The sequence below is a fragment of the Eumetopias jubatus genome, unplaced genomic scaffold (assembly GCF_037043125.1).
Source record: "Eumetopias jubatus isolate StellerSeaLion01/CBP00866 unplaced genomic scaffold, mEumJub1_p1.0 scaffold_254, whole genome shotgun sequence".
In the NCBI taxonomy this organism is placed as follows: domain Eukaryota; kingdom Metazoa; phylum Chordata; class Mammalia; order Carnivora; family Otariidae; genus Eumetopias; species Eumetopias jubatus.
In genome coordinates, this window is record NW_028275060.1 from 8,969 (window position 1) to 81,057 (window position 72,089).

General features: G+C 40.9%; 2 protein-coding genes and 2 pseudogenes across 2 annotated transcripts in view; all 4 read right to left on the reverse strand.

The window, feature by feature from the left end:
- Positions 1-5,757: 5,757 nt before the first annotated feature.
- On the reverse strand, positions 5,758-6,301 carry LOC148161300 (ras-related protein Rap-1A pseudogene; annotated as a pseudogene).
- A 1,620-nt stretch (positions 6,302-7,921) lies between these two features.
- On the reverse strand, positions 7,922-49,431 carry LOC114197359 (flavin containing dimethylaniline monoxygenase 5). Its single transcript, XM_028088387.2, has 9 exons — positions 49,353-49,431; positions 36,961-37,133; positions 23,434-23,622; positions 20,845-21,007; positions 19,901-20,043; positions 16,846-17,045; positions 13,002-13,354; positions 11,353-11,425; positions 7,922-9,472 (listed from the first exon to the last, which is right to left on the reverse strand). Exons 2-9 carry the CDS (start codon positions 37,093-37,095, stop codon positions 9,127-9,129), a joined length of 1,602 nt encoding a protein of 533 aa, XP_027944188.2. The 5' UTR covers positions 37,096-37,133; positions 49,353-49,431; the 3' UTR covers positions 7,922-9,126.
- A 3,488-nt stretch (positions 49,432-52,919) lies between these two features.
- Positions 52,920-53,481, reverse strand: LOC148161301 (ras-related protein Rap-1A pseudogene; annotated as a pseudogene).
- Positions 53,482-55,198: 1,717 nt separating this feature from the next.
- LOC148161302 (flavin-containing monooxygenase 5-like) overlaps positions 55,199-72,089 on the reverse strand; it is a 29,522-nt gene continuing 12,631 nt past the window's right edge. Inside the window, exons 2-8 of the mRNA XM_088020828.1 lie at positions 70,602-70,790; positions 68,015-68,177; positions 67,071-67,213; positions 64,017-64,216; positions 60,173-60,525; positions 58,523-58,595; positions 55,199-56,637 (exon numbers count right to left, since the gene is read on the reverse strand). Of these exons, the coding sequence (XP_087876954.1) occupies positions 56,292-56,637; positions 58,523-58,595; positions 60,173-60,525; positions 64,017-64,216; positions 67,071-67,213; positions 68,015-68,177; positions 70,602-70,790 (1,467 nt within the window). The 3' untranslated portion in view covers positions 55,199-56,291. The remainder of the gene's footprint in view (positions 56,638-58,522; positions 58,596-60,172; positions 60,526-64,016; positions 64,217-67,070; positions 67,214-68,014; positions 68,178-70,601; positions 70,791-72,089) is intronic.

Consider the following 72,089-nt stretch of genomic DNA (forward strand, 5'->3'; position numbering starts at 1 on the left):
ACCTATAATCACTAAGGAAATTGAAGCAGTCCTCAAAAATCTCCTAACAAACAAAAGCCCAGGGCCAGATGGCTTCCCGGGGGAATTCTACCAAACATTTAAGGAAGAATTAACAACTATTCTTCTGATACTGTTCCAAAATATAGAAATGGAAGGAAAACTTCCAAACTCGTTTTATGAGGTTACCATTACCTTGATCCCAAAACCAAACACCCCATGAAAAAGGAGAATTACAGACCAATATCCCTGATGAACATGGATGCAAACATTCTCACCAAAATACTAGCCAATAGGATCCAACAGTACATTAAAAGGATTATTCACCACGACCAAGTGGGATTTATCCCTAGGTTTGCAAGGTTGGTTCAATATCCGTAAATCGATCAATGTGATATAATACATTAATGAAGAAAGAACAAGAACCATATGATCCTCTCAGATGCAGAAAAAGCAGTTGACAAAGTACAGCATCCTTTCTTGATGAAAACTCTTCAGAGTATAGGGATCGAGGGTACATACCTCAATATCATAAAAGCCATCTAGTCAAAACCCACAGCAAATATCATTGTCAATGGGGAAAAATGGAGAGCTTTCCCCCTAAGGTCAGGAACATGGCAGGGATGTCCACTATCACCACTGCTATTCAACATAGTACTAGAAGTCCTAGCCACAGCAATCAGACAACAAAAAGAAATGAAAGGCATCCGAATCGGCAAAGAAGAAGTCAAACTCTCACTCTTTGCAGATGATACGATACTTTATGTGGAAAACTCAAGGACTCCACCCCAAAACTGCTAGAACTCATACAGGAAGTCAGTAAAGTGGCAGGAGAGAAAATCAATGCACAGAAATCAGTGGCATTCCTATACACCAACAACAAGACAGAAGAAAGAGAAATTAAGGAGTCGATTCCATTTACAATTGCACCCAGAACCATAAGATACCTAGGAATAGATCTAACCAAAGAGGCAAAGAATCTGTACTCAAAACTATAAAATACTCATGAAAGAAATTGAGGAAGACACAAAGAAATGGAAAAACATTCCATGCTCATGGATTGGAAGAACAAACATTGTGAAGATGTCAATGCTATCCAGAGCAATCTAAACATTTAATGCATTCCCCCTCAAAATACCATCCAGTTTTTTCAAAGAAATGAAACAAATAATCCTAAAGTTTTTTATGGAACCAGAAGAGACCCCGAGTAGCCAGAGGAATGTAGAAAAAGAAAAGCAAAGCTGGTGGCATCACAATTCCGGACTTCAAGCTCTATTAAAAAGCTGTAATCATCAAGACAGTATGGTACTGGCACAAAACCAGATATATAGATCAATGGAACAGAATAGAGAGCCCAGAAATGGACCGTCAACTGTATGGTCAACTCATTTTCAACAAAGCAGGAAAGAATGTCCAGTGGAAAAAAGACAGTCCCTTCAATAAATGGTGTTGGGAAAATTGGACAGCCTCGTGCAGAAGAATGAAACTGGACCATTTCCTTACACCACACACAAAAATAGACTCCACATGGTTGAAAGACCTAAATGTGAGACAGAAGTCCTTCAAAATCCTAAAGGAGAACACAGGCAGCAACCTCTTCAATCTCAGCTGCAGCAACTTCTTCCCAGAAGTATCGCCAAAGGCAAGGGAAGCAAGGGCAAAAATGAACTATTGGGACTTCATGAAGATAAAAAGCTTTTGCATAGCAAAAGAAAGAGTCCACAAAACCAAAAGACAACCGACAGAATGGGAGAAGATATTTGCCAATTACATATCAGATAAAGGGCTAGTATCCCAAATCTGTAAGAAGTTATCAAACTCAACACCCAAAGAACAAATGATCCAATCAAGAAATGGGCAAAACACATGAACAGACATTTTCCCAAAGAAGACATCCAAATGGCCAAGAGACACATGAAAAAGTGCTCAACATCGCTCGGCATCAGGGAAATCCAAATCAGAACCTCAATGAGATATCACCTCACGCCAGTCAGATTGGCTAAAATGAACAAGTCAGGAAACAACAGATGTTGGCGGGGATGCGGGGAAAAGGGAACTCCCCCTACACTGTTGGTGGGAGTGCAAGCTGGTGCAACCACTCTGGAAAACAGTATGGAGGTTCCTCAAAAAGTTGGGAGAGAGAGCTACCATACGACCCAGCAATTGCACTCCTGGGTATTTACTCCAGAGATACAAATGTAGGGATCCGAAGGGGTATGTGCACTCCAATGTTTATAGCAGCAATGTCCACAATGGCCAAACTATGGAAAGAATCAGGATGTCCATCGACACATGAACCAATAAAGAAGACATGGTGTGTACATATATATATGTATATATATATATATATACACACACACCACGTGTTCATATATATATAAATATATATATATATATAATGGAATATTATGCAGCCATCAAAAGGAATGAAATCTTGCCCTTTGCAATGGCGTGGATTGAAGTGGTGGGTATTATGCTGAGCGAAATACGTCAAGCAGAGAAAGACATGTATCCTATGATCTCACTGATATGAGGAATTCTTAATCTCAGGAAACAATCTGAGGGTTGCTGGATGGTGGGGGGTGGGAGGGATGGGGTGGCTGGTTGATAGACATTGGGGAGGGTATGTGCTATGGTGAGCGCTGTGAATTGTGTAAGACTGATGAATCACAGACCGGCACCTCTGAAACAAATAATACATTATATGTTTAAAAAAAAAAAGAAGAAGAGAATAGGAAGGAAAAATGAATGAGGGGAAATCGGTGGGGGAGATGAATCATCAGAGACTATGGACTCTGAGAAATAAACTTAGGGTTCTAGAGGGGAGGGTCGTGGGGGATGGGTTAGCCTGGTGATGGGTTTTAAAGAGGGCATGTACTGAATGGAGCACTGGGTGTTATATGCAAACAATCACGGAACACTACATCAAAAATTAATGATGTATGGTGATTAACATAACAAAAAATTTAAAAAAAACCAATGATATAATGTATGGTGATTAACAAAACATAATAAAATTTTAAAAATGCAAAAAAAAAAAACCAAAAACACTATAAGCCTGATTCTGAAGGAAAAGAGAGAGAGAGAGAAAGAGACAGACAAGCCCAGTCAAAAAAATGAGAAAAAGAAACAAACCAATAAATGAACAAAAACTATAAACCTGATTCTAAAGAAAAATAAAAACAAAATAAAATAAAATAATTGGGAAAAAAAAGAAAAAGAAAGCCTGACCCTATTTGCACCAGAACTGAAGCTGATGCTTTGGAGCACTCTGTGATCCACAGATTTGGTACATGCAGGGGGCCTGTGTTGGTTTTATGAGGGAGAGACCCACTGTGCTGGCTCAGAGCTGCCCTAGGAACTGTGCCCCTGCCATAAAAATGCCCCTGCCAGGCACAGGTGGTCATGGTTTGGTGTAACCAACTCCAGCCTCCAGGGGAGATGTTGTGTTTCACTCTGATAATGCTGGTGGGCGTGGGGGTGGAGTGGGGTTTGGGAGGGTAGTGGTGGTAGTGGGGAGGTGGTGGAGACGGCATCACCCCACCCTGTCATCCCCGGGAAGGGGAACTTGTGGCTGCCACTGCTCAAGAGGCCCTCCCAGAAAAGGGAACAATCTCTCCTCCTCTGTCAGATCCTTGCCCTCAGCCTGGCTGTGCCCTGGCCTTTGGCAGGCCTGGTGCCATAGTTCTCCTGTGTTTTATCTCTGGAATTCAAAACTCCCAAGTCTTAAAGCACCCAGCGAGGCACAGACCCACTCTCCTCCCCAAGAGGAGAGCCTCAGAGCACTGCACCTGGCACCATTCTGTCCCAGAAAAGCAGTTGCAAAGCCACATAGGTGCCTGGAGTCTATGGTAAAGCACAGTGAAAAGCTGCAACCACGTTATCTGCCCTCTGCGCAAGCCTCTGTCCCTAGTTGTTGAATGGCTGTTCAATGGCACCTGGAGGATCCTTTGTCCATGGAGAGGTAGTATACCCTCTTCCAAAGGTACTCCAGGAAGGGGAACATTCTTTCCCAGTGTGACCCAGCGGATCCCCAGGCCACAGCGTCTGGTGTGAACCCTAATGCGCTGCGCTCTCTCCTTTCTCCCTTTCTCTCTGTGAAAAGGGCTCCCCCCGCCTCCACAGCACTGTGGCTTTTCTCTCCCACATTTCATGTCTCCAAACCTTACATCTACCATGTTCTCTCCCTCCAATTGTGCAGATTGTTTTCTTAATCCTCACGTTAGTTTCCTAGTCATTCCAAATGATTTGATGTTGATCTAGCTGTGTTCAAGGGATGAGGAGGACCAGGGTCCCCCTACTGGTCCACCATCTTAACGCCTTCAAAACGTAGTAATTAAACAAATGGCACTATCCCATATTCTCCCTCTCTCTGAGAAAATTCCACTAGAATATGGCTCTGGGTCAAGTCCTGAACCAAATAAATATATTTCTTTTTCTAAAATAATTTTTAAACTTTAAAGAATCTTTTAGATTTAAGAAAAGTTGCAAAGATAGTACAGAGTTCCCATCTACCCCATACCCAATTTCTTTTATTGTTAACATTTTACATTACTGTGGTATAGTTGTCACAACTAAGAAACCATTATTGTACATTATCATTAACCAAATCCATACTCTGTTAATAATATTTCTTTAGGGGTGCTTGGGTGGCTCATTTGGCTCAGGTCACAATCCCAGACTCCCAGCATCGAACCCTGTGTCAGTCTCTGCTTCGGGGAGAGTCTGCTTCTCCCTCTCCCTCTGGTCTTCCCCCATCTCGTGCTCTCTCTCTCTCTCTCTCTCAAAAATCAACATTTCTTAAAAAATAATATTTCTTTAGTTTTTTTTAAATGTACTAAGATTTAATCATTCATTAAAGCTGTAATTTAATCTGACAGTAAAACACAAGAAGTAATATTAGAGTTGGTTTTGTATATTATATATTTTAGCTTTGAAAACCACATAAATCAGTTATCTCAGTTTTTTTTTCCTGTAAAAGACCCACTTTTCAAAGCATTATGCACAATTTTAAGTAGACTATAAAGGCAGAATGATATTTCATAATTTTTAAAATATAAAATGGAGCCAATGACTCAAAAAGTTGTCTGCTACAATGAGTTTGAGGGGAAATTTCATAATCTATAGAATTATAGATGTAAGTATAATGGTTCAACTTTTTAGTGTTTGACAGGGAGAAATCATGACAAAAAGGCCAATATGCGAGGTGCCTAGGTAACTTGGTTGGGCGTCTTGATTCTTGGTTTTGGCTCAGGTCATAATCTTGAGGTGATGAAATCAAGCCCTGCAAAGGGCTCCGGCTCAGCATGGAGTTGGCTGGGGATTCTCTCTTTCCCTCTCCCTCGGCCCCTCCCCCCCCCCAGCGGGCTCTCTCTCTCTAAAAGAAATAAATAAATCTTTAGGAAAAAAGGTCAGTATGGAATCATTTGATTATACTAGCACTATCCGGCATTTAAAATGCATCCGTGTCTTTTGTATGATCATATTAGAGTTAAGTATATTTATTTTCACATCTGTTATAACTGCAATTTCAAAGGAGAAATACTATTGTCTTATATTCCAAGAGCTATACAGAGAGCATTTGTTTTTTTTCTCCAGAGAATTTGTGGAAACCAATAGAAGATTTCAGTTATTCACAAAATGTATAAAACAGGAGAAGCCTCTTCAGATTTAATTTTTGAAGTCTGGAATGCTGGCGCTTCCCAGTTACGCACCAGTTCATTCCTGTAATCTGGCCCAGGATTACTGCTTACTGCGGGTCTAAAGCAGCAGACTCGACTTCTTTTTAGGCTTCTTCTTTTCCACTGGTGTTTTCCTATTTATCTGTTTTGACCAGGTCATAAAATATCTCATTAATGTTGATCTTTGACTTTGCAGAAGATTCTCAAAAGGCACAGTCACGCCATTGTCATGCTAAATTCTGACCTGTTCTTTGCCAACTATTCCCTCATCTTCCGGGTCGCGTTTATTGCCAGCCAAAATCACTGAAACATCTTCTGTGCCCTTTACCCATCAAATGGTCCTCTAAGTCATTAAATGTGGGCTGAGCTGTAGTAGAATATGCTTGTGCAAATCCTTGGCCAGTCTTCATATACAAATCCCTCATCGCTGTAAATTTCTCTGTCCTCCTGGGTCCAGGATTTCGAGCATACACTTTTGGAAATCTACTTCAACTTGCCTTCTGTAGGAATCTTCTATCGTTTGGTCATATTTTTCAACAAAAATTCCAGGAACAAACTGAACTGTCAGAGCAGACCCCCCATGCATCCTATAAAACAAGGGCCACTAGCTTGTACTCATGCATCATGCGGTCTGTTTAAATACTGACGGTCTGCTCAGTGCTACTGAAGGTGCAGTGAGACGCACACTGTTATATCCGGGATAACCACCCTCTGATCCAGTTATCCCACTTCTGGGACTCTATCCTCCCCCCCGCCCACAGCCGTGACTCCTGCTCTGGTTCTGCACGGTGGTGGCAGCAGCGGCCGCAGCCCCAGAACACACTCACCCACCTATTTAACTGTTACTTAAATTTCCTCTTATGTTCCAGTTCCTATCCAGGATACATCACATTAGGTCATTTATTTTGTTGCTCAGATTGTTTTGCCCTTGGCCATTGCGACCACTTTCGGTTGGCTTCTGTATCCCTTTGAAATACCCCTGTCACTTTGCTTTTTGAGCACTTTCTTAGTTTCTGGCACAACAAGAATGTGTGTGTGTGTGTGTGTGTGTGTGTGTGTGTGTAATATAATGGGAAATGATATATAATGGGAAAGTGATACAACCTTTCAACATAATTAGAAAAGCAAGGTATGTTAAATTAATGAAGATTAGTACACAATCATCAGCAACTAGGGCTTTGTATCTTGAGTTGTTTTTAGTTCAGTTTCCTGTTCATTTCTCACTTTTGGCTTGGTTTAGAAGTTAACCAATGATTTTTTTCTTTTTTCGGTAACCTTGCATAGTGTAAGTAAAATGAGAGAGTCAATGAATTTAGAATGACATACTTTTTACTTAAAAGAGGACACTGGGATACTTACTGATACTGTATTATCAAAGGATTGTTCACTCAATAAGCTTACCCGTTAAAAGAGGCAAATTTATATGTTAAAAGAAGAAAATGAAAAAGAAGCAAGCAACGTTCATTTACTTTTGAACTAGAATAATCTGCAGATTTTAAGATACTGGGTCTATTTTTATAGATGATAAATCATCAGTATCACAAGTTTTAGGGAAGGAAAAAGACCTAAGAAGTAATACCATTTCTCAGTTCTCTAATTCTCCAAAGGAATTTCCACAGGTAAATTAGGCCAAATGGCATGGAACTGTGTACAGAGTTCAATGATGAGGAGGACGTTGTAGCTCTCACATTTCTGGTTCTCCTATGTGTATTCACCCTGGGAAAGATAATACTTTCTAATGTTGTTCCTTGTTCACATTTATCCTTTTGTTAAATAATAGGAAGCAATGCAAAATGTATTGCAGAACAGTTTATTTATGAATATAAGACGGGCTGGTACATGCAGTATCATTCCTGATGAAATTCGGTGTGCCTAACAGTTAACACTTACTTAACTTTGTGGGACAAAAACAGAACAAAGCTTCTGCAAATGAGAAAAAGGAATCAACGGCAGTCCTAGGCCATAAATGGAAGTCTCTGCTTTTCATTTCATTTGCTCTGTTTTTCAGAACTACATTGCATGACATTAAAAGAACTGTTATAAGCAGAACGTCCCTCTATTTAGTTAACATCAATCCTATTTATTTATTTATAATTTATTTTTTAGAGAGGGGAAGGGGGAATGAGAGAGGGAGAAGGAGAATCTTAAGCAGACTTCACACCCAGCATCTGAGCCTGCTGCAGGATCTCACAACCCTGAGATCATGACCAGACTCGGACGCTCAACCAGCTGAGCCACCCAGGCATCCCTCAATCCTGTTTGTTTTTTTTTTTTTTTTAAGATTGTATGTATGTAGGTATGTATGTATGTATGTATTTATTTATTTATTTATTTGACAGAGAGAGAGAGACAGCGAGAGAGGGAACACAAGCAGGGGGAATGGGAGAGGGAGAAGCAGGCTTCCCGCTGAGCAGGGAGCCTGACACGGGGCTCCATCCCAGGACCCTGGGACCATGACCTGAGCTGAAGGCAGACGCTTAACGACTGAGCCACCCAGGCGCCCCTTAATCCTGTCTTAATACATAAATGACCTCTTTGAATAAGTACTACTTAGACTCTGTGTGTGTGAGGGAGTAGAGAGGAGAAAGTAGGAGTAAAGGATGACAAATCAAATCACATACATAGGCCAACTACCAAAGTTGGCAGCTACGGATCTAAGACAAAGTCGTATTGGATCCTTATATGGGAACTAAGAGATCAAAGGAAGATAGGACAGCTAACTTAAAATCCGAAACTTTTCAACCAAGTTGAACCTATTGGCAGATGCTAGATTATTAGAATGACCCATGAGCCTAGAAAGCTGAAGAAAGTTTTCTCATTGAAAAAAAAAGACATGCTGCTTACGGGAAAAGAGTAGAAAGAACCGGGTATCACACATACTAGTGAGTAGCTAGTGAAATAAAATGGTTGAGTGTTCATACATCTTATCTTAGATGTATCCAAGACCGTTATTTCTCTTATCTGTCAGGAGATACACATTTAGTTACAGTATTAAAAACAAACAAAAGATTGCGCTTCTAATAGAAAACCATATCCTATCAGCTACAGAATTACACGGAGTCACCCATTTCTTATACAGATATTGACTTACGCTCCCCACCGTAATATGTGATAAATGAAAACAAACATTTATTAAGCACATACCACATGTCAAGAAGTCCACCAAGGACAGACAAAGATGGCTAAAAGAATACCTGAGCTCACAGTTCAGGGGATACTAAAAGGAGCGAGTGATGGGTCATAGAAGGAAGGGAGGGAAATCAATATGAATGAAAAGCTAGCATCTCACTCTAGGGAAAAGGGGACAGAGGATTAATGCTTTGGTAAAAGCAATGAAAGTAGATTCCTGGGCAATGTGAAGCTGAGAGTGGTTCAATCTCATCAGATTCTTCAGGCATCTGTAGGTCCGGTTTTCCAAAGAAAACTAGGGCAATGACAAATGGGACAGCTAAAAGTAGGTCATAATTACAGCAAAGAAAACAACAGCCAGCATAAACCTGGCCATTGTTATTGCTGAAGTCGTGGATTTACTGCTTTCAATCACTCTAGTCATCATTGGCTTCCTGATACGATCTTCTGTGGTGAGGATAGCTTTTCGGGCTCCATCCCATTTTCCAGGGCCTTGAAGACGATACTGGATTGGAGTGCAGGGTCCCCAAAATAGCTGTACTGCCAATTTGGGGTCAGTGAAGGCCAGAGCCAGCAGATTGGGCCTGACGCCCACCAGATCAGCAAGCTCTTCCATGGTATCTATGTAGTCTACCTGAATGGTATGGCGTTGGCTCTCCACGTACCTGAGGCAGAGAAGACAAAAGCCATGGCCTATCAACAACTCAATCAATCAATCAATCAATCAATCAATGCTTCTCAGTGCCTATTATTGGCTCCCTGTTCGGCTGGGAGCTGTAGAAAACAGAGAAGAAAGACAAGACATTACCTCCAACCTTAAGGACCTTATATAATCTACTGGAGGATAGAAGACAGATACACATGAAGCAGAACAGAATATAAGAGTTTGGGTATATTGTGTAGTTTTAGATTGCTAAATATAAATGTTAGAAGAGGGTAGTTAAGATAGAGCAATTAGTCCTGGAAGGATGTGGAGGAGATATCTGATAGCAAACAGCGAAGTGTTACAAGTCAGGCGAGCAGTAGAATGAAGGAGCAAAGCAGGAATGAGTATGGAATATGAGCATGGAATATCTACGGGTGCTACCTACAGTAGAGGAGGCACGTTGTGGAAAACAAGAGTGGACAGAGAGAGACAAATGGAGCACATCCAGATACAGAGGACTCTGATGTTATGAGAGAACTCCCCACAAAAATGCTCAAGTTTGGGATCTTCAGTTGTTTATGAGGGCAGTGGTAGTGGGCTCCACAGAGCACGCCTTCCCAGGGCCAGTGCTAATTTGGAATACTGAAAGGAGGGGGAGGAGGACGCATCCCACTAGAGGAAGTGGCCCTCCAAACAGAATCAGGTGGAGTGATAATACTAAGTACAGATGTGAAGAGCTAGAACTTTTTAGGGGGAAAATGTGGTAACAGATACTTGTGGGAGGAGTGGGATTTAGAGAGCTAACTGGTAACTTCTTACTTCCTGTCAGGAAAATAAAATAACAGTAGGACAGAAAGGAAGAGGAAAGCCAAGTCAAATTAATTGAGATTAGATGGGATAACTTGAGGAAGCCAAAAACGAGGACAGGAACAAATGACAGAAATCTGAGGTGGAATTGGTGAGATGGAATTCTAGAGGAACTAACAGATGGTCCAATTGGAATTTATTGAAATGGGACTAATTTTATAGAAATGGGACTAGACAGGAAAGAATTTTGAGAGCTTCCCCTTATGGATATTATGTTGGCTGAAGGGTCTGGAGGCATGCATTTATCCTATAGTAGGGAGGCAAGAGCTGAGTATTCATGGTTTCACCAAAGGGATTCACCCGAGCCTTGTAGGTTGTTGCAAGGATTAAATAAACTCGTGCACATAAAACACTTTGTGTACATAGATGACCCTCAATAGAGGTTACTGGAGACTGCTCACAGTCAGAAGGTAGTTAGACAAGAATGGGTCAAAGGAAAGACAGGAGGAAAGTTGAAATAGGATAGTTTACTGCCAGAAAAGCAATAATAAATATTATCTAAATCCTTAAAATAACACAAGGAAGATTAAATATAATACAATAAGGGCGCCTGGGTGACTCAGTTGGTTGAGCATCTGACTCTTGGTTTTGGCTCAGGTCTGATCTCCGGGTCATGAGACCGAGCCCTGAGTTGGGTTCCACCCGCAGGGTGGAGTCTGCTTGAGACTCTCCCCCTCTCACTTTGCCCCTCCCTGCTGCGTGCTCGCTCGCTCGCTCGCTCTCTCATATAAAGAAAGAAAGCTTTAAAAAAATTAATAAATATAGTATAACATCACTCTAATTAAGAACTAAGTTGGGGCACCTGGGTGGCTCAGTCGTAAGGCATCCGCCTTCGGCTCAGGTCATGGTCTCAGGGTCCTGGGATGGAGCCCCGCATCGGGCTCCCTGCTCGGCGGGAAGCCTGCTTCTCCCTCTCCCGCTCCCCCTGCTTGTGTTCCCTCTCTCGCTGTCAAAAAGTAAATAAAATCTTAAAAAAAAAAAAAAAGAACTAAGTAAAAAATTAACCACATACCTCCTGGGAGAATTTCTTACCTTTTAGCAATTTCCTCTTGAGCCTTAGTTATTTCTGCCTTCATTTCACTTTGTGAGGGCAATGTCTTTAGCCCTAAAGAGGAAAATCAAAATTTTAAGTGTAAAATTACCTCACTGGGAATAACAATCTATTAAAAATCACTATGCCATGCAGAACTCAAAAGCAATACAGGATAATTTTCTGTACCCAAGGAGGTTATAATTCACCTTACCCCATCATCACCACAATATGACATTAACAACAGTAACTTACTCTAGTCTACTTTGTCTTTGGAAGATACTTCTCCTATTCTGGCTTCTAACCAATACCTTCGTCCTCCCTAACATCATCTTCCTAGTTGGGAAATTAAATAATGGACAAGAGGAAATAATAAATGGTCCCAAAAGTATATGAAAAATAAAGAAAGAAGTAAAAGGGCAGAGTGGGGGGAACCACGCCCACATTTGTACTCTTTGTAACAAATAGGCTTTATTCCACAGGGAAAGAAGGAACAATTCTTGATCCCATTTTATGCCTAAAGTCCTATAAAGATAAGCTTTTTCCTATTCTGCTTGGATTCTTCACAATTGCAGAGGCAGCCCATTCCGTCTTGATATGGCAATAGCTGACCAAAAAAAAAAAAAGGTTGGTGTGTTTGTTTTTAATGTTAAGCTGATTTTGTGCAACCCTCAAAGTTTCACTCCTTGGTTCTGGTTCAACCCTTGGAAGTGATACTGAGCAAATCAGATCCTTCTGCCATGGGACATTCTACAAACCTTTGAAGGGAACGCTCATATTGCCCCTGAATCTTATATTCTCTAGGTAAACCCCTCTGGCTCCTTCAGTTGTATTTCCAATGTCGTTTTCAAATCCCTTAACCATTCTTCTCTCTCTCCTTTTCATGCACCCCAGTTTCACTTTTAAAATAGGTCTTTGGGAAAAGTAAAATAAAATGAAATAGGTCTTTGGGTATGTGCTGACCAGTTTAAACAAGAACAATTTAAGTTCTTAGAGAAGAGCAACTGTAAGTTCTATGACATTATAATTCTTTAATGCTGCTAGAGATGATTAAGCCTTTTAGAAGCTATATCATTCTCCTGACTCATATTTAGCCTATTATCCCAAATGCCAAAGTTTTTTCTCGTGTTCTCCTAGCCAAAACTGAAAGAGGGGATATAAAAGGGGGGAAAGGAGGAATTTGAGAGGTTGAATCTTATACATTCTGGACTAGTCTTTAGCCAGGTCTTAATTTTTGGCTGAAATCAAATCACACCATTTCTATATTTGCTTTTCCGTATAATGAAAGATTACATTGTTTCGCTTCACAAATAGGTATCAGTTGTCTAAAATCTAGATGAGTGGATTCTACTATTGGCATCAATGGAGGAATATTTTCCCAGAGATCGTACGCCTGCCCCACTTAGATTTATCAAAGAAACACCACCAGGCAAAGCATACGTATTTGTGGAAAATTTCCCAGGAGATTCCAATATATGTCCACAGTTCTAAGTTATTACTCTATGTTCACTCAAAAATAATTTTTGAGCACTGATTTTATGCCAGGCACTGTTACAGTCCTACACACTGTTTAGCTATTTAAAAGCAAGAACATGAACATAACTAAACATACCACTAAGTAGTTAGGGAGTCAACTTGCACGGTCACTTACCTTTAAATACTTGAGTGACCCAGCGTCCTTGCATCTCTGAAATGGGCATAACGGCACCCAAGGGCTGGATCAAGCCTATGATTGCAAGAGTTGGCTTTTCCAGGTTTGGAGGGAAGACGTTTTTATATAGGGAAATCTTGTTTTTGACTACTTGGACAGAATCTTCCAGAAAAGGGAAGGCGAAAGTATAGCCTGTGGCAAAGATGACAGCATCCATGTTGTCCTCCCTGGAGCCATCTTCAAATATGGCAGCCGTTTCTGTGAATTCCTTCACGTTTCCTTTCACCTTCACCAAGCCAGATATTATACGATTTGGCAGGTCATCATTCAGCGTTGGATGTTGACTCAGAGCTCTGTAAGTCGTGAGATCAGAAGAAAGAAAAATGCGGAAAACAAAAAGGGGTATCGGTAACATGTCAGTAAAATTCCACTTTGATGGAGGTGGTTAAACAATATGGTAATGGTCTCTCTCTGGTCTATCCATGAAATTTGGGAAAGCTCTAACGTATACCAGCTTGGCACAGATTAGGATCTCAGAGCAGAAGTTGAGACCTGGATGGCATTGAAAGAGAAGACGGGGGCGCCTGGGTGGCTCAGGCGGTTAAGCATCTGCCTTCGGCTCTGGTCATGATCCCAGGGTCCTGGGAATGAGCCCCGCATCGGGCTCCCTGCCAGTGGGGGTTCTGCTTCTCCCTCTGCTCCTCCGCTGCTTATGCTCTCTCTCTCTCTCTAATAAATAAAATAAAATAAAAAAAAAAAGAAAGAAGACATTGGAGAAGTAAAAGAAGAATGGTCTTATTTGAAGAGTGTATATATGGTTTCTCAAGGAATAGCAGTAATATCCTCAGTGATATGATAAGGCCACAGGCCCATAGGTTCTATCCACAGATCAGTAGGTCTGGAGAACTGGACTATCTGCATTCTATTGAGTCTCATTTCTAGTTTCAAAGGCCCAAGAGCTAGAATTAAACCATCATTTTCAAATGACCTGTATATAGGGATTTATACTTATAAATTGATTCTCTATACATTCACTTATTGGAGTCTCACACAAACCCAATGAAGGAGGCAGGACAGGTGTCATTATCCAAGTTTAGAGATGAGGAGATTGAGGCCTACAGAAGTGGCTTGCCCAAGGTTACACAGACTAGGATTTTAGAATGTATGTCAAAATGGTTTTCCATGAATTCCTTGGGAGCCTCTGGGCCTCCTAAGTACTATTTTCGTAGAGAAGGCATAGGATAAAGACTGTCCCCCCCACAAAAAAAATTAGGGTTTCTAGTGTCTTGGACCTCTCTAAAAATCAGTCTGGATCCCTGGGCCCTGGGTTAATAGGCTCTGGGAATTCTCAGCACATCATGTTCAGACAGAGATGGCCAAGCCTCAGGAACATGGCATTACTGTTACTGGTCTGTTGCATTTAGTTACGCTTTGACTCTAACCTTTAGAGTTTAGGTACAGGTTGTGTTCTTATTCTGACCTCATGATTTCATCTTTCTCTCTGAGCTTACTGCTTTTCACAAACAGTACCACCATCTACGTAGTTGCCTAAGTCACAAAACTTGAGTCTTCTGTCTGGTCACACGGGCTTTTCCCTTTCTCCACTTAGTATCTCCAGAGTAGTTTTTTCTGTTTTCTATCTTACCTAGACCATTACAATTGTCTGTAGGGCCTCCTGCTCCATCCCCCTTCAGTCTATCTCCTACATCATTTTTGGAGTGGTTGTTCCAAAATGTATTTATTATTAGGTCACTCACTTGCTTGAAATCTTTCAATGCCTCTGGACTCTTGATTCCAAAAGTTTTAGTTAGCAGAGTATACAAAGGTTTTTTTTTTTTCTCTTTTTCTAAATGTTTTATGTATTTATTTGACAGAGAGAGACACAGCGAGAGAGGGAACACAAGCAGGCGGAGTGGGAGAGGGAGAAGCGGGCTTCCCGCCGAGCAGGGAGCCCGATGCGGGGCACGATCCCAGGACCCTGGGATCATGACCTGAGCCGAAGGCAGACGCTTAACGACTGAGCCACCCAGGCGCCCCACAGAGGTTTTAATATACCTGTCTGGTGAGGCTGTGCTCAATCACTCTTTCACCTTTGCCATTTTATTACAGTCTGCCCAAACCAGACGACATGCAAGTCCCAGAGCAAAATGTACTTTTCACTATTCTAAGACCTTGTAGTTAGAATTAGAATGCAACTTCCTTTCCCTCCTTACTTGGCTAGCTCCTATTATTCCATAAAGCCTCAATTAATTTTATAACCACCAAAGTTATGGATGCTACGGTTTCCATAACTGGGTGAAATTAATGAGTGAAAGAACACAGTCTCAAAGTATCACCCCACTGATCAAAGGGAAAACATCTTTACAGAGGAGAAACCTGGTAGGTGCCACCTTATCCAAGTGATCAAATTTAACCTCATTAATACGGGAGAAATTAATATGATGTGGATGCTGGTGTCATCCACCAAGAAGGTACAACATAACCTATGAGTATTTCTGCCAAAATGCTTAACCAGATTATAATAAAGGTAGGACAAGTATGTGAGTCCAAATTTAGAGATTTTCTATAAAACAGTTGGCTCAATTCTTTCAAAAAAGCCTATGTCAAAAAATGGTAAATTATTTCGGATGAAGAGAGACTAAAGAGACCTGACAATTAAATGCAATTGGGTAATACCTGAAAGGATCCTAGATTTAAAAATAAGAGAGCTGTAAATAATATTTTGGGGAACATTTAGAAAATTTGAATATGTGATATATTAGATTGTATGTATAAAACTATTTTATCAATGCTGAATTTCCTGTGTGGGCGCTCTGTTACATTTATGTGGGAGAATGCCTAGAATGTAGGGCAAAGTGTCTTAGTGACTGTGACTTACTCTCAAATGGTTCAGGAAAAATATGTACGTATGCATTTATGGATGGATGGATGGTGTATATGTGGGGATTTATCTATTTTCAGAGAGAGGGAGAGAGAAGGCAAATGTAGCAAACTGTTGATAGGTGAATCTAAGTGAAAGGTACATGGGTACTCATTGTACTTACTATTTTGGAGTAAGTAAATCTGAACGTTTAAAAAAAATGAAGAGTTGGAAAAAAGCATTTAAAATCAGCCTCTAGAAATGCTTTCACAGTCTGTCTCCTTGACTGTGTGAGGTCTCCCATAGTTCATACCCCCAGAACACTCCATGCATTTATCATGCTCTCTTGCCTGTCTTCTCCTTAGAGTACTTAAGGTAAGATCCATTTCTCGAGTCTGACATTTATTTCTTGTGTGACCTCAGACGAATTAGTTTCTCTAGGTGTCAGTTTTTATATCTGCCAAATAGAGGTTAAAAAAAATACTTCTGACCTATAGGGTTGTTGTGAGCATTAAATGAGATCATACATGAAACTCATTTAGCAACGCACTTGTCTTATAATAAGTCCTCAGAAAAGTAAGGTGTTATTATTTGTACTAGTATTACTATTAGGTCTTTAGTCTCTGTATTCTCATGCGCAGCATAATGCTTGGCTCATAACTGGTGCTCAGTGTTTGTGGGATGAATGAGTGAATTATATTATACACTGCCATCTGCTACCATTTGGTTGTTACTGGGTAGTGTGTAAAAAGAACTTATATCTGAGGAAATGATCAAATGGTTAATGCCAAGGAGAATCATAGGCTGAAGATTACAGATTACAGTAGATCTTGGACTTCTATAAGGCGCAAGGTAGAAATCTGATCTCAGATCGGTGGATTTTCTTAATGTATGCGTAGAAGTAGCTCTATGGTTAGCCTGTGTGAACAGTCCTTATTCCTGCGCCTTGGGCATCACTGCCCCACTCCCATCGTGGTAACATACCTGTGTTTAGGCTTTAGGCCAAACATCTCGTGGTCAAACCTTTGGTTCATCTTTTTCTCCAAAAAACTGTTTACTAATGACTGACCACAAATCTTCGAAAGAAAACGTTTATGTCGAGAAGAGAATAACACATCAAAAGGATATCCATAGTCGGATACACGATTCAGGATCCAAGACCCTCTCCTGGTGCTGAGGAAAACCTGGGGCATGGGGGAAAAATTGTTTGCATTTCTCATTCTCTGCTCATAATCCTTTAATAGCACCCCACTCTCTTCAAGACTAAGTTCAAACTCATTTGTCAGTCTTTTTAGTCCCTGTGCAATTTTTTTTTTATTTCCTGCAATTTACCTTTTTAAACACTAAGAATACAATGAAATTAGTACACTCACTGACCAAGAACGTGTCTTTCTCTCAGTCACCACTGCATTTCTGTTTAATGTCATTATGCCTCCTTGAAAAGCCACTTATTTTCTTAATTCTCCAAAGCCTATTTATTGTTAAGATCCAGATAAGTGTGCCTTCCTCCATTAGACGCCACTGACCATTCTGCCTGATAATTTTTCTCCCTGCTTTGAACTTCTCTAGCACTTAACCTGCCCAACTCTTTTAAAATCGGGGAGCAGTAGAACTGAAAGCAATTGGACACCATTTAATCTATAATCCTCAGTCTCTTTTGCCTTTGACATTATTTGCATTATTACCAAAAACCCCTGTTATTTATCATTTCTACTGATATTAAATTTTTTACACTTCTGTCTCTGCAAAACCTTTTCCTCCAGGCTGGGAGGTACAGCATAGATATCTTTCAGTCTCCCCAACACATCATCATTGCTTCTATTTATTGAGAATTGTGACCTGTAACTCACTGTGCCAGGTCCTTTAATCTATATTCTTACTTAATCAATACAACAGCCTCTTGAAGTGGGTATTATTATCCCCATTTTATGGATGAGAGGCATGGAGAAAATGAATAGCTTGCCTGAAATCATACAGTTATTAAGTGGTAGAGTTGAATTTCCAACCCAGGTCTGATGACCCCAAAGCCTGTCCTTGAAGAAGTGTTTCATTGATTATTTAATGGAAAAACTGCAGATCACTAGTAGAACAACAGGAAGCTGGTCAGTCTTTAGGTGTTCTCTGCTCGCTACGGTCCGTGTTCAGAGCTGATAAAGTTTTGACATTCAATTACCTGGTGAAAGTATCACTTTCTCTACAAAACTCTCTGGAGATAGTTTCCAGAATTGTAAGGTACATAATAAGTACCCGCTCCATGGTCTTTTGTCTATAAACTCTCATATAAAAAGGTGACCAGGCTACAGAGGGATAATAATGTACTTCACTCCTACATTCTCACTGATGGTAACCTTACACAGTCTGATGATTAAGCACAGTTGGAAGAGCATGCACGGTCTTAGGAATCACACAGCTTTGTGTGCAAGTCTGTATCACTTTTGTTATATAAGTATGTGAGTAAATGCTCAGCGTCTCAATTAACAGATTCCCTGTGTATGAAGTAGTGAAAATAATACATCCCAAGGCTGTTGTGAGAATAGTGCACCACCTGCAAAGGGTGGGGCATATAGTAAACATTCAATAAATGCTTAATGGCTTTCATCATACTTCTCATTTCAGTTTTCCATGTATACCTTGTTTTAAGCAAACACCGTATTTACAAGCCTGGATTTATATGAAAAAAATGTAAGTAACGTTGTTTTATAAGAAATGGGTGTTTTCTCTTCACAGAATGGGTGTGCTGGTGTCAGCCCTGCCGTGCAGACATGGTTGTACAGTGTGTTGTCCCCAGGCCTTCTCAGACACAGCCACCTTATCTCCATCCACTCTGGATGTTTCCTTTGGCAATCTGCAGTTCCTCAGTGTATGGAAGGCCCAGCTCCCTTATAACTGACCATGTGATAAGCCAGTGATACTAAAGAAGACTCATGCTTTGGGTCCCCATCATATACTTTACACACTCTTTCATCATAACACCTATAAAAATTTTTACCTTTTTTTGTTTATATACCTATTTCCTGATCAAGCTTGTTGAACTAATTTATAGGGCAACATATGAAATTACTTTTGTGGCAATAGATGGGGATAATACTGAGAAGTGTTACTGAATGGATTTTCTGGGTAAAGGTCACTTAACAAAGTCGTGACATTAAACTTCTATTTTAAAAAGATGAAACATATTTGTTAAATGTTTAATTAAGCTGCTAAACACAGCTTAATTAAAGTTACTGGAAAATGCCAGACACTTACCTATTGCCAACAAAGTTATTCAATACAGACATGAATAACAAGATATAAAATGACATGTCTTTTTCTAGGAGTTTATAATGAAGTCATTTTCTTTCCAGCACAAAATCTGTGCTACAAAAACCAAAACAGCCCAGGTCTTTTTTTTTTTTTTTTTTAACACTGGAGTGCAAATCTGGAACCCAAAAAACAAAACAAAACAAAAAACTCTAGGACACAGAAATTGCTTTAGAGTGAATGTCATTCTGATACCTAACTGTATGCAAAGGCTGGGGTGAACTCCTTGCACATGCTACAGCATGGATGCTTTTCATACCAATATCCACGTTGTCTTTGGAAAGATTAGACTGTTTCTATTTTCCATTTGGGGAGTGAAGAGGAAAATTCCCCCACCATCCTCTGAGTGCAAAGCCTTCCGCTGAACCAGTGTGCTTTCCTTCATATGAGAGTGTGGCATTTTCCGCTAGCCTAAACAGGAGCCATACTCTGAATGCTGCATTTGACCAAGCTCCCCGGGCAACTGCTTGGTCTTCAAAGTCAGAGGCATACTCAGAAGAGACAGCTGATTGAGATAATTGGGATTCTTTAGTGTGAGGTCAACAGGAATGATGGGAATCTAACAGGGAACACTGGCTCCATCATATCATCGTCATAATGTTGCCAACTGAGGCAACGGAGCCAAGCCCTGTGTTTGCCATTGGCATGGATGGGCTATGTGCAGAGGCATTCATACTCCATGTTGGGTCTACATACTGCTTCCTTGATGAAGCAAAGTAAATAATTTACTGATTCAAACCTGCTTGGCTGTGTGGGAAATTTCCACAGCCAGATCCCCTCCAGAATTTCCAATGCCAATTATAATGACTCTCTTTCCAGTGAAAATATCTGGATTCTTATAGTCTCGGCTATGGAAGTACTGTCCTTTGAACTTCTCAATTCCTGCAAGAGAAGGGAAAAGAATTATCGGATGAGGCTTATCTGCTATCATTTGCCAAAGCATTCACTTTGCTGGCAGTGGGTAGAGTTTAAGCACACACCTCCATCTGTTCTCCCTTTACTCAGCTGCATGCTTGCCTTTCTGAATATTTTTGCCTATTTTCTTTTCTCACAGTCTCAGAGCAGAACCTTGTGACTTCCTTACCACGGATAGTCTGCTTAACTCAGGATCTGCTTGTATTTTGGACTTGTAGACTCCCAAATCCAAACTGCTGCAGAAAACCTCCTTTCTCTTTTGTCTTTTCATATTTAAATACCTACTCCCCTTTCAATTGGAGTACATATGGTTTCATATACTCTAGAGTATACTAGAGTGCTTTTTTTTGTGTTGCTTTTTTCAAAATGAAAATCCAGGTCAAAATCTATAAATGAATTCCTTGAGTTTTCATTTCCTCCTTAGAAGCTCAGTATTTGTTTGTTTCCTTGATTGCTGAAAAAGTCTTTATTCAACCTAATACGGATCAACTCCATGTTCTTTCTTTTGCTCCTTAGAAAAACTAAGGTTGTTGGGAAACCAAAGATAGAGCCCTCTTATTCTTCTCTAGTCTCCAAAATTAATGTTATTGTTACCTCCCAAATGGCAGTAATCAAAGTTGCCCCAACATCTTTCAGGGAAACATGCAGAATTAGGATAAACTTCTTCTCATCCTTAGGTAGGAATCACTCAGGCCACAATCCTCCCATTTCCTCAGAGATCAGCTCACAGGCATGGCTCAAGGGTTTCCTTCCTTGTAGGCTACTCACCAGGAAAGCTTTCCAAGGGTAAGTGAGCATTGGTGTGATGGCCAGTGCAAACCATGACTCCATCAAAGACATGTACCTCCTTTTCCCCTTCAGATTCTGTGACTACCTCCCATTGGCCTGAAGTGGAGAAATCAGGCCGCTTCTTCACACTGCACACAGTGGTCTGAAAAGAAAAGTGATAGCTCCAGGAGACTAACCACAGCCAATACAGTGGACATCTTCCCTGACATGACTCTCCTTGCAGAGTGTTACACAAAGGGCTAATATCACATAATAGAGCTCATGCAGCGATATTTGATTTTCATATTCCACACATAAGAACTTCTTTGTCCGGGGCTATGGTCAGAGTGAGAAAACTCCCATGAGACAGGCTAAATAAAATAGTTGGCAGGTTAATGTTGCACTCTCCTCTGCTTCTAGAAAAGTGCAAATTACTCGTTCTCTTAGACCATGCCCTAAGATGTCATGAGACGCGTGAACAGAACGTAGGTTTCTCCTGTGCTTCTAAGGCACTCCATGCACTAAATGCCTACTCCTCTCCTGACCCCCAGACATCCTGGGACCCTCTGGTATCTTTTTATCCCAAGTCCTGTTCTCACTGTCTAGGCTTAAACTCGTGACTGAGTCAATGATCCTCTCTTTGGCTCCCATAAATGCCAATTTTACAAGTGATTATAAAGAAAGAGGCTGCAAGATGGGATAGTCAGTGGTATAATTTTTAGGTTTAAAAAATGGGTTTTTCTATCCAGCCTAAGGAAACATTAAGAGTGTATTCCTATGTGGTTCTAGGGTCTCTGACCGCAATGTCTTGGTGGACTCCTAGAGATACCGTATCGGTAGAACCTAGCCATCCTGCGCTATTTAGAGTTCTTCTCTTTAAGGTTCCTGCTCTAACACAGGCTTGTGCCTCTGCATGGGTCATCTTTTATTTCTTCATTTGGCAGATTCCTACTTACCTTTCAACATTTAGCTTACATATTATCTCCTCTAAAAAAACTTCCCTGGTGCCTATTGTCTCATGCCCTGATGGGTTACGCACCCTTCCTCTGAGCTAACAATATATAAATCTCTAAGGCATTTATTACCCTGTAACTCTTTACTTTCATTAAATTTATAGAAATTTTTTTCTTCATTCTTATATCTTCTTAACTAGGCTATGAAATCATTGGCTTCTTTCGGTCTTTGTGTCTCCACCGATTAGTATGGCAACAAACTTGTTAAATGTGTTTAACAACAAGGGAAGTCACTGAACTATAAAAGACTTACTTTGGAAGTTGTCACTGGATATTACCAGTTTATTATCCTTGTTAAATAGAGAAAGTGATGATTTAGCAGAACGATCAGAAGGCAGAAGGGAGGTGGGAGTGGGGAATTGGATGCAGATGGTCAAGAGGTACAAAATTCCAGTTATAAGATAAATAAGCACTGCGGATATAATAATGTACAACGTGACGACTATTGACAATACTGCTGTATGGCATATTTGGAAGTTGTTAAGAGAGTAGATCCGAATAGTTCTCATCACAAGGGGAAAAAGGAATGTAGAATATTTAGGCTTTTTGCCAGCTGTCAGAAATATGTGTTCTTCTATGGCCATGGTTAAAGATGATAGAAAAATCGGGCTCCTAGGTGGCTCAGTCGGTTAAGCGTCTGCCTTTGGCTCAGGTTGTGATCCTGGGGTCCTGGGAACAAGTCCTGCATCGGGCTCCCTGTTCCATGGGGAGCCTGCTTCTCCCTCTCTCTCTGTCTCTCATGAATAAATAAAATAAAATCTTTGAAAAAAAGGATGATAGAAAAATCAAGGAAGACTTAACAACAGGAAGGAACCATTGAACTGATCTGATATAATCATCTTGTTTTACCAACAAGAAAATTTTTACAAACAAGAGAACAAGAGACGTCAAAGTTGAGGAACTTACTTGTCTGAAGCCACAAGTTGATTAGTGGTAGAGCAAAGAGTAGAACTCAAGTTTTTGTTCCCCAATTAGTGTTCTTCCCTCTACACCAGAGTTAATTTCTTGGCTTCCTCAATAACTTCCCAATAACTGCTTCACTAGGTTGTTTGTGATCACATAAAAATAATGCATTGGTGTGATCTGATGAGCAATGGGTGTTACACGCAACGGATAAATTGTTGAACACTACACCTGAGACTAAGGATATGTTGGCTGATTGAATTTAAATTAAAAAAAATGCACTGGCAAGTACTTCAGAAAGTATAAAAGGGCTAAGCAGCAGCAGATAAGCTGTGGTGGACCCAGAAGTTTCCATACCCGTCAGTTCCCCTCCGTAACCAGGAAAACACTTGCCCTCATTTGTTTTATTGCAATCAAATAGCATAAAGTGAAGGAATGAAAACATTCTGGCAGGTGGCTTCTAGGATCTGCAGCCAAAATATATAGAAAAAGGACCTTTCCATGGACAGAGACAGGCACAGAGAAGACAAAAGAATGGAGTCTTTTTCTGGATAGGATAGATACATGGGCATATTAAGCCAGTCTTTACACATAGGCACAGGTAAATTAAGCCACATTCTTCATTTATTTTACAAACAACTTCAAACACAGAGACACCCAGAAAATTCCCTACCTTAAAGCGAATATACTTTAGAAGATCAAATTCTTTGGCATACATCCGGAAATACTTGAGGACCTGGGAGTTGGGCATGAAGTTAGGATAATGATCTGGGATGGGATAGTCACTGAAGCACATCATCTCCTTAGATGTGTTGATGATCACTGATTTGTAAATACTGGCCCTTCCTTCTTCAGGATTTTCCTGCATTAAATAAGAAGCATTCATAGCAACTTGAGAATTAACTACATGGTTTATTAACAGTCAGTAAACATTTGAAAAAGTTTTCTGAAAGAAATGCCAATTAAAAAAAGTTATATAGACACACACACCCCTCCACGTCTCCCAGTATTTGTGCCCTTGTGTAGTCTCTTCCCTTTGAATCTGAGTTGTCTTTGTGACTTGCTTTAGACCAACAGCAGGCAGTTGGCATGATACCTGGGTAACTTCCAAGTCAGTCCTAAGTAGTCTTGCAGTTTCTGCCCTCTGTCTCTTAGAAAGCTTGATCTGGTGGAAGTCAGCAGATATGTAAGAAGTCCAACTACCTTAAGTCACCATTCTGTGAGTAAGCCCAAGTCAGACACGTGAAGAGAATGTCTGGGATACAGAGATGTGTAGCCAGCCCCCAGAAATTTGGTTTATCCCAGCTGAATTTCTAAACATGTGAACAAAGAGACCACAGCAGATATACAGTTTCAGTTGTCACCTAATTGCAACGACATGAGACTCCCAAGTGAGAACTGCTCATCTGAATAATAGTCTTATGAATATTTTATATATTTCAAAGCCTAGATGAGTTTCAAGGGTTGTTGTACTCTGGCAAGACTGCGCTCCAGGAAACATTGTACTAACTTCTATTCTGTCCCGCATATGTTCCCCTATGACCTCATTTTTTACTCATTTATTTTTTATTTTTTTAATTTTATGATGTTATGGTACTCACCATACAATATTTTTTACTCATTTAAAAGACTATTACTCGGTGTTAGCACAAACAGAAACTTATGAAATGGGAACTTATGCTGGAGAGAGTGAAGTTAGTAGAATGTTTTCTGGAGAGCAATGTGGCAAGTATATGAAAATCCTTGAAACTTACTTAGCTCTTTAAGAAATATTCAGCGTAGTAGACAAAGTTACATTAAATGATGTTAATGATAGCGTTATTTATAGAAAAGAAATAAGCTAAGTGCCTGTGATACTGTGACTTATAAGAAATACATGTTTGGTCATTCAGACGACCAAAAAATTATCTCTCGTATGTATTTGGTCTTTGTATATATTTTGCATATATATGTGGACTTGCCTACAGTTCCTGACTCATAGCTCCCCAAACCCTGGGAATTTCCTAAGTGTTAAGAATGATAAAGATGTCTTTTGTTGTGTTAATGAAGGGACTTTGGGAAACCACTTAAGGATAGGGGCTGATTGCCAAAGGAGCCAACTAAGGGGAGCCTGGGTGGCTCAGTCAGTTAAGCATTCCACTCTTGATTTTGGCTCAGGTAGTGATCTCAGGGTTGTGAGACTGAGCCCCATGTTGGACACCCCTGCTGAGCAGAGAGTCTGCTTGAGATTCTTCTCTCCCTCTCCTTCTGCCTCCCCCCACCCCACCACCACCACCACACATGCTCTCCCTCTCTCTCTCAATTAAAAAAAAAAAAAAAGAGGAGTCAACGAAGTGATTAGAGGGCTGGAACTTTCAGTCCCACCCCCACCCCCACCCCCGACCTTTGGGGAGGGGAGAGAGGCTGGAAGTTGAATAAATTGCAATGGCCATGATTTAATAATTTCATCAACCATGCCTACATAATGAAGCTTCCATAAAAACGCACAAGGATGGGGTTTGGGGAGCTTCCAGACTGCTGAAGCTGAGGAAATATGGGGAGAGTTAGTTAGAGCACTCAGAAAGAGCACAGAAGCTCTGTGTCTTGTCCCCATACCTTGTCCTATGCATTTCTTCCATTTGGCTGTTATAAGTTATATCCTTTTATAATAAACCGGTAATCTAGTGAGTAAATGGGTTTCCTGAGTTCTGTGAGCCACTATAGCAAATTAATCAAACCCAAAGAGGGGGTCATGGGAACCTCTGATTTATAGGCAGTTGGTCAGTTGTATCAGTAATAACCCGGATTTGTGACTGGTATCTGAAGTGGGTGCAAGTGGGCGGCCCTTTCACAACTTTAAAAGTACATATTACTGCTTCTCCATTTGGAAATTTCCTATCATTCAAGAGTCACATCAAATGGCACTTCTTTGAAGAAGACTTTTCTGTTTTCCCCACAGAGTTAGATGTCCCATTCATATCCAAGCTCTCAAAGGCAACTTAAACTTAACACTGTATTATCCTGTATATGTTTCTATGACCGTGAGGTACCTGAGAATAGGATGTATATCTTATTCTTCTTTGTGTCTCTATCATCAACACAGTGCCTGATATAGAGTGGATGTTCAATAAGTGCTTTGAAATGAATTAATGACTGAATTATGGAGAATGAGTTTGGAGACACCTAAACTGTAATTTTCAAATCTATGTAGGAACATTGAAAATGACCTATAATATACCTTTTGGTAAAAAAAAAAAATTGTTACAAAATCAAATTCACATTCTCACCATCAAATATATAAAATTACGTCAGCATGGGGCAATAGTATACTACCTATATTTACCCATGTTTACATAATTGTGCATTGTATAACCTCTCCCTCGTCAGATGGTTCTCTCTGAGTATATTTTATTTATTTTAAGCCAATAGAACTTGAAAATAGGAAAAACAAATTGATTTATTAATGAGGTAGTATTTTTCTTTTGTTTTTGTTCAAATGTTGTTTATACAACACCCCTTCATGATTTAAAAAAGAAAAAGCTTCAGCAAACTAAGAATAGAAAAAAAATTCTTCAATTTGATTAAAAAAAAATCTACAGAATACCCACAGCTAACATCATAACTTAATGTGAGAAAATGGACAGTTTCCCCCTTAAAATTGGGAACAAGGCAAAGATGTCCTCTCTCACCATTCCTGTTCAACACTGTACTAGAAATCCTAGTTGATGTAATAAGACAAGAAAAGGAATAGTGGCTGTACCAGACTGCATTCCCACCAACAGTGCAAGAGGGTTCCGCTTTGTCCACATCCTAGCTAATACCTGTTATTTCTTGTGTTGTTGGTTTTAGCCATTCTGACAGGTGTGAGGTGATATCTCATTACAGTTTTGATTTGTATTTCCCTGATGATCAGTGATGTTGAGCATCTTTTCATGTGTCTGTTGGCCAGCTATAGGTCTTCTTTGGAAAAATGTCTATTCATGTCTTCAGCCCACTTTTTCATTGGATTATTTGTTTTTTGGGTGTTGAGTTTGATAAGTTCTTTATAGGTTTGGGATACTAACCCTTTATCAGATGTATCATTTGCAAATATCTTCTCCCATTCCATAGGCTGCCTTTTAGTTTTATTGATTGTTTCCTTTGCTGTGCAGAAGATTTTTATTTTGATGAAGTCCCCATAGTCTATTTTTGCTCTTGTTTCCTTTGCCTTAGGAGACGTATCTAGAAAGAAATTGCTATGGCCTATGTCAAAGAGGTTGCTGCCTGTGTTCTCCTCTGGGATTTTTATGGTTTCATGTCTCACGTTTAGGTCTTTATTCCATTTTTAATTTATTTTTAGGTGTACTGTAAGAAACTGGTCCAGTTTCATTCTTTTACATGTTGCTGTCCAGTTTTCCCAACACCAGTTGTTGACGAGACTTTTTTCCATTGGATATCCTTTCCTGCTTTGTCGAAGATTAATTGCCCATATAGTTGTGGGTCCCTTTCTGGGTTTTCTATTCTGTTCTATTGATCTCTGTGTCTATTTGTTGTGCCAGGACCACACTGTTTTGATTACTACAGCTTTGTAATATAACTTGATATCTGGAATTGTGATGCCTCCAGCTTTGCTTTTCATTTTCAAGGTTGCTTTGGCTATTTGGGGAAAGTAGTATGGAGGTTCCCCAAAAGGTTAAAAATAGAACTACCCTATGACCCAGCAATTGCACTACGAGGTATTTGCCCAAAGAATACAAAAATACTAATTCTAAGTTTAGTATAAGGAGTAGAACCATGCTTTCTAGGGCAGGTCAGTCGGGCTCACAGAGCTAAATGCATCACAGATCCTACCCCTGTGACAAAACTCATATATTTATATTCTTTTTCATGTCACTAACACAGCAAAGTGTTTTCTTATGTCCACAAAAACCATCAAGGGGCACCTGGGTGGCTCAGTCGGTTCAGCTTCTGCCTCCAGCTCAGATCGTGATCCCAGGGTCCTGGGATCAAGCCCTGCATTGGGCTCCCTGCTCCGTGGGGAGCCTGCTTCTCCCTCTGCCTCTCTGTCTTTCTGTCTCTCATGAATAAATAAATAAAATCTTAAAAACAAAGACATCAAGCTATTCCAGACTCTTGACTGGACCCCAGGTAGGGTTTACCACGGTGTTAAACCACTGCTTTTTATAAAAGAGAGTGGGAACAGAGCAATATTGGATCAGTGAGTGGAAAAAGAAGCTGTTGCGCTGGGGTTTTAAATTTTCCTACCATAATTAATACATCTGCCCTCTACAAATGTACCTTGATTGTATTTCCTGCCTAAGCACATGACTCACACATGTGAACAGGAAGTTCATACAAGAAAAGAGAATGGGGCAGTGTTGCTCTTCTGTTCCTTTGAGAAACTCAGAATTCCATGGGACAGAAGCTCTCTTAGGACTGTTCTCAACCTTGTCTGCACATTGGAATAATCTGGGGAACTCTAAAAAACACTAAGGCCTGGTCCCTACTCCCAGAGACCCTGTTTTAATTGCTCCTTGTCTAATATGCAGACAAGGTGAGATCTGCTGGTAAGAGGTAGTGTGCTGGCCCCAGAAAGCTCAGGGCACCAGAGTTCATCCCATCAACCTCAAAAGTCTTTTCTCCACACATTCTTAGCTAAATTGCAAAATGCTTGAAGACAGCGGCAGGAGTTTACCTTTATTTCGACATCGTCTAACAAAGTCCAAAGTTCAATATACTGTTCCTGATTTTGTTTTAAAGATGCCACGTCATCCTCATTTATCAACTGGAAAGCTGGGGTTAAAAACTATAGGGCCAAGGTCTCCACACCGGCTGCACATTAGAAATAAGTGGTGGAGAGTTTTATTGGCATCACAGGCCAATAACACCAGAACTTCTAAATGGCCTGACATCAGTATTTGTTAAAGTTCCCCAGATGATTCTTTAAAAGTACCGTCAGTGCTGAGAACCACTGCTGTCTACCCTCTTCTAAGTGTTTTTGCATTCATTCGTCTTTTATTTTTTTGGAGGGGAGAGAGTTAAAAACCTATTCATCTAAGGGTGTTTATTACTTAATTTATATTTTATTTTGTTTTAATTTTATAGCATATTGTATCCACTTGGTATCTTTTTTATATTACTTTTTTATATTATATATACTCTTTTTTTTAAAGATTTTATTTTTAAGTAATCTCTACACCCGACGTGGGGCTCCAACGTACAACCCTGAGGTTAAGAGTCGCACGCTCTACCGACTGAGCCAGCCAGGTGCCCCTACATATACTCTAGAGCTTTGCTACTGGAAATGTAGTTCTTAGGTCATCAGCATCGACGTAACATAGGGGTTTATCAGAAATGCAGAATTTTGGCAGCACTCCAGATTAATCAATCAGAACGTACATTTTGGCACAAATCACCAGTGATTCATATGCACATTAAAGTCTGAGAAGCACTGCTTTGGTATGCTTTAAGGATTTTAAAAATTCAGATTGACTAAAGAATCTTAAAAAAATTTCCAGCATTAAATACTCATTAAATCCTCAGCATTCATAAGGGGTTTATCATTTTAAAGCTATTTCACTCATAAAGTAATGTTAAAGTATGAAAAATCAAAATGATACGTTAGCACCTACTTTCCACCATCAGTCTGAACTAATGTTAATGAGGAGACTAAGAATTGATTGAAATTATGTCTTGAGAACTTATAAATAATTACTACTGGAAAGTATTCAACAATAATAAGAAGGAGGCAAGGGGTAGAGTAAATCATATTCTCCTGTTTGGCAGGTGGAACAGAGAAAGAGGAAGAGAGATAGGAAAATGCAAGTGATGGTACCTGAGAATAAAAATATGGATGTATACTGGATCCCTAGGACCTGTCACAAGAAAAAGAAAAGGGCAGCCCTGAGTCCCCATTGTCTTATGGGACACCTGGCAGCAATGGTGGAATTCCAAAGTGCTTGGGATGATCCCATGTATGAAACCCCCAGTGAATTACTGAAGAGTTAGAGAAGTGGGGGAGAGCAGGACTCCAAATAACAAACCAACCAGGGGGTGGTAGGGAAGCAGGTCTCAGAGGAAATTCTTGAGGAAAACAGCATCGGCATGTAAAACATATTTAATCCAAAATTAATGAATGTTTACAATACCTCAGGATCCACAACTGCGTAACTGTGGAATGTGTGAGAATGAAGGTCCTTGTTTCCACAAGCATTTTAAGCAGCCCCTGAATTGCTTCTCAAGGATTTATTTATAAGACATAAATATATTTGGCACCTAACATGTGCCAGACATCACACTTGGCTCTAGAAATATAATGGTGTGGGTGTGCACATGTGTATGTATGTATATACATGTGTGTGTAAAATGTATTCCATATGATATGCAATATAATGGACACAGATGTAGGTGGTCTTAACAGAAGTCAGAGAGTTATGACAAAATATAGCTTCTTGATTTTCAAGGAAGCAGTTCATATGGTGCTGAAATTTTGCCAGGTGGATACTCAGGAAAAATCCCAGGTTAAGTCTTTAACAGAGAACAAGTCTAAACCACTTTGCAGGTAAATGCCAGAAACCTGATAATCAGGTAGAATGGGGACCTGACCTGATTGCATTGCCTGATAAGTAACTGGTAAACCTGGGTAGGACGCTTACCAAAGACACCAACCAGATGCATGGGCCGCACTCCAGGCCTACTGAATAACAATAACGATGACATCTGGCACTTACTGTACACCTGGCACTGTTATTACTGTTGACATAATTATCCATTCACTTACCCCCACAATAACTCCATGAAATGGGTGCTACTATATCTCCTTCTCAAAGATAAGAAAACAGAGGTACACAGAGGTCTAATGATTCTCCTCAAGGTCACACTGCTAGTAGGTACAGACCTAGGATTTGAACACAGGCTGTGCGCTTAACTTACATACTATGGGGGCGCCTGGGTGGCTCAGTCGTTAAGCGTCTGCCTTCGGCTCAGGTCATGATCCCAGGGTCCTGGGATCGCACCCTGCATCGGGCTCCCTGCTCCGCGGGAAGCCTGTTTCTCCCTCTCCCACTCCCCGTGCCTGTGTTCCCTCTCTCGCTGTCTCTCTCTCTGACAAATAAATAAATAAAATCTTTAAAAAAACAAAAAACTTATATACTATGTTGTGGCTGGATTCAAAAGCATAATTTTCTCTTAATTACTAAACACTAATTAACAGCCTTTTCAGTTCATGCCCAAAACTGAGGCATGGGGGTTCCACCAGAGGATAGTCACTCTAGGTCTGAGTAAGAACTATTGTCAAATAAGAGTTAGTTCCCCAAGACAGAGCCAAGGCACAAAAGGACTGCAGTGTTTTTCAACTAAGGAATGCTATGAAGCCATGTGTGTATGTACGTATGTATGTATTTTAGAGAAAGAGTGAGTGCCTGAGTGGGAGGGGCAGAGGGAGAGGGAGAGAGAATCTCAAGCCGACTCCATGCTGAGCACAGAGCCCAAGGTGGGGCTCCATCTCACGACCCTGAGAACATGACCTGAGCTGAAATCAAGAGTCAGACGCTCGACCAATTGAACCATCCAGGTGCCCTACTATGAAGCCATTTGTAAGTGACCGATCAACACTGTGTTTGTGTGTAGGAAATATGAGACACACCTGGACACCTTAATACCATTCACTGGTTTAGGAAGTGAGTTTAAAAGCAAACCCAGTGAATGCCTGCCTCTTTGAAGATGAGTAAAGGAGGTTGATATTCTTTGGCATGTAAGTAGCTTAATTATCTTTTAAATAGATGATAACTAAACTTAGTGACAAGTTGCAGGGCTGGATGTACATATTAATAACTCAATTTAAAAAACTGAATACAATGCAAGGGTAAGAAATACCAGTTGCAGGTGCCCTCTGCCCTCTTCTGAAGACAGGCCTTTGAACTAAATTTGATTTTTCAAGTGAAAGAAAAGTTGAAAAGAAAGAAAAGCGCCAGAATTTATATTCTATTTGAGGACTAGGATTATTAGAGAATTATTTAAATTGAACTGGAATTCAAAGAGAAGAAAGAAAGAAAGAAAAAAGAAAGGAAAGAGAAAGAAAGATAAAGAAAGTAAAGAAAAGGAAAGAAAAGAAAAGAAAGAAAAAGAAAGGAAGAAAAGAGAGAAGGAAGGGAGGGTGGGAGGAAAAAGGAAAGACAAGACGGTAAGGTCAGAGAGGACTGAAAAGGGGATCCCTGGAAGGAGTTGTAAGCAAGTGTTCTAGATCACGTACTCATTAATGCAGACCAGGAGCAACCACTTTAAATTTCCTAACCACATTACATTTTCTTAAGTTTGTTATCTTGTTACACTCCACCCTCACTGTGCCCCCCCACCAAGATTGTTTACCCTCTTTCAGATAGCCACAAAACTCATTAAGTGAAAATGATCTCTGTGCCATTTTTATTTCCACAGACATCAGTAAAGTACAAACAAGTGATACCTGTGTCCTATTTTGCTCCTAGCCTGGGGCGGGGGGAGGAGAGCGTGAGGAAGAACCTGAATAGAACCTGAGGTGACGGCTGCTGAGAAGAGGGCAGCATGCTGGATTCTAGCAAGTTTAATCACTGTTAAGCCCATCATATTTCCTGACACAAGATAAAATGTCTCATTGCTGGAGGAGGTCATCAAGAGGACATGACCACCGGTTGACTGCACTCAGGCAATTGGAGGCTCCTCACCCCTTCCCCTGCCCCTGGGCAAATCTCCATTGGTGAATTCCACCTCTGGGTAACCAAATCAGTACTGAGGGCAAACATTAACTGGGAATCAGTAAGCCTGTCATCCCTGTACAGTGGTAACTGTCAATATAAATTGCTTGGGGGGCATAAAGATAAGCAGTCCAAAACTGCACTGAATGTCCAGTAAAAACGTCAGATCCCTCATGGTGGATGACAGCACACTACCGAGAACTGAACAAGGTAGTCTCTTCCCAATCCATGCAGCTGTGCCCAACATTGCCACCATCTTAGATACCTTGGCCAGAGTCCTAGGAGTGTACTGTGCTGTGCTGGACTTAGCAAATGCCTTTTTTCAGTATATCCCTGACCACTGAGTCACAAGACCAGTTTGCATTGACAAGGGAGAGGCACCTGGGTCTTTCGAGTGATTCCCTAAGGCGCCGTGCACAGCCCCAAAATATTTCATGGGATGGTAGCCTGAGACCTGCCCTGTTTTCCTTGCCCACATCACTAAAATGGGTCCATTACATTGATGATATGTTAACATGGGAAGATTTGCCTCTGCTGGAGGCAAACCCGGAGGCTTTGCTGGAGCCTGTGTGAGAGAGAGGATGGGCAGTGAACCCACAAAAAACTCAGGGTCAAGGGAGCTGTCTGGTCAGATGAGACTTGTGTTGTCCCAGAAGCTGTGGTTGATAAGGTGCAAGGCTACCCAATCCCTAAGAATGTGAATGAAATGCAGGCTTTGCAAGGATTTAGGGACTTAGGAGGACTCTTATTTCCCACCTGGCACAGTGTCCCCATTTCTTATACCACCTGGTAAAGAAAGGGCACATGTAGGACTGGGGATCAGAGCAGCAAGCTGCCTCTGAAAAGGCCAAAATACTAGTAAAGCAGGTTAGAGTTCTGGGCATCTCCCAAGCAGGACTACCATTTGAATTAGATGGGTCTGTGACTCTGAATATATGGGCTGGGCAGCAGTACCTGAAATAAGACAAGGAGAGAGTACTCCTAGGATTTTGGTCTCAGCTCTGGCAAGAGAGCAAAAACCTGCCTCACCCGCATAGAGCACCCTTCCAGATTAAGCCTCTCAGTAAGGAACAGAGCACACTGTGGTAAGAACTTCCCTGCCCATCAAGAGATGGGATGAGAATACGTTCCATTTACCCACCTCTGCCATAGCTCAAATTTCCACGGTGATTAAGTGACATGCCTATTTGCAGCAGAGGTGCTCCCGGTCCACCAGTCTACTAGAAATGCAGGTGCTGCTAGGACCTGTGGAGGATGTAGATCCTCCAGATGCCCCTGCCCCTATACCTGCTGTGTCCCTGTAGCCTGTAGGGAGGGAGTGGGGAAATTCTAGCTGACGCCCAGTATACACCTGGGTCTAGTCAGGGCAATCCCTTCAAGAGGACTACAGTCACTAGTTTGCCCAAAATTTACCCCATCTGGGCTGGAAACAGGAACAGAGTACAGTAACCAGTGGGCTGAACTCAGAACAGCTTGGCTGGTGATTCATGAGTTCTGGCTGTTACTCCTTTGTTAACCTTTTGCATTGACAATTGGGCCATTCTAAAGGGATGAAACCTACGGCTTGGACATTGGGAAGCCAAGGGGTGCTTGATCGTGAATGAGCCTTTGTGAGTATCAGGATATGTGGAAAGACATTTGGGTTCCCCTATAAGGGCCTGAAGTATAACTCACTGTTTTCTAGATCCCTGCTCATAAAGCACTGACATCCCCCGGCAATCAGGAAGGTGATACCTTAGCTCGTGTCACCCTTGAACTATAGGGACTCAAGTTAACTCAGTAACAGCATGTCCTGTGTCTTATAACCGATGCCAAAGGTGACTACCAAAGGAATCTGGTGTTCTCAACCAGGGAGGGATTGGCAAATTGATTCTATTGCCTCAGTCTCCCTGAGTGAAGGTTATACGTATACCCTGGTTTGTGTGGACACAGCACCTGGCCTAACCCAAGCTTTCTCTGTGAATGTGCAAACCAGGCTGCCACCGTTAGGGGGTTATAGAAGCTGAGTACCATGTATGGACACCCTCATCAGTAGACATGACGGGGTGGTCCCATTTCAAAGGTCATGATGTGCAAGACTGGGCAACAGTCATGATAGTGAATGGAGGCTCCAGCTCCCCTAGAGCCCTCCGAGTAGCAGGGTTGGTAGAAAGGAAATAAAAGGAGATGAAATTACTAACAGGTGAATCCATTTTGGCCAAGTAGACGAAAGTACTGTCCCAGACTTTAACACATTTGCATGATCAACCAATAAGTCCTAATTACCCCATATGCCAGACTGGGGACTCCTCCTAAGGCCCTCGATACTGTAAAGGTGTGGACGTTGTGGAACCCAGCCATTGCCCCAACTCTCACCAAGATGAGCATGCTGTGCTGTTGAGAACACCAGACCCTGAGAAGGGCATTATCTACTGGGATTTGCAATGGTAAATTCTGCTGGGATGGGTGAGTTACTTCGCACTGGGATCCCATTGTCCTGCTACAAGCTAGACTTGTTGAAACATACTATACCTGCAATGGAATATGTACCATCGAGAGAGGGGGAGAGGATGGGGGTCCTGGTCAGGCATATCCCACCCCAGTCCATCTCACACCTGAGAGTGCTGCCTCGCCTGGCCAACCTTGATGGTATACGTGACCTGGTCCAATTCCTAAAACTGCAACCACCCTAACGTCTAAAGATCAGGCCTTGTCATTCTTGTAACAGAGGAACATCTCCCCATACAAGTTCCTACTAAATATCTGTTTGACCTGAGACTCTGCTGCTCCTTTGGTGTCCAGGTACACGATGGGCACCTGACAGAAATTCCTTTCTATGGTGGGCTCACCCCTATGTCCAACAAAGAAATCAATCCAACTGATGGCTATGTGGGAAGCTGCCCATCTCTAGCTCCTCAGGATTGCCATGGTGAGAATCACCCCTCCAAGAAAAACACTGAGAGGCCCTAAAGCCGTACATTAAGGAAGAACAAATTAGGACTAGCATTCTTGGTTCATCTGATCTTACCAACACTGATCCAGAAACCTGGCCTGGGGCACACAGTACCAATAACACTGGGCATGGGTCTTCTTTTCCTGTCTGTCAGACTACACAGGCAGCCCATTAACCTCACTGGAAGGGTCCTAGAAATACCACCGTCGAGCCAGATTTGGGATGGGTTTATGGATATTTGAACACCCAGGCACCCCTACGTTGGGAGGAGAGAAAAGTCATTCGAAACAGAACCAACACAACTCTACTGGGAATACAGGAGGGATGTCACTGGAACTGTGTGGTCAGTCACTCTGCCATATTAAAGGAGAGTGACCAGTTTGGTACTAACTGGTTGCACCACCCAGGTATTTATTGGGTAGCCCGGAAAGGGGCCTACTGGTTGTGTGGAACAAAATTTTGGCCACGGTTCCCACCTGGGTGGTTGGACCACTGCACCCTGAGTTTTCCCTGGGCATAGGGGAGAGTTCCCCACACCCGTGGAAACAAGACTTGCCAATTTCCCTCACCTCAAGGCTAGATGGACACGCTGTGTTTTCACTGACACGGACTACAGCCGCTGTCTTCGTTTCCTCCATTGGCCCGGTGGATGTTATAGTACATATAGAAGTCCTTACGAAATTCACCCAGCAAGCATTAAATGATAACCAACAAACCTTGTCCTTACTGAATACTGCAATAGCTCTAGTGGGAAGAGCTGTCCTCCAAAATAGAATGGCTTTGGACATTATTTTTGCCTTAGAAAGAAGCACCTGTGCCATTATCCAAACAGAATGCTGCGTGTTCATACCTGATGAGTCTGCCTATGTATCACCTATACTAAATCACATGAGAACATAAGTGAACACCGTGAGTGAGCCAACCCCCAGACAGGGAATTTAATCAATCAGTGGTTCGGAGCCTGGGGTCCGCGGTGGGGAAAAAAAATTGTTTTGGAAATCATTATCTTAGTCTGTGTTTTCTTTTGCATGTGCCTACACTTTTACCGTGGTATCTGCCTCCCATGCAGACAGAAAGACACCAAATGGGCCACCTGCATGATAGCAAACCCCCTTGCTGACTGCTCAGGGGACAGCATAGAAGAGGGGGCTGTGTGACATTGTAAAAGCTGGTCAGGAGAGGTGGCATACTGGGGGGAAGTCCTCAAGAGGCTGTGCCCACACGTTACCCAGGAGCTGGACCTTTAGAGACTTCTTGGCATGTACATCTTGCTGGCCTTGCTAGTGATGTGGTGCTGAGACCATGTGCGTGGTACTGATTGAATCCAGTTAACATATACAGGTGTGGAGATGTACTTGTCTTGCTGCTGCCCAGGACACGCCACATATGTAAGTTCCCTTGCTTATTTAAACTTGCCATCTGCCACCCTGCAGTGGCCCACCTCTTTCTTGGTCTCTCTCTGCCCTCCATGAAGGGGACCAGTTTCAGATTACACCTGGGATGCTCCTGAGGTTGCAAACTAACACTGCTGGGCGCCCAGTTTCAGTGCGGGTTCCAAGTACTGAAGAACCAGGAGACTTACCTGGAACCTCCAGAGCCCTCCAATGTCATCAGTCCTTTCAAAGCAGACTGGCTCCAGGCCTTCTTCCAGGCAGCACTTGATAGAGGAGAGCCCACTCACACCTCCCCCAATCACTGCAATCCTTTTCTTGGTCATGGTCTCCGGATATCTTTACCAGGCTAGATCAATGTAACCTGTCCAAAACAAACAAACAAACAAACAAAAAAACAAAAGACACAAAGCACACCTCAGTGAACACATTTCAGGGAAGAAAGATCTTGGCCATGGCATCCTCCCAATAAATGCTGCGACAACAGGTGCTTTAGGAGAAGCCAGATTCTGCTGTCTCCCGGGGCATAGGGAATTGCTCCGAAAGGGATATGGGAGCCCTGCGTCCACAAGACCTCAAGCTGAGAGCCCTGATGTGGCAGCCTAACTCACTGCCTTTCCTGTATTGCCTGGGGAATCCTTCAGCTGCCATCCAGAGCCTGCACTGCACTTTCGGCTGTTGAGGAAGAAAGATAAACCAACAAAGTGCAAACAGCCAACAGCCAATGGGGAGTAATTATTCCTCTCCACCTCCTTCCAGCCAAAGCCCTGCAGCTCAGGGGCACTCACTCCCTCCTCCAGCGAGAATATTACGTGGGCCAAACCTGCTTTGAGCCAAAAATAAATCCGACGACCTCTGTTTTGGATTGTAGTTGCCCGGAGGCTCAACCACTGTCTCTATAGAGACACAGCAACCCTGTGTTTCCATCCCAGCCCTCTCCACATCCACTTTTAACTTCCTTGTATCTGCCTTAAAGTGACAAACTCCTCCTGGTGAAAGGGAAACTAGCAACAACCTCAAAGCAAGTCTTGCTCTAAAAGCTTCAGTGGAGAACACCTACCTTTCAGGATGTGTTAAAACAGATCCCGGAGCCTCATCCCTCCTCACCACCCCACTCCCACTTCACAGATGGGCTCTTTGGTTCCAGGTTGCTGGTAGAAATTTACTTAAAATACCTGTGCACTAAACGGGCCGCTGCAGTTCAGTGAGAAATGGATCACGTTTCCCACCTAAAGGACCTTCTACCTGGTTGGCTGAGTTGTTAAGCGTCTGCCTTTGGGGCAAATCAGCATCTCAAGATCCTCGGTTGCAGCCCTGCATTGGGTTTTCTGCTCAGTAGGGCAGTCTGCTTCTCCCTCGGCCCCTGTGTGTGCTCTCTTTTAGTCAAATAAGTAAATTTTTTTTTTTTTTAAGTGTTTTCTCAGGGCACCTGGGTGGCTCAGCTGCTTAAGTGTGGGGTCTCCATTTTGGCTGGGGTCAGGATCTCAGGCCCGGGAAATTCAGCCCCGCCTAGGGCTCAGGTTTAGGGAGTTGCTTCTCTCCCTCTCCCTCTGCCCCTCCCTGCGCGAGGTCTTGCTCTCTTTCTCTCTCAAATCTTTTTTTTTTTAAGTGCTTTCTCTCACACAGTTACATCAGTAATTAAAAACATAAAATGTCCACTTTAAAAATGGAACTTAATTTTTTCAAATATAAGATCATGCAGAAGAGGCCAGTGCAACGGATGTAGGATATCACACACCGAGTCAGAATCAGGGCCCATCCAACCCACCAGTCTGTTTTGACATATGTGAGGAGTTTTTGGAGAACTAAGCAGTGGCTGATGCCATCTATTTGTTTACCTTCTACTTACTTCCTTAGCCAACTTGGCTCATGATGGTTTGATGTCAGTAATGTCAGTCCCGGGTTTCCAAAGTATCCTTCATGGGCCAGTAATGATCATTTCTCAAGGGCTCACCTTGTACCCTTCAAAAAACCGGATGGGAATGAACCCATGTAATCTCTCAGCAACCCAATGAGGCAAGTACTATCATCACCCCCATCCTCCCAGTAAGTGGAAAGGCAGGGATGCAAACCAGGCAGTTTAACTTATAAATGAGTTATTCGTAAACTGGATGATTTTGAATGCGCTAGAGATGCCTACATACAAGAAAACAGGTGAATACTTTTATAAATTGAATATTAACCTCTCCCTTACTGAATCAATTTCACAATTTCAGAACAATGCAAGAATCACTTTTAAAACTTAATATTGTAAAATGTAATTTTATTTTAATTCTCTACTACTTTTTGTTTTACAAGTAATTACTTTTAAATTTGGCAATTATGTTTTGTGTGGGGTTTTTTAAAAAGATTTTATTTATTTATTTGACAGAAAGAGAGAGAGAGCACAAGCAGGGGGTGCGGCCAGCAGAGGGAGAGGGAGAAGCAGGTCCCCGCTGATCAGAATGAACTGGATGTGGGACTCCACCGGGATCATGCCCCGAGCCAAGGCAGTCAGTTAATCAACGGAGCCACCCAGGCGCCCCTGTTTTGTGTTGTTTTTAAATTACTTGTAAAATGTTTTAAACCTTGACTCAAATTTCCTCAGTCTAACTGCCATTTGCAAGTGAGTCAATTTCTTCACTGGGCTGTAACAATATATGCAAACTAATGGACAGGTTCAACACAATTACTCACTCATGCTATTAGGAAAGAGCAATAGCACAAATGACAGATACAATAGATAACAGTGAGTAATTCCAAGGTAATATATATGAGGCTTTTGGAGGAGAGTGTGTGTGTGTGTGCATGTGTGTACATATGTAATTGTACAGAGGAGTTTCTGCAAAGGTCTAACCGAGGAGGAGCTTTTGAATAGTTTAGCGTCACTTCTACTCAGATGTTCTCCCGTGTCCTAATTCTTTCTGTTAAGTCTGCATTTTGCATTTTACATTCATTCAATATTGTCCTTTGGAGGCCACTTCTTTTAAGATGGCAGCTATAAAAGATAGAAAGAGCTTAGCGTAGATCTTATTTGAAGAACTGCCAAGGAAAGCTTCTTGATTAGCACTGGACTGGGACATAACTTTTCACTTTCTTAATTGTGCCTTTGGTGAGAAGTTTTAAATATTGATGAAATCTATTTAACAGTTTTTCTTTTATGATTAGTACATTTTGCTCCTATTTAAGAAACCTTTGCACATCCCAAGCTCATATAGCTTCCTGTGTTTCCAGCTAGAAGATTTATAATTTTAGATTTTAAATTTAGATCTATGATCCATTTTAAATTAATATGAATGGTCTAAGTGTAAAGGTCAAGGTGAATTTTTTTAAGAAAAATTAATAGCTTTATTTTTCCTCAATATACATTTAGAAAAAAGGTCGAAGGAAAGGTTTCATGAAATAGACCAGAGGACTATACACAAAGTGGAGAGTTCCAAATCAGAGAGACCGAGTGCACGGACGGAGCACTCTTCCCCAAGGGCCACAGCAGCCTAGGACCTTCCAGTTGAACATTTGCCCATCATCATCACAGCGGTGACTTTTTTTTTCCCCTATCTGGATGTTATGGTCTTCCAGCAGCATTCATTCTAGGACCCTTCTTTCCCCTTGAATTGCGTCGGTGTCTTGGTCATTGGTCATATATGTGTGAACCTGTATCTGGACTCTCTTCTGTCTCACTGGCCTATTTGTTTATCCTTACACCTATAGCATATGGTATTAATTACTTTAATCTAAAATTTGAAAACTGGTTATATACATATATTCCATCTTTGTGCTTATTTTAGAGATGATTTTGACTATTCTGATTTTTTTCAATTCCATATAAATTTTAAAATTAGCCTATCAATTTCTATCAAAGACGCCTCCTGGGATTTGATTAGGATTACATTGAATGTACAGACCAACTTGGGGAGAACAGACATCCTAAGAATTGAATCTTCTAATCTGTAAAATAGACTATTTTTGTCTTTTAAAAGGTCTTTTTTGATTTCTCTCTGTGTTGTGTCATAATTTTCAGTGTGGAATCTTGCACATTTGATTTAGTCCTGTGTATTTTATTTTTAAAATCCTATTGTAAATGGTGTTGTTTTTACATTTTCATCTTCCATTTATTTGTTGCAAGTATGAAGAAATACAACTGATATTTGTGTATTGACTTGTAGCACGTGGCTTTGCTAAATTCACTTATTACTTCCAGTAGTTTGTAGATTCCTTGGATAGTCTACAATCATGTCATTTATGAATAACCCGTTACCGTTCTCTTTCCAATTTTTAATTTTTTTTCTCTCCTTATTGCGCTCGTTAGGACCTCTAATACGGTATTGAACAGAAGCAGTAATAACAGACACACTTGTTTTGTTAGGAAGAAATGGTCACTATTTTATCATTAAGTGTGATGTGATTTGTATGTTTTAGGAAAATAATCTTATCAAATTGAAGAAGTTTCTATTCTTAGGTAGCTAGGACTTTTTATTATGAATGGGGGTTGAATTTTATAAACTACTTCTTCTGTATCGATTAAGATGATCCTATTGCTGAAATTATATTGAATAATTTTTTATTTTATTTCTTTAAAGATTTTATTTGAGAGACAGAACGAGCATGGGGAGTGGGGGAAGGGCAGAGGGAGAGAGGGAGAAGCAGACTCTCTGCTGAACAGGGAGCCCAATGTGGGGCTTGATCCCAGGACTCTGGGATCATGATCCGAGCCAAAGGCAGACGCTTAACCAACTGAGCCACCCATGTGCCCCTTGAATGATTTTTTTAATGTTAAGCAAACTATGTCTTTCTAGGATAAACTCACATAACCATGATGAGTATAGTTTTATGGAACATTGTATTTGATTTGTTAAAATTCCACTTGGAATTTTTTTCCATTAAAGGGATATTGCTCTAATTTTTTTTTTGGTAATGTCCTTGATAGGTTTTGGTATCAAGGGTATGCTGGCCTATCTGAAAGATTTTGTGTAGAATTGTTGATCTTTTTCCTTAAAAGTTTGGTAGCATTTACCAGTGTCGCCGTCTGGATCGGGTGTTTTGACTGTTGGAATGTTTTAAATTATGGATTTAATTTCATTAAAAGAGGAGTATTCAAATTCTCTCTCTTCTTGTGTCCATTTTTGTAAGTTGTGTTTTTCTAGAAAGTTGCCCATTTCATCTAGGTCGTCAAATGTCTTGGCATAAAGTTATTCATGATATCCTCTTTTTTTGTTTTGAGAGAAAGAGAGAGAGAGAGAGAGAGAGAGAAAGACTGTGTGCGTGCGTGGGAGGCAGGTGGGGAGGGGCAGGGGGAGAGGGAGAGAGAATCTTAAGTAGGCTCCACAGAGGCGACACAGGGTTCGATCTCATGACCCCGAGATTAAGACCTGAGCCAAATCAAGAGCTGGACCCTTAACCGACTGAGCCACCCAGGCACCCCCCTCATATTATTCTTTTAAAATGTGTAGCATCTAGAGTGATATTGCTTCTGCCATTCCTAATATTAGTTATTTGTTTTTCTCATTCTTCTTTTTCCTTGATCAATTATGTCAATTTTTAATCTTTTTAAAGAATTGTCTTTTGGCTCCTTTGACATTCCCTATTTTATGTCTTTTTTCTATTTCATTAATTTCTGATTTTGTGTTTCTTATTTCCTTCTTTCTACCTTTGCTTTTTCCTAGCTTGTAGAGATATTTACTTAATTCATCAAATCTCCATCTGAGAACTACTATAGCGGCATCCCAGAAATTTTCATATGTTGTATTTTCATTAGTGTTCCTTTCAAAATATTTTCAAACTTCTACTGTGATTTCATCTTTGATGAATGGATTATTTAGAAGTTACCTAATTTTCAAATAATATGGGATTTTCTAGATATTTTGTTATTGATTTCTAGTTTAATTTTGTCATTAGAGAATATAATTTTATTTATAGAATATAAATATATATTATTCTATATAATCATAGAATTAGAGAATATAGTTTTATTGCTTAGCATATGGGATATTGTGTTCAGTGTTTCGTATACATTTGAGAAGATTGTGTAACCTGTAGCCGTTAAGTATAGTGTTCTGCAAGTGTCCGTTAGGTTAAGTTTAGTAGGAGTGTTGCTCAAATGTTCTATAGCATTACCAATGTTTTGTCTATTTGTTCTATTAATTATTGAGGAGGTATGTTAAAATTTCCATATATAATTCTAAATTGGTCTTTCCCATAGAGTTTTGTCAATTGTTGGCTTCATAAATTTTGAAGTTATATTATTAGGTGCATATATATTCAGGATTATGTCTTCTTCCTATGGAATTGATCTTCTAGTTATTATAAATTTCCTTCTTTTTTTTTTTAAAGATTATTTATTTATTTGAGAGAGCGAGAATGAGAGAGAGAGAGAGAGAGCACATGAGAGGGGGGAGGGTCAGAGGGAGAAGCAGACTCCCTGCTGAGCAGGGAGCCCGAAGCAGGACTCGATCCCGGGACTCCAGGATCATGACCTAAGCCGAAGGCAGTCGCTTAACCAACTGAGCCACCCAGGCGCCCTATAAATTTCCTTCTTTTTTCTTTCACTGCTTCCTTAAAATTTACTTATTAATATAGCCACATCAATTTTCATATGGTTCCTGTTTGCATGGAATATCTTTTCTCATTATTTGATTTCCAATTACTTATGTTTAAATCAAGAACATATTTAAAGTATGTTTTTTGTAGGCAGGATATTGTTGGGTCTTTTTTTTTAATAGTCTGACAATCCTTTTCTTTCTTTTGAAAGATTTACTTATTTATTTAATTTTTTAAGTAAGCTCTACACCCAGTGTGGGCCTTAAACTCATGACCCCAAGATCAAGAGCTGCATGCTCTACCAATAAGCCAGCCAGGCACCCCAACAATCTTTTTCTTTTAAAGGTTAATTAGTCCTTTTAAATTTATTGTGATTACTGATGTGGTTACTGAAAAATTGATTTATTTTTAAATTTTACACGTCTTCTTTGTGTGTTCCTCCTTTCCTGCTTTCCTTCAGTTTAATCAAGTTATGTTTTAGTTCTTCATTTTTCCTCTGTTATTATCTTTTTAGATCCACTTCTTATATTTTTCATGGTTGTTCTAATGATTATAATATCATCCTTACTTTATCACTATCTTGAATTATTATTTAACTGCTCCACAACGTAAGAGTCTTACAAGAGGATTCTTCTAATTTCATCTCCCTGAATTTTGTATTATGGTCATACATTTTAATTCTACATGTTAGGAAGCCCCTAACACGTTGACAGTATTGTTGTTTTACATGGCAGATAGTCTTTTTAAAAGAGTTTGAAATGAAAATTGGAAAAACACCATTTTTATCACATCAAAATATCAAATCACTGGCGATAAACCAAATGAAAGATGTACAGGTCCTCTATGCACAAAGTGGGGGAATATATTGGAGAAAATGAAGGAAACCTAAATTAATGGAGTGAGGTACCATGTTTATGAGAGTCAATATTGTAAAATGTCCGTTTACTGCAATTTAGTCCTCAAATTCAATGCAATGCCAATCAAAATCTCAACACGTAGGCGAGTGTGTGTGTGTGTGTGTGTGTGCGTGCGTGCGCGCGAGGCTGATTTTAAAATCTTAGCCAAGACACCCGAAAAAGAAAAAAGCTCACCAAAGATGTGCCGATGGCAAAGAAGCTTTTTCATGGATTGAAATAACTTATTATATATATTAAATATTACATATTTATATATTAGAACAATCTCATTAGCACATTTAAAGCTTCAGCTCCTGTACTAGATCACCTCACAACCAGTTGCATTCCAGCGGCCAAAGCAAGTTAATACAGAGTCAGCCTGTTGGAAGGACCTGAAGACAAATGGATAAAGGCATAGATGTATAATCATTTTATAGGATATGAATAGTCACTTACAGGGAGAAAGTGAACAGTTGGGAACAGTAATACAATCTACCAGAGCTGTCTATCCATGACCCCACCACTGAGTAGGTAGCCCACATTGTATATATGTGTGTGTCTGTGTGTGTTCTGTTTACTTTCAGAACCTGTATCTGTGGGCCATGCTTATGAGAAAAACACTCTGGAACAATTTTTGGTGGATTCCCCAAGCAAATGAGGTTATGATGGGACCTCAATAATGAGGGATAATTCCTCATTTCTTGAGTCTCCATCAGTGAGATGTAGATACTTGGGTGATCACCAGGTTCATTCCCAACTTAAGTTTTTTGGTCCTTCACAATACCCTGGACATTCAAATTTGTGTTTAGTTAGCTCCTTATAAAAAATTATTTCATTTAACTTTTACAACATCATTATAGGGTAGCTGTTATTATCCTCATTATAAATTATTATGTATCTAGGCCTTCCAGAAGCACTCTCTGATTGTTAAAACTCTGATTATGAAGATTAATCTTACATGCCGGTTTTGAGCAGTTTTGGGGGACGGAAGTGGGAGAACTCCCTGGCATCAAAGTTACAACAATGCCTCAGGAATACAGGTATGTGTGCAACAGCTGTGCTCAGTTTTTAAACCCAAGACCCAGGCTTTATGGGGTTATAGCTTTGGGCACTCGTCAACCAGAGCAGGAGAGAATTCCTTGGATTCTAGCCTCTAGTAGCAAGATCACACTGTCAAAAGATATGTCAAAAATGATAAAAAGATTTTACTTATTTATTTTAGAGAGGGAGAGCGTGCACAAGCACGGGGTGGGACAGAGGGAGAGGAGAGAATTTCGAGCAGACTCCGACTAAGCACACAGAGCCTGATGCAGGGCTCGATCTCACAACCCTGAGATCAAAACCTGAGCCGAAATCAAGAGCCAGCTGCTTAACCAACTGAGCCACCCAGGCACCCTTGGCAACAAAAAAATATTTTAATGTAGCCTGAGTCATGAGAAACATTTTGCTTCATGGTTATTATGGAGATGTCCTTTTCCTTCTGCGGAAATACGTCACAAAAGTTCAATTCCAGAGTTGGCAAACTCAAAAGCCTTCTGTGATTAGCTGTGTGGATTACACAACAACACACTTCTAGATGAAAGAAAAGAGTGTGAAACTGCATGTGCTTAATTCCAGGCAAGACATGACAGTAAAAAGTTATTCAAATAAAAAGGAGAACACACAGCGCTGTAATCCAAAAGACCGGCGGGCAAATTTTGACTTGTGGCCAGTTTACAATCTTTGTATTTTGTCCTCAGAGATTTATGTGGTATTATTCCAGTATTATGCCCTCACCTTTGGTATTAAAGAGTAGTGGCAACTTTCTAAACTGACTCAGCAAGAGTCCTGTAAACCAGATCCACGTTGTTGATATACGCAAATGTTCACTCTCTATAGTACATTTCCTCTGAATTTCTAGGCTTTAAATTTATTATGTTATTTGATGCAAAAGATGTATAACAATATCAAGAGTCAAAATGAAATTTTCTCCTTTCTTGAGAGAAAGAAAACTCTTTTTTTAATCCCCGTAGAATGATCTCTCCATTTGAGGGCCCTGACCTAGGCCTAACCTGAGCCCAAAGGTCTAAGTCCATGTACCTAAGAAGAGGTTTGTACAAATTTTCATCCATGGTCACAGCTTTTATTCGGGCTCTACAACTGATTTACTGGATGCTGCCAGCCGGTATCCTACTGTTACCCAACAGGGACGTAATGGCCAACAAACAATTTGTTTGCTAACCTGTGCATGATCACGCTTGTTTTCATAGGGTGGGCAGATGCTAAGACCCATCACTAGCGTGATCCGGTTACCATTAATCTTACCGAGTTGCTATTGCCAGAGGATTTACCTTCTCCGTAGAGGACCACGACAAATTAATATGAAACCATGATTACATAGCCTAAGTAACGAATTATAAAGGAATTGGGGTTAGATTTTATTCTGGCAGTTAGCACGGACTTCCTAGAAAACAATGTTGACTAAGTTTGCCCATCTGGGAAATGTCTTCTCTGTGCTTCGGGTTTATGACAATCACGGCTCCCGGACTTTAGAATCATTCTACGGGCACCTCATTCAAACATTCCGCAATACTATTTATTGAGTGCATATATGTGCCAGGCACTGTTCTAGGTACAGATTCAACAAATCCTTAAAGTGAAATCCTATCTTCCCTTCCTCAAACCAGCTGTTGTCTCCTGTGTTCTCTATCTCAGTGCTGGCAGCAACATCCACCTAGTTATCCAAGGCAGAAGTCCCTGGAGTCAATATCAATATTTCTTTCTTCATCAGCCCTCTATCCAATCAATGACCAAGTCCCCGCCAGTGTACCCTCACCAATCTCAAGAATCTATTACTCCTTTGCTAACCTTGCTTCAGTGCCTTTGCCCTGTTGGGTCTCTCTGTCTTGAACAGTCTTCTTCCTGACTTCACACAGTGGGCTCATCATTCAGATCTTAGCTCAAATGTCATCTTCTTGATGACATGCTCTTCAATCCACCCTATTCAGAGCTGCTTCCCAGCCCTATTCTTAATCTCATTACCCTCTTTTACATCGCATTACCTTCTTTTACTATCTTGTTACCACCAATACTACCTGATAACTTATTGGTACCCTCCCCACCGTTTTGTCTTTCTCCATCACTAGAATCTAAGCTTCATAAGTGCGGAGACTTTCTCTGCCTTGTTCACCCCTGTTCTGAACACCGGGGATATGGCCAGTATATCATTCTGTATTGCTCTCATCTGGCAAAAGTCCAACCCCAGTAAACTCCAATTCTCTAACTATTCCCTACCTGCACTCAACACACACCATGCTGGCTGGTCTCATGACCATAAACCTTGCTGCTGCTTGGCAATACTACCATATTTCTCTAGTCAATTCACTATCCCACATCCCAGACAACGATTTCACACATTTCCCTCCTAAGACCTCCAAAATCCAGAATCCCCTTTCCCGTCCTCAAGCTCATCTGATGACCTTGCTTCTTATTTCACTTAAACAACAGAAACAATCACTGGATCACCTTTTATAGACTGAAGTATAGTTGACATTAAAAGTGAATTCTGGATGTTCCTCAAACCTCCTCCTTCTTAGTCTTACCCCTCCATAAGTGGAAACTCCACTCTACCATTTGCTCAGGCCAAATCCCTGAAATCATCCTTTATTCCTGGACTTTTCTCAGATGCTCAATCCGTGTACCTTATAGACTCTACCTTTTCAGTGTATCTAGTGTCTGACCAGTACTCACCATTCCACTGCCACCCTGCTGGCCCAACAACTATTCTCTCTTGCAACGGTCTCCTAACTGGTCACTCTACTACCACTCTACCCCCTTCCATTGACTCCTTTCATGCACCATCTAGAGTAAAACTTTTATAGGTATTATCTTACTAGCAGCTGACTTTGGAGTTTCTCAGCTACCTTTCCTAGCTGTATTTTCGACGTCAGACTCAAATCTACCAAGAGAAATTCTAGCTTAAAGCTAGGACCCTGTTGCTGCTATTATGCTAAAACAAATGCACTTTAAGTTAAAAATAATAAAGGCTCTTTTGTTTGAGTGGCAGGTGGTTGATATTGCTGCTTTAGTGAATAAGTCTACCTACAGAACCTGGAGGGGAGGAAAAAAGTCAAACACGGAGATCAGCATGGAAAAATCACTCATGAGCAACCACAAGGGGCAGAAGCCCCGCAGAGAAGCCAGGAAAGGATACAAAACTCATTTATGGTTTTGAAAGAACATCAAGTAGGAAATCAGTTAGCCCCATTATGTGACTGTTTCTCTTTCACCTTAACATTGGTAACTACCCGATTTTTATTTGCTTACTGCCTGTCTTTTCCTTTTAAAATATACACTTAATTTAAAATATAAGTCTAATATAAGTATATTTTACTTGCATGTTTTGCAAATGAGACTAGTGGCCTCTGTCTTCAGTGCCAAGAGTGCTTGACACGTGGTAGGTGCTCAAAACAGTGCTTTGGGTTTTTATGAATAAATCAACCCGAAGACATCTCTTTTGTAGCTCAGAACTAATTTCTCCCTTTTATTTTAGGGGTAGATGGGACTGGGGGGAGGGGCGTGCAACTTCAATCTGAGTTTACTGAAGGTAGAAGCTTCAAGGTTAACCTAATGGGACTAGTATTCTGATGACATTACCCAGAGAGTAATATGCTTCCTATTCTAGTTTACGTCATCTAATGTGAGGACAATTCTGGTACCTATTTATAGGGTTACTGGGAGGGTTAAATGAGAAAATAAATACATGTAAAACCCTCAGGGCAGCACCTCTAACTGCATCATTAACTGCAGTTATTTGGTTACTACGATTTTATGTCAGTGGTACACTCCTAATTATAAATTACTACCTCATAAATCCACTTAAAGGTGATGTTGACACGGTGACCCCTAATCTAACACATTGCTTCAATTTGTTCCCCATAATTCACTTGAGAAATCCATTGTGGTAATGACAATTTTCATGATTTTAATTTCCTACCATTCAGAAGTTCCTAACTTTGGTCTATGGCCAACAGGGATTAAGTAGGAGGATTTCAGGGCGGAAACCAATTTATCACTGGTGCAAACGGAACCGAGCACACCATGCTTTCCATTCTTGCTGGGAATCGCTGGAGGACAGGGACCATGTCTTACTGAATTCCATAACCCCAGAGCCCAGCAGAGTATGCATGTACCTGGCCCATAGTCAGTATTGCTAATAAACGAATGGTGAGCATAGTCTGACCTCCGGACGAGCCGAGAGCAGGCCGAGCACAACCGGAAAGAGCGAAAATGAAAGCCTGAAAGCGGACTCCGAGCACCGCTTTGCGCCCGGAAGTCGGCGCAGGACGCGTCCTCTGGCGGCGGCTGCGCGCTGGGGCCGGCCGGGGCGCGTCGGGCAGGAAGCGCGCGGGCGCCACGGGGCGGAGCGTCTCTGGGCCGCATGGAGAGCGTGGGTCCCGCGGCGTGTGGGGGCCACGCGCCCGGCTTCCTACGTGCGCTTCAGACCCGGAGCCGAGGCGAGGCGGCGCGGGCACGGGTGCAGGAGCAGGACCTAAGGCAGTGGGGCCTGACAGGTCAGTGGCCCCGGCCCAGCTTCCTCCCGGGCCGGCCAACTCGTTGGCGCTCGCCTTTGGCGGGCGGGGGCATCCCGCGCCAGGGACGGGCCTTCGGCGCCGCGGGTGGGCCGTCCTGTGGGTTTTTTGTTTGTTTGTTTGCTTTTATTTGCGGGCTTCAGGGTCTTTCCTTCCCGCCCCTGCGGTGGGGCCGGGCACAGGACCCGGGCCAGGGGCCAGGCGGCCGTTGCCCCTGCCTGCGCAGCGCGGGGTTGGCGGCCGCGGAATGAATGAGATACCGGGAGGGGAAGCGGGGCGCGTCCGCGGCCCGGCACACTGGCCCCATGGCGGAGGAACTCGGTGAGGCCGCTGTGCTGAAGGTAAGACCTTTCTTTCTGAAGATGCAGAGGACGTGCTGGCGCTCCAGGAATGTGTGTTTCAAGTTTCTGTTCCGGTCGGTTTGGAGGCCCAGCCTGGGGATTTCATGAGTTGCTCCTGTAAAACTATCAGAACTCGTCTACTTGCTTCAGCTGTCTTCGTTTACCGTGCACGGGCCGTTGTTTGATAATTTCCCGTTGGTTAATTCTCCCGCAATGCTCTATTTTTTTATTTTTTTAAAAACGATTTTATTCATTTATTTGACAGAGACACAACGAGAGAGGGAACACAAGCAGGGGGAGAGGGAGAAGCAGGCCTCCCGCGGAGCAGGGAGCCCAATGCGGGGCTCGATTCCAGGACTCTGGGATCGTGACCTGAGCCGAAGGCGGAAGCCCAATGGCTGAGCCTCCGCGGCAATGCTCTATTTTAAAATACACAGCTAGGGATGCCTGGGTGGCTCAGCTGGTTAAGCGGCTGGCTGCCTTCAGCTCATGTCGTGATCACGGAGTCCCTCATCGGACTCCCTGTTCAGCGGGGAGCCTGCTTCTCCCTGTTCCTGCCGCTCCCCCTGCTTATGTGCCCGCTCTCCCCCCCCCCAGCAAGTAAACGAATATAATCTCAAAAAAAAAATAGGCAGCTAAGCAAAGTTTATTAGTCCTTACCACACATAAATGTATTTTATTTATACCAGTTCTTTCCTAGAATCTCTGAAGCTCGAAGCTTTCCGGATAGCGAGGGTGACACCATCTCCTGTGGATAGAAAGACTCAGGCCTATTTTCTTATTTCCTGGCCTGGCTACGCTTGACTCACCACCACCTAACCTCTCCAGCCCTCGATTTTTTGCATTATAAAATGGGGAATGCAGTGCATGCTTTAACTTTATTATAGAAACTTCGATCAATAATCATCAATGGTGTAGTCCTTAATTCATTATTTATAGAGTGCTACTGAGAGCCGCATAGTATGAGTTATTAGGTACGGAGATGCCCAAAACAAAATCGGGCCTTGCCCTAACAGTGTTTCTCCGGTGGGGACTGTGCGTGCTTCCAAAAGTATAAACTAATATTTATTGAACTCCTGTTATGTAGTAATTCCGCCTCCGGCAAAGACATCTGAGAACCACTGCAACAGGAGCCTCCCCCAGAAGATCGGCAAGAACGGCCAGCCAAGACCAAGTTTACTGATCAATGAGAACGGCAGAACTCCAGTGCTAGGGGTATACTGCACATAGAATTCATAGCTTTTTTACCACAGATTCTTTAGTTTTCAAAGTTATTTTTTTAATTTTCTCTTTTTTAATTTTTTCCCCCTTTTTCAACTAATATCTTAGTAATCCCTTTTTTTAAAATATTTTTTATTTTTCGTTTTTACAGTCATATTCTGTCCCTTCATAGGAGTTAGCCTTATTTTTGGCATATATGTAAGTTATTCTCGCTTTCAAATTTTGGGATACAGTTTCTTCTAACAGACCAAAATATACCCTAAATCTCTAGTGTATGGCTTTGTTCTAGTCTCCTGCCTGATCATATTCTCTCCCTTTTTTTTAAATTCCTCTTCCTTCTTTTTTCAAACAACTTCCTATCTTATCAATTCCTTTTATAAAATCTTTTATAATTTTCATCTTTACAATCATATTCCATCCCTTCATTGTATTTAACCCTTATTTTTGTACATATATAAGCTTTTCTTTCTTTAAAATTTTGGGAGGCACTTTGTTCTAACAGACCAAAGTACACCCAGAATCTAGTGTGTGGCACTGATCTATGCACCAGCCTGATCATATTTGATCATAGTCTTTTTTTTTTATATTTTTCTTTTTTCTTTTTTTCTTTCCCCTTTTTCCCCTAGTTTTAGGTGTCTTCTGATTTGTTTAGTTTTTTTTAAATGTACTAAGATTTAATCATTTTTAAAAGCTGTAATTTAATCTGACAGTAAAACACAAGAAGTAATATTAGATTTGGTTTGGTATATTATATACTTTAGCTTTGAAAGCCACAGAAATCAGTTATCTCAGTTTTTTTTCCTATAAAAGACCCATTTTTCAAAGCATTATGCACAATTTTAAGTAGACTATAAAGACAGAATGATATTTCATAATTTTTAAAATATACAATGAAGCCAATGACTCAAAAAGTTGTCTGCTACAATGAGTTTGAAGGGAAATTTCATAATTTATAGAATTATAGATGTAAGTATAATGGTTCAACTTTTTAGTGTTTGACAGGGAGAAATCATGACAAAAAGGCCAATATGCGAGGTGCCTAGGTAACTTGGTTGGGCGTCTTGATTCTTGGTTTTGGCTCAGGTCATAATCTTGAGGTGATGAGATCAAGCCCTGCGAAGGGTTCTGCGCTCAGCATGGAGTTGGCTGGGGATTCTCTCTTTCCCTCTCCCTCTGCCCCTCCCCCCGCTCAGTGGGCGCGCGCTCTCTCTCTCTCTCTCTCTCCCTCCCTCCCTCCCTCCCTCCCTAAAAGAAATAAATCTTTAGGAAAAAAGGTCAGTATGGAATCATTTGATTATACTAGCACTATCCGGCATTTAAAATGCATCCGTGTCTTTTGTATGATCATATTAGAGTTAAGTATATTTATTTTCACATCTGTTATAACTGCAGTTTCAAAGGAGAAATACTGTTGTCTCATATTCCAAGAGCTATACAGAGAGCATTTGTTTTTTTTCTCCAGAGAATTTGTGGAAACCAATAGAAGATTTCAGTTATTCACAAAATGTATAAAACAGGAGAAGCCTCTTCAGATTTAATTTTTGAAGTCTGGAATGCTGGCGCTTCCCAGTTAGGCACCAGTTCATTCCTGTAATCTGGCCCAGGATTACTGCTTACTGCAGGTCCAAAGCAGCAGACACGACTTCTTTTTAGGCTTCTTCTTTTCCACTGGTGTTTTCCTATTTATCTGTTTTGACCAGGTCATAAAATATCTCATTAATGTTGATCTTTGACTTTGCAGAAGATTCTCAAAAGGCACAGTCACGCCATTGTCATGCTAAATTCTGACCTGTTCTTTGCCAACTATTCCCTCATCTTCCGGGTCGCGTTTATTGCCAGCCAAAATCACTGAAACATCTTCTGTGCCCTTTACCCATCAAATGGTCCTCTAAGTCATTAAACGTGGGCTGAGCTGTAGTAGAATATGCTTGTGCAAATCCTTGGCCAGTCTTCATATACAAATCCCCCATCACTGTAAATTTCTCTGTCCTGCTGGGTCCAGGATTTCGAGCATTCACTTTTGGCAATCTACTTCAACTTGCCTTCTGTAGGAATCTTCTATCGTTGGGTCATATTTTTCAACAAAAATTCCAGGAACAAACTGAACTGTCAGAGCAGACCTCCCATGCGTCCTATAAACCAAGGGCCACTAGCTTGTACTCATGCATCATGCGGTCTGTTTAAATACTGACGGTCTGCTCAGTGCTACTGAAGGTGCAGTGAGACGCACACTGTTATATCCGGGATAACCACCCTCTGATCCAGTTATCCCACTTCTGGGACTCTATCCTCCCCGCCCCCCACAGCCGTGGCTCCTGCTCTGGTTCTGCACGGTGGTGGCAGCAGCGGCCGCACCCCCAGAACACACTCACCCACCTATTTAACTGTTACTTAAATTTCCTCTTATGTTCCAGTTCCTATCCAGGATACATCACATTAGGTCATTTATTTTGTTGCTCAGATTGTTTTGCCCTTGGCCATTGCGACCACTTTCGGTTGGCTTCTGTATCCCTTTGAAATACCCCTGTCACTTTGCTTTTTGAGCACTTTCTTAGTTTCTGGCACAACAAGAATGTGTGTGTGTGTGTGTGTGTGTGTGTGTGTAATATAATGGGAAATGATATATAATGGGAAAGTGATACAACCTTTCAACATAATTAGAAAAGCAAGGTATGTTAAATTAATGAAGATTAGTACACAATCATCAGCAACTAGGGCTTTGTATCTTGAGTTGTTTTTAGTTCAGTTTCCTGTTCATTTCTCACTTTTGGCTTGGTTTAGAAGTTAACCAATGATTTTTTTCTTTTTTCGGTAACCTTGCATAGTGTAAGTAAAATGAGAGAGTCAATGAATTTAGAATGACATACTTTTTACTTAAAAGAGGACACTGGGATACTTACTGATACTGTATTATCAAAGGATTGTTCACTCAATAAGCTTACCCGTTAAAAGAGGCAAATTTATATGTTAAAAGAAGAAAATGAAAAAGAAGCAAGGTTCATTTACTTTTGAACTAGAATAATCTGCAGATTTTAAGATACTGGGTCTATTTTTATAGATGATAAATCATCAGTATCACAAGTTTTAGGGAAGGAAAAAGACCTAAGAAGTAATACCATTTCTCAGTTCTCTAATTCTCCAAAGGAATTTCCACAGGTAAATTAGGCCAAATGGCATGGAACTGTGTACAGAGTTCAATGATGAGGAGGACGTTGTAGCTCTCACATTTCTGGTTCTCCTATGTGTATTCACCCTGGGAAAGATAATACTTTCTAATGTTGTTCCTTGTTCACATTTATCCTTTTGTTAAGTAATAGGCAGCAATGCAAAATGTATTGCAGAACAGTTTATTTATGAATATAAGACGGGCTGGTACATGCAGTATCATTCCTGATGAAATTCGGTGTGCCTAACAGTTAACACTTACTTAACTTTGTGGGACAAAAACAGAACAAAGCTTCTGCAAATGAGAAAAAGGAATCAACGGCAGTCCTAGGCCATAAATGGAAGTCTCTGCTTTTCATTTCATTTGCTCTGTTTTTCAGAACTACATTGCATGACATTAAAAGAACTGTTATAAGCAGAACGTCCCTCTATTTAGTTAACATCAATCCTATTTATTTATTTATAATTTATTTTTTAGAGAGGGGAAGGGGGAATGAGAGAGGGAGAAGGAGAATCTTAAGCAGACTTCACACCCAGCATCTGAGCCTGCTGCAGGATCTCACAACCCTGAGATCATGACCAGACTCGGACGCTCAACCAGCTGAGCCACCCAGGCATCCCTCAATCCTGTTCGGTTTTTTTTTTTTTTTTAAGATTGTATGTATGTAGGTATGTATGTATTTATTTATTTATTTATTTGACAAGAGAGAGAGACAGCGAGAGAGGGAACACAAGCAGGGGGAATGGGAGAGGGAGAAGCAGGCTTCCCGCTGAGCAGGGAGCCTGACACGGGGCTCCATCCCAGGACCCTGGGACCATGACCTGAGCTGAAGGCAGACGCTTAACGACTGAGCCACCCAGGCGCCCCTTAATCCTGTATTAATACATAATGACCTCTTTGAATAAGTACTACTTAGACTCTGTGTGTGTGAGGGAGTAGAGAGGAGAAAGTAGGAGTAAAGGATGACAAATCAAATCACATACATAGGCCAACTACCAAAGTTGGCAGCTACGGATCTAAGACAAAGTCGTATTGGATCCTTATATGGGAACTAAGAGATCAAAGGAAGATAGGACAGCTAACTTGAAATCCCAAAGTTTTCAAGCAAGTTGAACCTATTGGCAGATGCTAGATTATTAGAATGACCCATGGGCCTAGAAAGCTGAAGAAAGTTTTCTCATTGAAAAAAAAAGACATGCTGCTTACGGGAAAAGAGTAGAAAGAACCGGGTATCACACATACTAGTGAGTAGCTAGTGAAATAAAATGGTTGAGTGTTCATATATCTTATCTTAGATGTATACAAGACCGTTATTTCTCTTATCTGTCAGGAGATACACATTTAGTTACAGTATTAAAAACAAACAAAAGATTGCGCTTCTAATAGAAAAGCATATCTTATCAGCTACAGAATTACACGGAGTCACCCATTTCTTATACAGATATTGACTTACGCTCCCCACCGTAATATGTGATAAATGAAAACAAACATTTATTAAGCACATACCACATGTCAAGAAGTCCGCCAAGGACAGACAAAGATGGCTAAAAGAATACCTGAGCTCACAGTTCAGGGGATACTAAAAGGAGCAAGTGATGGGTCATAGAAGGAAGGGAGGGAAATCAATATATGAATGAAAAGCTAGCATCTCACTCTAGGGAAAAGGGGACAGAGGATTAATGCTTTGGTAAAAGCAATGAAAGTAGATTCCTGGGCAATGTGAAGCTGAGAGTGGTTCAATCTCATCAGATTCTTCAGGCATCTGTAGGTCCGGTTTTCCAAAGAAAACGAGGGCAATGACAAATGGGACAGCTAAAAGTAGGTCATAATTACAGCAAAGAAAACAACAGCCAGCATAAACCTGGCCATTGTTATTGCTGAAGTCGTGGATTTACTGCTTTCAATCACTCTAGTCATCATTGGCTTCCTGATACGATCTTCTGTGGTGAGGATAGCTTTTCGGGCTCCATCCCATTTTCCAGGGCCTTGAAGACGATACTGGATTGGAGTGCAGGGTCCCCAAAATAGCTGTACTGCCAATTTGGGGTCAGTGAAGGCCAGAGCCAGCAGATTGGGCCTGACGCCCACCAGATCAGCAAGCTCTTCCATGGTATCTATGTAGTCTACCTGAATGGTATGGCGTTGGCTCTCCACGTACCTGAGGCAGAGAAGACAAAAGCCATGGCCTATCAACAACTCAATCAATCAATCAATCAATCAATCAATGCTTCTCAGTGCCTATTATTGGCTCCCTGTTCGGCTGGGAGCTGTAGAAAACAGAGAAGAAAGACAAGACATTACCTCCAACCTTAAGGACCTTATATAATCTACTGGAGGATAGAAGACAGATACACATGAAGCAGAACAGAATATAAGAGTTTGGGTATATTGTGTAGTTTTAGATTGCTAAATATAAATGTTAGAAGAGGGTAGTTAAGATAGAGCAATTAGTCCTGGAAGGATGTGGAGGAGATATCTGATAGCAAACAGCGAAGTGTTACAAGTCAGGCGAGCAGTAGAATGAAGGAGCAAAGCAGGAATGAGTATGGAATATGAGCATGGAATATCTACGGGTGCTACCTACAGTAGAGGAGGCACGTTGTGGAAAACAAGGGTGGACAGAGAGAGACAAATGGAGCACATCCAGATACAGAGGACTCTGATGTTATGAGAGAACTCCCCACAAAAATGCTCAAGTTTGGGATCTTCAGTTGTTTATGAGGGCAGTGGTAGTGGGCTCCACAGAGCACGCCTTCCCAGGGCCAGTGCTAATTTGGAATACTGAAAGGAGGGGGAGGAGGACGCATCCCACTAGAGGAAGTGGCCCTCCAAACAGAATCAGGTGGAGTGATAATACTAAGTACAGATGTGAAGAGCTAGAACTTTTTAGGGGGAAAATGTGGTAACAGATACTTGTGGGAGGAGTGGGATTTAGAGAGCTAACTGGTAACTTCTTACTTCCTGTCAGGAAAATAAAATAACAGTAGGACAGAAAGGAAGAGGAAAGCCAAGTCAAATTAATTGAGATTAGATGGGATAACTTGAGGAAGCCAAAAACGAGGACAGGAACAAATGACAGAAATCTGAGGTGGAATTGGTGAGATGGAATTCTAGAGGAACTAACAGATGGTCCAATTGGAATTTATTGAAATGGGACTAATTTTATAGAAATGGGACTAGACAGGAAAGAATTTTGAGAGCTTCCCCTTATGGATATTATGTTGGCTGAAGGGTCTGGAGGCATGCATTTATCCTATAGTAGGGAGGCAAGAGCTGAGTATTCATGGTTTCACCAAAGGGATTCACCCGAGCCTTGTAGGTTGTTGCAAGGATTAAATAAACTCGTGCACATAAAACACTTTGTGTACATAGATGACCCTCAATAGAGGTTACTGGAGACTGCTCACAGTCAGAAGGTAGTTAGACAAGAATGGGTCAAAGGAAAGACAGGAGGAAAGTTGAAATAGGATAGTTTACTGCCAGAAAAGCAATAATAAATATTATCTAAATCCTTAAAATAACACAAGGAAGATTAAATATAATACAATAAGGGCGCCTGGGTGACTCAGTTGGTTGAGCATCTGACTCTTGGTTTTGGCTCAGGTCTGATCTCCGGGTCATGAGACTGAGCCCTGAGTTGGGTTCCACCCGCAGGGTGGAGTCTGCTTGAGACTCTCCCCCTCTCACTTTGCCCCTCCCTGCTGCGTGCTCGCTCGCTCGCTCACTCTCTCTCATATAAAGAAAGAAAGCTTTAAAAAAATTAATAAATATAGTATAACATCACTCTAATTAAGAACTAAGTTGGGGCACCTGGGTGGCTCAGTCGTAAGGCATCCGCCTTCGGCTCAGGTCATGGTCTCAGGGTCCTGGGATGGAGCCCCGCATCGGGCTCCCTGCTGGGCGGGAAGCCTGCTTCTCCCTCTCCCGCTCCCCCTGCTTGTGTTCCCTCTCTCGCTGTCAAAAAGTAAATAAAATCTTAAAAAAAAAAAAAAAAAGAACTAAGTAGAAAAATTAACCACATACCTCCTGGGAGAATTTCTTACCTTTTAGCAATTTCCTCTTGAGCCTTAGTTATTTCTGCCTTCATTTCACTTTGTGAGGGCAATGTCTTTAGCCCTAAAGAGGAAAATCAAAATTTTAAGTGTAAAATTACCTCACTGGGAATAACAATCTATTAACAATCACTATGCCATGCAGAACTCAAAAGCAATACAGGATAATTTCTGTACCCAAGGAGGTTATAATTCACCTTACCCCATCATCACCACAATATGACATTAACAACAGTAACTTACTCTAGTCTACTTTGTCTTTGGAAGATACTTCTCCTATTCTGGCTTCTAACCAATACCTTCGTCCTCCCTAACATCATCTTCCTAGTTGGGAAATTAAATAATGGACAAGAGGAAATAATAAATGGTCCCAAAAGTATATGAAAAATAAAGAAAGAAGTAAAAGGGCAGAGTGGGGGGAACCACGCCCACATTTGTACTCTTTGTAACAAATAGGCTTTATCCCACAGAGAAAGAAGGAACAATTCTTGATCCCATTTTATGCCTAAAGTCCTATAAAGATAAGCTTTTTCCTATTCTGCTTGGATTCTTCACAATTGCAGAGGCAGCCCATTCCGTCTTGCTATGGCAATAGCTGACCAAAAAAAAAAATAGGTTGGTGTGTTTGTTTTTAATGTTAAGCTGATTTTGTGCAACCCTCAAAGTTTCACTCCTTGGTTCTGGTTCAACCCTTGGAAGTGATACTGAGCAAATCAGATCCTTCTGCCATGGGACATTCTACAAACCTTTGAAGGGAACGCTCATATTGCCCCTGAATCTTATATTCTCTAGGTAAACCCCTCTGGCTCCTTCAGTTGTATTTCCAATGTCGTTTTCAAATCCCTTAACCATTCTTCTCTCTCTCCTTTTCATGCACCCCAGTTTCACTTTTAAAATAGGTCTTTGGGAAAAGTAAAATAAAATGAAATAGGTCTTTGGGTATGTGCTGACCAGTTTAAACAAGAACAATTTAAGTTCTTAGAGAAGAGCAACTGTAAGTTCTATGACATTATAATTCTTTAATGCTGCTAGAGATGATTAAGCCTTTTAGAAGCTATATCATTCTCCTGACTCATATTTAGCCTATTATCCCAAACGCCAAAGTTTTTTCTCATGTTCTCCTAGCCAAAACTGAAAGAGGGGATATAAAAGGGGGGAAAGGAGGAATTTGAGAGGTTGAATCTTACACATTCTGGACTAGTCTTTAACCAGGTCTTAATTTTTGGCTGAAATCAAATCACACCATTTCTATATTTGCTTTTCCGTATAATGAAAGATTACATTGTTTCGCTTCACAAATAGGTATCAGTTGTCTAAAATCTAGATGAGTGGATTCTACTATTGGCATCAATGGAGGAATATTTTCTCAGAGATCGTATGCCTGCCCCACTTAGATTTGTCAAAGAAACACCACCAGGCAAAGCATACGTATTTGTGGAAAATTTCCCAGGAGATTCCAATATTATGTCTACAGTTCTAAGTTATTACTCTTATGTTCACTGAAAAATAATTTTTGAGCACTGATTTCATGCCAGGCACTGTTACAGTCCTACACACTGTTTAGCTATTTAAAAGCAAGAACATGAACATAACTAAACATACCACTAAGTAGTTAGGGAGTTAACTTGCACGGTCACTTACCTTTAAATACTTGAGTGACCCAGCGTCCTTGCATCTCTGAAATGGGCATAACGGCACCCGAGGGCTGGATCAAGCCTATGATTGCAAGAGTTGGCTTTTCCAGGTTTGGAGGGAAGATGTTTTTATATAGGGAAATCTTGTTTTTGACTACTTGGACAGAATCTTCCAGAAAAGGGAAGGCGAAAGTATAGCCTGTGGCAAAGATGACAGCATCCATGTTGTCCTCCCTGGAGCCATCTTCAAATATGGCAGCCGTTTCTGTGAATTCCTTCACGTTTCCTTTCACCTTCACCAAGCCAGATATTATACGATTTGGCAGGTCATCATTCAGCATTAGAGGTTGACTCAGAGCTCTGTAAGTAGTGAGACCAGAAGAAAGAGAAACGCGGAAAACAAAATGGGCATTGGTAACATGTCAGTAAAATTCTACTTTGATGGAGGTGGTTAAACAATATGGTAATGGTCTCTCTCTGGTCTATCCATGAAATTTGGGAAAGCTCTAACGTATACCAGCTTGGCACAGATTAGGATCTCAGAGCAGAAGTTGGGACCTGGATGGTATTGAAAGAGAAGACGGGGGCGCCTGGGTGGCTCAGGCGGTTAAGCATCTGCCTTCGGCTCCGGTCATGATCCCAGGGTCCTGGGAATGAGCCCCGCATCGGGCTCCCTGCCAGTGGGGGTTCTGCTTCTCCCTCTGCTCCTCCCCTGCTTATGCTCTCTCTCTCTCTCTAATAAATAAAATAAAATAAAATAAAAGAAAGACATTGGAGAAGTAAAAGAAGAATGGTCTTATTTGAAGAGTGTATATATGGTTTCTCAAGGAATAGTAGTAATATCCTCAGTGATATGATAAGGCCACAGGCCCATAGATTCTATCCACAGATCAGTAGGTCTGGAGAACTGGACTATCTGCATTCTATTGAGTCTCATTTCTAGTTTCAAAGGCCCAAGAGCTAGAATTAAACCATCATTTTCAAATGACCTGTATATAGGGATTTATACTTATAAATTGATTCTCTATACATTCACTTATTGGAGTCTCACACAAACCCAATGAAGGAGGCAGGACAGGTGTCATTATCCAAGTTTAGAGATGAGGAGATTGAGGCCTACAGAAGTGGCTTGCCCAAGATTACACAGACTAGGATTTTAGAATGTATGTCAAAATGGTTTTCCATGAATTCCTTGGGAGCCTCTGGGCCTCCTAAGTACTATTTTCGTAGAGAAGGCATAGGATAAATACTGTCCCCCCCAAAAAAAATTAGGGTTTCTAGTGTCTTGGACCTTTCTAAAAATCAGTCTGGATCGCTGGGCCCTTGCGTTAATAGGCTCTGAGAATTCTCAGCACATCATGTTCAGACAGAGATGGCCAAGCCTCAGGAACATGGCATTACTGTTACTGGTCTGTTGCATTTAGTTACGCTTTGACTCTAACCTTTAGAGTTTAGGTACAGTTTCTGTTCTTATTCTGACCTCATGATTTCATCTTTCTCTCTGAGCTTACTGCTTTTCACAAACAGTACCACCATCTACATAGTTGCCTAAGCCACAAAACTTAAGTGTTCTGTCTGGTCACACAGGCTTTTCCCTTTCTCCACTTAGTATCTCCAGAGTAGTGTTTTCTGTTTTCTATCTTACCTAGACCATTACAATTGTCTGTAGGGCCTCCTGCTCCATCCCCCTTCAGTCTATCTCCTACATCATTTTTGGAGTGGTTGTTCCAAAATGTATTTATTATTAGGTCACTCACTTGCTTGAAATCTTTCAATGCCTCTAGACTCTTGATTCCAAATGTTTCAGTTAGCAGAGTATACACAGGTTTTTTTTTTTCCTCTTTTTCTAAATGTTTTATGTATTTATTTGACAGAGAGAAACAGAGCGAGAGAGAGAACACAAGCAGACGGAGTGGGAGAGGGAGAAGCGGGCTTCCCGCCGAGCAGGGAGCCCGATGCGGGGCGCGATCCCAGGATCTGGGGATCATGACCTGAGCCGAAGGCAGACGCTTAACGACTGAGCCACGCAGGCGCCCCACAGAGGTTTTAATATACCTGTCTGGTGAGCCTGGAGATGTGCTCAATCACTCTTTCACCTTTGCCATTTTATTACAGTCTGGCCAAACCAGACGACATGCAAGTCGCAGAGCAAAATGTATTTTTCACTATTCTAAGACCTTGTAGTTAGAATTAGAATGCAACTTCCTTTCCCTCCTTACTTGGCTAGCTCCTATTATTCCATAAAGCCTCAATTAATTTTATAACCACCAAAGTTATGGATGCTACGGTTTCCATAACTGGGTGAAATTAATGAGTGAAAGAACACAGTCTCAAAGTATCACCCCACTGATCAAAGGGAAAACATCTTTACAGAGGAGAAACCTGGTAGGTGCCACCTTATCCAAGTGATCAAATTTAACCTCATTAATACGGGAGAAATTAATATGATGTGGATGCTGGTGTCATCCACCAAGAAGATACAACATAACCTATGAGTATTTCTGCCAAAATGCTTAACCAGATTATAATAAAGGTAGGACAAGTATGTGAGTCCAAATTTAGAGATTTTCTATAAAACAGTTGGCTCAATTCTTTCAAAAAAGCCTATGTCAAAAAATGGTAAATTATTTCGGATGAAGAGAGACTAAAGAGACCTGACAATTAAATGCAATTGGGTAATTCCTGAAAGGATTCTAGATTTAAAAATAAGAGAGCTGTAAATAATATTTTGGGGAACATTTAGAAAATTTGAATATGTGATATATTAGATTGTATGTATAAAACTATTTTATCAATGCTGAATTTCCTGTGTGGGCACTCTGTTACGTTTATGTGGGAGAATGCCTAGAATGTAGGGCAAAGTGTCTTAGTGACTGTGACTTACTCTCAAATGGTTTAGGAAAAATATGTACGTATGCATTTATGGATGGATGGATGGTGTATATGTGGGGATTTATCTATTTTCAGAGAGAGGGAGAGAGAGAAGGCAAATGTAGCAAACTGTTGATAGGTGAATCTAAGTGAAAGGTACATGGGTACTCATTGTACTTACTATTTTGGAGTAAGTAAATCTGAACGTTTAAAAAAAATGAAGAGTTGGAAAAAAGCATTTAAAATCAGCCTCTAGAAATGCTTTCACAGTCTGTCTCCTTGACTGTGTGAGGTCTCCCATAGTTCGTACCCCCAGAACACTCCATGCATTTATCATGCTCTCTTGCCTGTCTTCTCCTTAGAGTACTTAAGGTAAGATCCATTTCTCGAGTCTGACATTTATTTCTTGTGTGACCTCAGACGAATTAGTTTCTCTAGGTGTCAGTTTTTATATCTGCAAAATAGAGGTTAAAAAAATACTTCTAACCTATAGGGTTGTTGTGAGCATTAAATGAGATCATACATGGAACTCATTTAGCAACGTGCTTGTCTTATAATAAGTCCTCAGAAAAGTAAGGTGTTATTATTTGTACTAGTATTACTATTAGGTCTTTAGTCTCTGTATTCTCATGCGCAGCATAATGCTTGGCTCATAACTGGTGCTCAGTGTTTGTGGGATGAATGAGTGAATTATATTATACACTGCCATCTGCTACCATTTGGTTGTTACTGGGTAGTGTGTAAAAAGAACTTATATCTGAGGAAATGATCAAATGGTTAATGCCAAGGAGAATCATAGGCTGAAGATTACAGATTACAGTAGATCTTGGACTTCTATAAGGCGCAAGGTAGAAATCTGATCTCAGATCGGTGGATTTTCTTAATGTATGGGTAGAAGTAGCTCTGTGGTTAGCCTGTGTGAACAGTCCTTATTCCTGCGCCTTGGGCATCACTGCCCCACTCCCATCGTGGTAACATACCTGTGTTTAGGCTTTAGGCCAAACATCTCGTGGTCAAACCTTTGGTTCATCTTTTTCTCCAAAAAACTGTTTACTAATGACTGACCACAAATCTTCGAAAGAAAACGTTTATATCGAGAAGAGAATAACACATCAAAAGGATATCCATAGTCGGATACACGATTCAGGATCCAAGACCCTCTCCTGGTGCTGAGGAAAACCTGGGGCATGGGGGAAAAGTTGTTTGCATTTCTCATTCTCTGCTCATAATCCTTTAATAGCACCCCACTCTCTTCAAGACTAAGTTCAAACTCATTTGTCGGTCTTTTTAGTCCCTGCGCAATTTTTTTTTTATTTCCTGCAATTTACCTTTTTAAACACTAAGAATACAATGAAATTAGTACACTCACTGACCAAGAACGTGTCTTTCTCTCAGTCACCACTGCATTTCTGTTTAATGTCATTATGCCTCCTTGAAAAGCCACTTATTTTCTTAATTCTCCAAAGCCTATTTATTGTTAAGATCCAGATAAGTGTGCCTTCCTCCATAAGACGCCACTGACCATTCTGCCTGATAATTTTTCTCCCTGCTTTGAACTTCTCTAGCACTTAACCTGCCCAACTCTTTTAAAATCGGGGAGCAGTAGAACTGAAAGCAATTGGACACCATTTAATCTATAATCCTCAGTCTCTTTTGCCTTTGACATTATTTGCATTATTACCAAAAACCCCTGTTATTTATCATTTCTACTGATACTAAATTTTTTACACTTCTGTCTCTGCAAAACCTTTTCCTCCAGGCTGGGAGGTACAGCATAGATATCTTTCAGTCTCCCCAACACATCATCATTGCTTCTATTTATTGAGAATTGTGACCTGTAACTCACTGTGCCAGGTCCTTTAATCTATATTCTTACTTAATCAATACAACAGCCTCTTGAAGTGGGTATTATTATCCCCATTTTACGGATGAGAGGCATGGAGAAAATGAATAGCTTGCCTGAAATCATACAGTTATTAAGTGGTAGAGTTGAATTTCCAACCCAGGTCTGATGACCCCAAAGCCTGTCCTTGAAGAAGTGTTTCATTGATTATTTAATGGAAAAACTGCAGATCACTAGTAGAACAACAGGAAGCTGGTCAGTCTTTAGGTGTTCTCTGCTCGCTACGGTCCGTGTTCAGAGCTGATAAAGTTTTGACATTCAATTACCTGGTGAAAGTATCACTTTCTCTACAAAACTCTCTGGAGATAGTTTCCAGAATTGTAAGGTACATAATAAGTACCCGCTCCATGGTCTTTTGTCTATAAACTCTCATATAAAAAGGTGACCAGGCTACAGAGGGATAATAATGTACTTCACTCCTACATTCTCACTGATGGTAACCTTACACAGTCTGATGATTAAGCACAGTTGGAAGAGCATGCACGGTCTTAGGAATCACACAGCTTTGTGTGCAAGTCTGTATCACTTTTGTTATATAAGTATGTGAGTAAATGCTCAGCGTCTCAATTAACAGATTCCCTGTGTATGAAGTAGTGAAAATAATACATCCCAAGGCTGTTGTGAGAATAGTGCACCACCTGCAAAGGGTGGGGCATATAGTAAACATTCAATAAATGCTTAATGGCTTTCATCATACTTCTCATTTCAGTTTTCCATGTATACCTTGTTTTAAGCAAACACCGTATTTACAAGCCTGGATTTATATGAAAAAAATGTAAGTAACGTTGTTTTATAAGAAATGGGTGTTTTCTCTTCACAGAATGGGTGTGCTGGTGTCAGCCCTGCCGTGCAGACATGGTTGTACAGTGTGTTGTCCCCAGGCCTTCTCAGACACAGCCACCTTATCTCCATCCACTCTGGATGTTTCCTTTGGCAATCTGCAGTTCCTCAGTGTATGGAAGGCCCAGCTCCCTTATAACTGACCATGTGATAAGCCAGTGATACTAAAGAAGACTCATGCTTTGGGTCCCCATCATATACTTTACACACTCTTTCATCATAACACCTATAAAAATTTTTACCTTTTTTTGTTTATATACCTATTTCCTGATCAAGCTTGTTGAACTAATTTATAGGGCAACATATGAAATTACTTTTGTGGCAATAGATGGGGATAATACTGAGAAGTGTTACTGAATGGATTTTCTGGGTAAAGGTCACTTAACAAAGTCGTGACATTAAACTTCTATTTTAAAAAGATGAAACATATTTGTTAAATGTTTAATTAAGCTGCTAAACACAGCTTAATTAAAGTTACTGGAAAATGCCAGACACTTACCTATTGCCAACAAAGTTATTCAATACAGACATGAATAACAAGATATAAAATGACATGTCTTTTTCTAGGAGTTTATAATGAAGTCATTTTCTTTCCAGCACAAAATCTGTGCTACAAAAACCAAAACAGCCCAGGTCTTTTTTTTTTTTTTTTTAACACTGGAGTGCAAATCTGGAACCCAAAAAACAAAACAAAACAAAAAACTCTAGGACACAGAAATTGCTTTAGAGTGAATGTCATTCTGATACCTAACTGTATGCAAAGGCTGGGGTGAACTCCTTGCACATGCTACAGCATGGATGCTTTTCATACCAATATCCACGTTGTCTTCGGAAAGATTAGACTGTTTCTATTTTCCATTTGGGGAGTGAAGAGGAAAATTCCCCCACCATCCTCTGAGTGCAAAGCCTTCCGCTGAACCAGTGTGCTTTCCTTCATATGAGAGTGTGGCATTTTCCGCTAGCCTAAACAGGAGCCATACTCTGAATGCTGCATTTGACCAAGCTCCCCGGGCAACTGCTTGGTCTTCAAAGTCAGAGGCATACTCAGAAGAGACAGCTGATTGAGATAATTGGGATTCTTTAGTGTGAGGTCAACAGGAATGATGGGAATCTAACAGGGAACACTGGCTCCATCATATCATCGTCATAATGTTGCCAACTGAGGCAACGGAGCCAAGCCCTGTGTTTGCCATTGGCACGGATGGGCTATGTGCAGAGGCATTCATACTCCATGTTGGGTCTACATACTGCTTCCTTGATGAAGCAAAGTAAATAATTTACTGATTCAAACCTGCTTGGCTGTGTGGGAAATTTCCACAGCCAGATCCCCTCCAGAATTCCCAATGCCAATTATAATGACTCTCTTTCCAGTGAAAATATCTGGATTCTTATAGTCTCGGCTATGGAAGTACTGTCCTTTGAACTTCTCAATTCCTGCAAGAGAAGGGAAAAGAATTATCGGATGAGGCTTATCTGCTATCATTTGCCAAAGCATTCACTTTGCTGGCAGTGGGTAGAGTTTAAGCACACACCTCCATCTGTTCTCCCTTTACTCAGCTGCATGCTTGCCTTTCTGAATATTTTTGCCTATTTTCTTTTCTCACAGTCTCAGAGCAGAACCTTGTGACTTCCTTACCACGGATAGTCTGCTTAACTCAGGATCTGCTTGTATTTTGGACTTGTAGACTCCCAAATCCAAACTGCTGCAGAAAACCTCCTTTCTCTTTTGTCTTTTCATATTTAAATACCTACTCCCCTTTCAATTGGAGTACATATGGTTTCATATACTCTAGAGTATACTAGAGTGCTTTTTTTTGTGTTGCTTTTTTCAAAATGAAAATCCAGGTCAAAATCTATAAATGAATTCCTTGAGTTTTCATTTCCTCCTTAGAAGCTCAGTATTTGTTTGTTTCCTTGATTGCTGAAAAAGTCTTTATTCAACCTAATACGGATCAACTCCATGTTCTTTCTTTTGCTCCTTAGAAAAACTAAGGTTGTTGGGAAACCAAAGATAGAGCCCTCTTATTCTTCTCTAGTCTCCAAAATTAATGTTATTGTTACCTCCCAAATGGCAGTAATCAAAGTTGCCCCAACATCTTTCAGGGAAACATGCAGAATTAGGATAAACTTCTTCTCATCCTTAGGTAGGAATCACTCAGGCCACAATCCTCCCATTTCCTCAGAGATCAGCTCACAGGCATGGCTCAAGGGTTTCCTTCCTTGTAGGCTACTCACCAGGAAAGCTTTCCAAGGGTAAGTGAGCATTGGTGTGATGGCCAGTGCAAACCATGACTCCATCAAAGACATGTACCTCCTTTTCCCCTTCAGATTCTGTGACTACCTCCCATTGGCCTGAAGTGGAGAAATCAGGCCGCTTCTTCACACTGCACACAGTGGTCTGAAAAGAAAAGTGATAGCTCCAGGAGACTAACCACAGCCAATACAGTGGACATCTTCCCTGACATGACTCTCCTTGCAGAGTGTTACACAAAGGGCTAATATCACATAATAGAGCTCATGCAGCGATATTTGATTTTCATATTCCACACATAAGAACTTCTTTGTCCGGGGCTATGGTCAGAGTGAGAAAACTCCCATGAGACAGGCTAAATAAAATAGTTGGCAGGTTAATGTTGCACTCTCCTCTGCTTCTAGAAAAGTGCAAATTACTCGTTCTCTTAGACCATGCCCTAAGATGTCATGAGACGCGTGAACAGAACGTAGGTTTCTCCTGTGCTTCTAAGGCACTCCATGCACTAAATGCCTACTCCTCTCCTGACCCCCAGACATCCTGGGACCCTCTGGTATCTTTTTATCCCAAGTCCTGTTCTCACTGTCTAGGCTTAAACTCGTGACTGAGTCAATGATCCTCTCTTTGGCTCCCATAAATGCCAATTTTACAAGTGATTATAAAGAAAGAGGCTGCAAGATGGGATAGTCAGTGGTATAATTTTTAGGTTTAAAAAATGGGTTTTTCTATCCAGCCTAAGGAAACATTAAGAGTGTATTCCTATGTGGTTCTAGGGTCTCTGACCGCAATGTCTTGGTGGACTCCTAGAGATACCGTATCGGTAGAACCTAGCCATCCTGCGCTATTTAGAGTTCTTCTCTTTAAGGTTCCTGCTCTAACACAGGCTTGTGCCTCTGCATGGGTCATCTTTTATTTCTTCATTTGGCAGATTCCTACTTACCTTTCAACATTTAGCTTACATATTATCTCCTCTAAAAAAACTTCCCTGGTGCCTATTGTCTCATGCCCTGATGGGTTACGCACCCTTCCTCTGAGCTAACAATATATAAATCTCTAAGGCATTTATTACCCTGTAACTCTTTACTTTCATTAAATTTATAGAAATTTTTTTCTTCATTCTTATATCTTCTTAACTAGGCTATGAAATCATTGGCTTCTTTCGGTCTTTGTGTCTCCACCGATTAGTATGGCAACAAACTTGTTAAATGTGTTTAACAACAAGGGAAGTCACTGAACTATAAAAGACTTACTTTGGAAGTTGTCACTGGATATTACCAGTTTATTATCCTTGTTAAATAGAGAAAGTGATGATTTAGCAGAACGATCAGAAGGCAGAAGGGAGGTGGGAGTGGGGAATTGGATGCAGATGGTCAAGAGGTACAAAATTCCAGTTATAAGATAAATAAGCACTGCGGATATAATAATGTACAACGTGACGACTATTGACAATACTGCTGTATGGCATATTTGGAAGTTGTTAAGAGAGTAGATCCGAATAGTTCTCATCACAAGGGGAAAAAGGAATGTAGAATATTTAGGCTTTTTGCCAGCTGTCAGAAATATGTGTTCTTCTATGGCCATGGTTAAAGATGATAGAAAAATCGGGCTCCTAGGTGGCTCAGTCGGTTAAGCGTCTGCCTTTGGCTCAGGTTGTGATCCTGGGGTCCTGGGAACAAGTCCTGCATCGGGCTCCCTGTTCCATGGGGAGCCTGCTTCTCCCTCTCTCTCTGTCTCTCATGAATAAATAAAATAAAATCTTTGAAAAAAAGGATGATAGAAAAATCAAGGAAGACTTAACAACAGGAAGGAACCATTGAACTGATCTGATATAATCAGCCTGTTTTACCAACAAGAAAATTTTTACAAACAAGAGAACAAGAGACGTCAAAGTTGAGGAACTTACTTGTCTGAAGCCACAAGTTGATTAGTGGTAGAGCAAAGAGTAGAACTCAAGTTTTTGTTCCCCAATTAGTGTTCTTCCCTCTACACCAGAGTTAATTTCTTGGCTTCCTCAATAACTTCCCAATAACTGCTTCACTAGGTTGTTTGTGATCACATAAAAATAATGCATTGGTGTGATCTGATGAGCAATGGGTGTTACACGCAACGGATAAATTGTTGAACACTACACCTGAGACTAAGGATATGTTGGCTGATTGAATTTAAATTAAAAAAAATGCACTGGCAAGTACTTCAGAAAGTATAAAAGGGCTAAGCAGCAGCAGATAAGCTGTGGTGGACCCAGAAGTTTCCATACCCGTCAGTTCCCCTCCGTAACCAGGAAAACACTTGCCCTCATTTGTTTTATTGCAATCAAATAGCATAAAGTGAAGGAATGAAAACATTCTGGCAGGTGGCTTCTAGGATCTGCAGCCAAAATATATAGAAAAAGGACCTTTCCATGGACAGAGACAGGCACAGAGAAGACAAAAGAATGGTCTTTTTCTGGATAGGATAGATACATGGGCATATTAAGCCAGTCTTTACACATAGGCACGGGTAAATTAAGCCACATTCTTCATTTATTTTACAAACAACTTCAAACACAGAGACACCCAGAAAATTCCCTACCTTAAAGCGAATATACTTTAGAAGATCAAATTCTTTGGCATACATCCGGAAATACTTGAGGACCTGGGAGTTGGGCATGAAGTTAGGATAATGATCTGGGATGGGATAGTCACTGAAGCACATCATCTCCTTAGATGTGTTGATGATCACTGATTTGTAAATACTGGCCCTTCCTTCTTCAGGATTTTCCTGCATTAAATAAGAAGCATTCATAGCAACTTGAGAATTAACTACATGGTTTATTAACAGTCAGTAAACATTTGAAAAAGTTTTCTGAAAGAAATGCCAATTAAAAAAAGTTATATAGACACACACACCCCTCCACGTCTCCCAGTATTTGTGCCCTTGTGTAGTCTCTTCCCTTTGAATCTGAGTTGTCTTTGTGACTTGCTTTAGACCAACAGCAGGCAGTTGGCATGATACCTGGGTAACTTCCAAGTCAGTCCTAAGTAGTCTTGCAGTTTCTGCCCTCTGTCTCTTAGAAAGCTTGATCTGGTGGAAGTCAGCAGATATGTAAGAAGTCCAACTACCTTAAGTCACCATTCTGTGAGTAAGCCCAAGTCAGACATGTGAAGAGAATGTCTGGGATACAGAGATGTGTAGCCAGCCCCCAGAAATTTGGTTTATCCCAGCTGAAGTTCTAAACATGTGAACAAAGAGACCACAGCAGATATACAGTTTCAGTTGTCACCTAATTGCAACGACATGAGACTCCCAAGTGAGAACTGCTCATCTGAATAATAGTCTTATAAATATTTTATATATTTCAAAGCCTAGATGAGTTTCAAGGGTTGTTGTACTCTGGCAAGACTGCGCTCCAGGAAACATTGTACTAACTTCTATTCTGTCCCGCATATGTTCCCCTATGACCTCATTTTTTACTCATTTATTTTTTATTTTTTTAATTTTATGATGTTATGGTACTCACCATACAATATTTTTTACTCATTTAAAAGACTATTACTCGGTGTTAGCACAAACAGAAACTTATGAAATGGGAACTTATGCTGGAGAGAGTGAAGTTAGTAGAATGTTTTCTGGAGAGCAATGTGGCAAGTATATGAAAATCCTTGAAACTTACTTAGCTCTTTAAGAAATATTCAGCGTAGTAGACAAAGTTACATTAAATGATGTTAATGATAGCGTTATTTATAGAAAAGAAATAAGCTAAGTGCCTGTGATACTGTGACTTATAAGAAATACATGTTTGGTCATTCAGACGACCAAAAAATTGTCTCTCGTATGTATTTGGTCTTTGTATATATTTTGCATATATATGTGGACTTGCCTACAGTTCCTGACTCATAGCTCCCCATCCCTGGGAATTTCCTAAGTGTTAAGAATGATAAAGATGTCTTTTGTTGTGTTAATGAAGGGACTTTGGGAAACCACTTAAGGATAGGGGCTGATTGCCAAAGGAGCCAACTAAGGGGAGCCTGGGTGGCTCAGTCAGTTAAGCATTCCACTCTTGATTTTGGCTCAGGTAGT

Coding starts and splice junctions, on each gene's coding strand:
- LOC114197359 (XM_028088387.2), bottom strand. CDS start 37,095: ATGACCAAGAAAAGGATTGCAGTGATTGGGGGAGGTGTGAGTGGGCTC. Junction 23,623..36,960: donor GAGGGCTCTGGAGGTTCCAG/GTAAGTCTCCTG, acceptor TATTTAATGCAG/GAAAATCCTGAAGAAGGAAG. Junction 11,426..13,001: donor GGTCACTCAAGTATTTAAAG/GTAAGTGACCGT, acceptor TTTCCTCTTTAG/GGCTAAAGACATTGCCCTCA.